Source organism: Artemia franciscana, chromosome 3 (assembly GCF_032884065.1).
Source record: "Artemia franciscana chromosome 3, ASM3288406v1, whole genome shotgun sequence".
Lineage (NCBI taxonomy): Eukaryota > Metazoa > Arthropoda > Branchiopoda > Anostraca > Artemiidae > Artemia > Artemia franciscana.
This window is the reverse complement of record NC_088865.1, coordinates 40,879,611-40,942,662: the sequence shown is the minus strand read 5'-3', so window position 1 is coordinate 40,942,662 and position 63,052 is coordinate 40,879,611. Positions and strand designations below refer to the sequence as shown.

The 63,052-nt window shown below is 34.3% G+C and overlaps 1 protein-coding gene across 1 annotated transcript; it reads right to left on the bottom strand.

Moving 5' to 3' along the window:
- Positions 1–24,353: 24,353 nt before the first annotated feature.
- Positions 24,354–56,094, bottom strand: LOC136025270 (CWF19-like protein 2). Its single transcript, XM_065701131.1, has 3 exons — positions 55,793–56,094; positions 46,010–46,192; positions 24,354–24,545 (listed from the first exon to the last, which is right to left on the bottom strand). Exons 1-3 carry the CDS (start codon positions 55,922–55,924, stop codon positions 24,405–24,407), a joined length of 456 nt encoding a protein of 151 aa, XP_065557203.1. The 5' UTR covers positions 55,925–56,094; the 3' UTR covers positions 24,354–24,404.
- Between the last annotated feature and the right edge of the window lie 6,958 nt (positions 56,095–63,052).

The window sequence follows — 63,052 nt, the reverse complement described above, 5'->3', positions numbered from 1 at the left end:
AATTTTCACGTTTTCCGAGAATTCCGGTTCCCCCCTATAACTCCACCCAATGTCGTAGGATCTGGTTGGAATTTAAAATGAGAGCTTTAAATCATAATATCCTTCTAAATATCAAATTTCATTAAGATCTGATCACCCATTCGTAAGTTACAAATTCCTCATTTTTCCAAGTTATCCCCCCCCAACTCCACCAGAGAGGGGATCCAGTCCGGTTATGTCAGTCACGCATCTTGGACTTGTTTTTATTCTCCCCATCCAGTTTCATTCTGATCTCTCCGCTTTAAGTATTTTCTAAGATTTCTGCCCCCCCCCAATGACGCTGGATCCGGTTGAGATTTAACATACGAGATCTGAGTTACAAGGTCCTTCTAAATATGAAGTTTCATGAAGATCCGATCACTCCTTCGTAAGTTAAATTCCTCCAAATAGATCAGATCTGTTCCAATTATATCAACCATATATCTAAGATTTCTGCTAATTTTTCCCACCAAGTTGCATCCCGATCCTCCACTCTAAACGTTTTCCATGATTTTAGGTCCCCCCCCCCACAAACTCCCCCAAAATCTCAAGATCCGGTGGGGATTTAAAATAAGAGCTTTGAGACACGATATACTTCCAAATATCAAATTTCATTGAGATCCGATCACCCGTTCGTAAGTTAAAAATACCTCAAATAACCTCCCCCCCAAACTACCCCAGAGAAAGCGGATCCATCCCGGTTATGTCAATCATGTATCTAAGATTTGTGCTTATTTTTCCCACCAAGTTTCATTCCGATCCCTCCACTCTGAGTGTTTTCCGAGATTTTAGGTTTCCCCCTCCAACCTCACCCCCCCCCCACCAATGTCACCAGATCTGGTCGGGATTTAAAATAAGAGCTCTGAGGCACGATATCCTTCCAAACATCAAATTTCACAAAGATCCGATCAAACGTTCGTAAGTTAAAAATACTAAATTTTTTCTACTTTTTCCAAATTAGCCGGCCCCCCACTCCCCCCCCAGATGGTTAAATCGGAAAGCAATTTAATGAATAACTATTTCTCATTTTACCTGGTCCAGTCCCTGATACACCTGACAAATTTCATCGTCCTAGCTTACCTGGAAGTGCCTAAAGTAGCAAAACCGGGACTGAGAGACAGACCGACAGAATTTGCGATTGCTATATGTCACTTGGTTAATACCAAGTGCCATAAAAACCTGGGGATGAATGCTACAACACTTGCAGTGACAAGGCAGCATCCTTTTTGTTCTTGGCAAATTAGTTTTTTTTTTAATTCTACCAACAAAGAAACTTCTACAGTAAAGTACAGCTATATTAAATACAAAAAGTGCATCAATAAAGTTCAATAGCAATTTCAGCTTTACACCAAAATAAATCATGCACTACATTTTTATTTCGATTCGTATGTATTTATTTGTCATAACATGAAAATAAAATTAAAAGCATCACATTAAGCAAAATTACTGGGAATAATAAGCTATGTAGATTAATAGTTTATTATATATTGATATCTGTTCTTGAAAGCTCGGGCAATTTCAGATTTATGAGCCGTATAAATGGAAAAACGTTTAAGATATATCCAGCTTTCGGTAAATTGCAAATTTTACCAATGTATCCTTTTTTTATACTTGATATACACAGTAGCTTTGATGTTGTCCAGGAACATCCTTACTATTACCTGAAAGTTTCTACTTAATACTCTTAGAAGTTCCTGAGATATACCAAACATTCAATTTTGAAAACTGGGATAAATATAGTAAATTAATGGTGAGCTTTCCTTTCTGATAAACAAACTAATTAGAAAATTACACTAGAATACTAAAGGAATATTTTGCAAAAGCAAGGTCCAAACAATCTCAAATATCTAATATTGTATCTCTTACATTAACCCTATAATCAATAGTCTATCTACCGAATTGTATTTTCCACAATATGTTTCTCTTTTCTTTGGATTTAAGTTTTATAAATCAAAAGAAAATCCAATATAGTATAAAAAATTTGACACATAATGTTGGTTTTTGTAGACATTACTATTTTGAAAAAAAAGGAAAAGACTAGATACAATTATACATTATTAAAGAATTGAGATGTGTCACCAATGTTAGATTTTCATATTGTTTGACAATAATGAATTCCAAAATAACCTTACATTCCCCCAGGACATAATTTACAGCCCTTTCCCCAAGATCTAGGGGGCGAGGGGGAGTGTCAACTCCAGAAGCATTGTTAAGACACGTGGACTAGTTGGCACAAAAGAGCTATCTCGTAGTTTGGATTAGTTTAATTTTGAGGGTTAATGCGTCAGGGGGGAAATCTTAGTTGCCTTCTGATCACTTTTGACACTTAAAAAGTAAACCTTTAAGATAGAACCTTTAATATCCAATCAAATTATCCCTCTTCACAGGTTGATATAACTACCCCTTCAAAAGTAACCTTATACACCCTCAGGACACAGATTACGACCCTTGCCTCGAACTCCAGAGGTCTGTTGCCCTCTGATCACTTTTGAGTCTTAAAAAAAATCAAGAATTTCGCATATCAAATCAGACTTTCAAATTTGATATGAGCACCCCATCCAAAATAATCTTACATACCCCAAGGCACAACCTAAAACTCTCCCCCGAGCTCTGGGGGGGGGGGGGCTGTCAGTCAAAAGAGTCATTGTCATAAAACACATAGACTAGCTGGGGGAAGGAGGCGTATGAGGTCTGTAAAACTCCAATAAATTTGAACTCAAAGAAAATAGAGCTTAGAATTTCCAATCAAATGAGCCTCCTCCTAAACTGATATTACAAACCCCATCCACAATAGCCTTATATGCGCCAGGACACAACTTACAACCCTTTCCCAAAGCTTAGGGAACTGTGTCAACCCAAGAGGCATTGTTATATAAGACGTAGATTTCATTTACCAAAAGGGCTATCTCAAAATTTTGTCAAGATACATTTCGGGGGAAGGCCGTTAGGGGGGCTAGTTGCTTTCTGATCACTTTTATACAACTAAAAATTCAACCAGACCAAAAAAATCCCCTGAAAACGCCTGTACACTTCCCAATAACCATTACTGTATGTAAACACGGGTCAAAATTTCCAACTTGTAGCCCCTCCCACGGGGACTTTGGGGAAGTAAGTCGTCCTCAAAGACATAATTATTAGGTTTTTGACTATATTGAATAAAATGGCTATCTCAGAATTTTGATCCGGTTACATTGGGGAAAAATGAGCGTGGGAGGGGGCCTAGCTGCCCTCCAATTTTTTTGGTCACTTAAAAAGGACACTAGAACTTTTCATTCCTGCTAGAATGAGCCCTCTTGCAACATTCTAGCACCACTGGGTCGATATGAACACCCCTGGGAAAAAGAAAGAAAGAAAAAACAAACAAACAAATAAACACGCACCCCGTGATTGGTCTTGTGGCAAAAAATACCAATATCCACATTTTTGTAGATAGGACCTTGGAACTTCTACAGTAGAGTTCTCTGATACATTGAATACGATGGTGTGATTTTCGTTAAGATTCTATGACTTTTAGGGGGTCTTTTCCCCTGTTTTCTAATTTAAGGCAAATTTTCTCAGGCTCGTAAATTTTGATGGGTAAGACTAAACTTGATGAAACTTATATATTCAAAATCATCATGAAGATACGATTCTTTTGATGCAACTATTGGTATCAAAATTTCTGTTTTTAAAGTTTTGGTTACTATTGAGCAGGGTCGCTCCTTACTACAGTTCGTTACCACGAATTGTTTGATCGTACCATTTGATTTAGAATTTAAAAAATCTTTTGCACAGGATTCAAATTCGTATCTACAAAAATGTGGAATTTTACACTTTTTTCTCCAGAAGAAAGACACTTTTTTTCCATTATTGATGCATGTTTTGAACAGATAATAAAGTTCTAGCACCCTTTTTACATGACCAAAAAGATTGTGCAACGGGAAAGTGGTGTTATCCACCCTTTTGTGGCACCAAACTATGATTTTGCCCCAAAGAGGTCATAGTTGCTATCGATTTAAAATTCTCAGATAGACAATCAATTTAAAAGTCAAGTTGTTTTGTACCCTTTTGCGGCACCAAACTACGATTTTGCCCCAAAGAGGTCAAAGTTGCTATCGATTTAAAATTATTAGACAGACAATCAATTAAAAGTATTAAAAGACTATTTATTGAGCATCCAGTAGCACAGCAAATAATGCCAAATGGTGGCAGATTTGTTTCTGAAAAGTCAAGTAGTCCATACAAGATAAATGGTTAATATGGATCTTTACTCTCTTTAAGTTAGCAATTGTGTATGGGTTCATTTATGGATTTATTTAGTTTTTTGCTCAAAAACGTTGATCGCTACGTTGTATTTAGCACTTGGCGATATAGTCCTATCAAGAACACCGAACGTCCGTCCATAGGAGCAGTATCAGGCTTATTGCCGCCGATTCATTGCACATATGTTCACGCTGCCTGTATATATGACACTACGACGAGGAAACGACGAATAATATGTAACATAGCAAAAAGGAGCCTAAACAGACAAAAAAGAGGCCTACAAAATAGAACTCAGAAGAGCTATTCCTTACATTTATTTCTGTGTAATACCAAGTCATTCACCCTGATATAGTTTTATTCAGGGTTGTCACTCCTTAAGTCACCCTCAATGCAAATTAGTTTCATTTCTGTTGCAAATGAATAATTTAAGAAAAAGGTACTTTTAATCCCAAGATTTATACATCTCTAAAAAGGAAAAGAGCTTTAGAGCAAACTTGGCAGCAATACGATATATGTTTAATTTCATGGTCTTCATCGCCCTCAGCTATCGTTTATCATTCTCAATAAAAAAAAATTCGAATTTGAAAATTCCTAACGCCTTTATTAGTTAGAATAATTCAGCAAGTTACCAGTAAGAAAAATTTTAGTGCGTAGGCACAATACATTTCTTTGTTTACAATAATGGATCTTCACAACCTACGCCTTTTTCAATTTTACACCGCTTCTGTTTTTGTTCCTTTTTTAGTTGTCCTTTTACGATTTCTGTTTTGGCCGAAAACAGAAACGGTGTCAGCCTCTAATCCAAACATAAATCACTGTGATTTATAAATTAAGTGATAAAAAGGTAATGCAAAATGAATTATGGGTTATATATCGTGGTTATATGCATAAATATATTCAAAATCATCACATCAATTTAAATACGACCAAGTATCCAATATTTATTTACATTTTTCTTAAGATTTTTCAAATAATCTTAAGCGCGTGGAGAATTATTTCTTTTATGAATTGAAGCATTTCCATTTGTTTACCCATTGATTTAAAATGTTTTACCATATTTAATATAATACTAAATATCTATAAGACACTACTAAAAATTTGATAAGGGTAAACAAGTTAAACCAATGGAAAATTTTATCTACAGAGGCAAACGAAGTACATTTCAAGTTTTTTCCCCTTGGATATTTTCCAGTGTTAACGTGGATGGTAACGTGGACTAACGTGGACCCTTCTGAACTATGGTAACGTGGACCCTTCTGAACTATATTGGTTTGATTAGCTTCAGATAAGCAGCTATAGTGTCTTATTTTCCTTTCTATGCCAGCTATCACCACAGCCTATCCTTCGATTCATTAGATTCGTATTTTTTTAATTCAAAAAAATATTACTTTATGACAAGAAAGCTACTGAAATATAAAATGATACTAGCATTTCACTTAATATTCTTGTATGGCCACCAGAACTTCAGTATCTTCGAAGGAATTATTTTCTGCTTTATTTGACACAGCATCGTTTTCAATATTGTTTTGGCTATATTTTTCGTCCTAGCAAAATTTTCAGATATCTCAAAGTTTCTAAGGAAAATGAGTATTTGAGTGCTGCAAAACTTTGCTATAATCACTAGTTCTTTCTTGAAATTACTCCGCTATGATTTGGCTAATGACTTATTAAAACTTACATTTGAGCTTTAAAAATGAAAAAATAAACTTTTATTCACCAGATTTTTTCCATCATTTCAATCAGCAAAAAGCTGATAACTACCCATTTGTATTTCTTCCTAAGAAAAAGAAAAGGAATGAACTCCATTTTCAAAGGAAAGGAGTCATAGAGCGAACTTGGCAGCAATAAGACACATGTATAATTTCATGGTCTTTTGATCGTTCTTATTCGTTGTTCATCGTTCTCAATAGACCCATTATAGTTTGAGTAGCTTAAGGTTGTCTTTATTTTGATTGTAATTCAGCTAATTGCCGGTAAAAATTAATAATAAATAAATTAGCACATAGGTTCACTGCATTTCTTTGTTTACAGAACTGCATTCAGTATTGCAACACTTGGTTTACGATTAACCAACGTAGTTAGTGACAGATTATCTGATAGTTTCTACTATTGCATTTTTTCTTCTTCTTCATTTTGTTTGACTATCTAAGGAGACACTAATGCATAATCTCTGAATAATTCTAAACCCTGTGGCAACTGGGATCAACCCCTGGGTCCCTTATTTCCAAGAAGAGATCAATCCAATGTGCCAGTGTAGGGTTTTTTAACGTTATGTGCCAACCGACGAACGTTACCACAAAGTAAGTTGATCTTACGTCCTCTGTTTCTAAGGGAGAGTCTCATTACTACTCTACTACGGTAACTGCTTGTATAATATTTGCTAACAATATACGCTTGCAAAGTGTATAGTATACTTTTAAGCATATTTACAAAGTGAATAATGTAAGCTTGCAACGATATTTAAAAAAAACAAACTGGGAACCCACTAAACCTGTCTATAACTAATACCCGTCTATAAACTAGTTAGTCTTTTACCTCTAAAGCGAAATCAGGCGTTTTTAAAGATCCTCAAGCCATCAGGTAAGTGGGATACAATGTATATGTCCTTGAATCAAGGATTATTGATGGATCAGATGCTCATCTATCCCTCCCGCATGTCCTTCACAGTGTATTTCTCGGTCTTCTTCATCAAACTGTGCCTTCTAGCTGCTGCTATAATTAATACTTACAATCATTTGATTCAAATTTTTCGATCATCAATCCCTACTCAGTTATATTCATTTTTATAGTATAGCAATAAATAAGTTACGAGTAAATTCTATATATTTATTAGGCTTTTGTTTTGTACATTCTTTTAATTAAACTTGGCAAAGTTGCTTATATTGTTTCCATAGCACAAAACCCCCTAACTTATGAGAATTAAGCACCCTGTTGCCCTTTCTCTAACAACTCCTTGCTTCTGTTAATATTATTATGCAAGACAATATACAAAAACATCATTTCTTTCCGTGAAAGTAAGAGGCAAGAAGGTCAAAGTTAATTAAAAAATATACATAAGAAAAACTTCTCAGATTCTTTGGAAATTCCAAATGTAAGGCTTGATGAATCCTTATCCCTTTCTCAGATGAGCTTATTCTTAGAGGAGACTAATTGTTATAACTTAGTTTTATAGTATTCCTTTTTTTGTCCTTAGAAACTTCGAGGAAAATAAAAATTCATAAAGCCTCTGAACATATTTCAAGGATGAAAAATATTGGCCAGTCATGTTAAAATGATGCTATGTCAAATAATAAAAAGCATTCCATCTAAGATAGTGAAGTACTAGTTGCCAAGCAAGAAAATTAATCGACATCCGCCTACTGATATTATTTTATATTTTAGTAAATTTCTTGTCATAAAGTAATGCCTAAGCACAAAAAATAACAATCAGTAAAAAGTCATATGAATGTATTGAGGGACGGTAGTGATAGCGGGATCTGAAAAGAGAGTAGAATCATATAAATTAAAATTTACACCTAATAAAACCAATTCAATTGAGGAGAAGGCCAAAGCCCGTATTACCGAAGCTAGAAAGTGGAACTGAAGATGTATTGAAAATTGAAAATGCAATAAATGTTCATGGCTTTATTTTTCACGCGCAGATAAAATTTTGTATTGGTTCAACTTGTTCGTCCTTATCAAATATCTGGAGCAGTGTCTGGTTGATATACAGTATAGTATATGTTAGTGGGGGCCTAAATTAGGCCCATTTTCCAATCAATTCCCCATCCCCTCTACTGATCTCACCATCAACGTTGTTGCAGAAGGGTGAGATAGTTGCACATCATGTTTGAACAAGAACCATCCAGGGATTTTCAGCGTGTTTGACTAGAGGACCAAAGCATGTCTGCTGCTTTTTCTAATCTTTCCCATACCTCCTACTCCCATTCTTTTAGTAAGAATATAGGCACCTTACCCTTTGCTTAGGTAAAATACGCACCAAAACTTTCTGTTCACATGATTAAAGAAAAAAGTGGGTAGACAGTCCTTCCAACAACCATGCACCTCTCCTTACCAATGTTATAATAGAAAAATATACATTTTGTACCTTTTTTGATCCAGATTGTGTGTTGGTGGACGCATAAAATCGGCCCTTGAATCTATCAAGACCGTTTTCCATTTTCCCCTTTCCAAGACCCCCTTTGAATATTTCCTGAACTCTTTTTTGTCAATTAGGTTGAAAATTGTACAGAGAGTAATTTTGGGCCAATGGGAAAGAATAGATAGATTTTCAGAGGCATTCACCACTTCAGAGTCCAATTTACAGATGCACTAGTATGCATCACATTCAAAAACGAGGCATTGTAGGGCAGGGAAATTTTTCATCATGCATGTTATTTCACAACAAATGGTAATGCATTGTAGTGATGCTGTTTTCTAATCGTAAGTAAAGTATTCCTCTGCCAATCACTTACTGACTGGCATAGGATCTTATTGTATTTACCATCAATTAAATAAAAAAAAACTTTTTCGATTGAGGGTGGGGAGCAACATCCAAACTTGAAATGAGCAGAGGTTGTTACGTATGTGGGGGGGGGGGTTGCTCCTCCTCAACACCTTGCTTTTTACGCTAAAAGCTTTTTAGCACTTTAAAACCTTCTTATTGTTCTAATTAAAATGTCATAGCGTTTCAGGAGTCATTCTTAAAGAATTGGGATGGAATTCAAACTTTGGCGTGGGGAGCGAGGTGTTGAGGAGGATCACCCCCCCTCTCATATAAGTAGTGATTTCTGATCGTTTTGGGTTTCAATGCTGATCCTTACTTTCAGTTGAAAAACTTGTTTTTTTATTTAGTTTCTGATCGTTTTTATGGCACTTGCTATTAACCAAGTGACATATAGCAATCCCAAATTCTGTCGGTCTGTCAGTCTGTCTGTCAGTCCCGGTTTTGCTACTTTTGGCACTTCCAGGTAAGCTAGGACGATGAAATTTGGCAGGCGTATCAGGAACCTGAGGAGATTAAATTAGCAATATATATATATATATATATATATATATATATATATATATATATATATATATATATATATATATATATATATATATATATATATATATATATATATATATATATATATATATATATATATATATATGTATATATATATATATATATATATATATATATATATATATATATATATATATATATATATATATATATATATATAACACCCCAACACCCACCCCAACACCTAGTTGGCGGGGGCACTTCGCGCCCCCATAAGCCCCCCCGCACGCGTAAGTCGTTACGCGCCATATTAGTTACGCTCCATTGTAGTTGTGTCCCTGTGTCCCGGTCGTCATTTATATTCCCTGTGTCTCAGTCGTGATTTCATTATAAAAATTATATTCCCTGTGTCCCGGTGTCCCAGTCTGTAATATCTCTTTGATTTTCCCGGTCGTCATTTATATTCCCTGTGTCCCGGTCGTCATTTGTATCCCGGTGTCCCGGTCTGTATATACATTCGTTTTTGAATTGGTTTATGATGAATTTTAGTTTTTTTCTTCTTTTGTATTAATGCTAAAGCCAAGGTTCGAACCTGGAACCTCTCTGACCTAGAACCTGGAACATAACGCTTTACCAACTCAGCTACTTCGGCTTGAATACATTTGCCTTTTTTATTTTTTTTTTATTTCTATTTTTTTTAAGTTTTCTGTTCCTCCTTTATTTTTCAGTTTTTTCTTTTTTTTTAGTTTTTTTTTCTTTTTCAGTTTTTAGTTTTTTTTAGTTTGTTTAGTTTTTTTATTAGTTTTCAGTTTTTTTTTTCGTTTTTTTTTGCTAAGGCCAAGGTTCGAACCTGGAACCTCTCGGACCTAGAACCTGGAACATAACGCTTTACCAACTGAGCTACTTCGGCTTGAATACATTCGTTTTTAAATTGGTATATGATGGAATAATTCACACGTCATATGCGGACAGTGACAACACTCGACACACATACACACAGACAACTTATATATATATATATATATATATATATATATATATATATATATATATATATATATAAATATATATATATATATATATATATATATATATATATATATATATATATATATATATATATATATATAATATATATATATATATATATATATATATATATATATATATATATATATATATATATATATATATATATATGTAGATATTTGCGTGTGTGTATGTATGTTTGTATATGCGTATGTATACATATGCATATATGTGTATATATATATATATATATATATATATATATATATATATATATGTATGTATGTATGTATGTATGATATGTATATATGTATATATATATATATATGTATAAAATATATATATGTTAGGTATATATTTGTATATATATATATACATATATATATATATATATATATATATATATATATATATATATATATATATATATATATATATATATATATATATATATATATATATATATATATAAATATATGTATATATATACATATATATATATATAAATATATATATATATATATATATATATAATATATATATATATATATATATATATATATTATATATATATATATATATATATATATATGTATGTATGTATATATATGTATATATATATATAAATATATATAATATATATATATATATATATATATATATATATATATATATATATATATATATATATATATATATATATATATATATATATATATATATATATATATATATATATATATATATATATATATATATGTATATATATTTTGTGTATTATATATGTATGTATATCAAACAGTTCGTGGTAACGAACTGTAGTAAGGAGAGACCCGGCTCAATAATAACCGAAAACTCTAAAAAATTGAATTTTGATATCAATAGCTACATCAAAAGAATCGCATTTTAATGCTGATTTTAAATATATAAGTTTCATCAAGTTTAGTCTTACCCATCAAAAGTTACGATCCTGAGAAAATTTGCCTTATTTAAGAAAATAGGGAGAAACACCCCCTAAAAGTCGTAGGATCTTAACGAAAATGACACCATCAGATTCAGCGTATCAGAGAACCCTACTATTGAAGTTTCAAGCTCCTATCTACAAAAATGTGGAATTTTGTATTTTTTGCCAGCAGACAAATCACGGGTGCGTGTTTATTTGTTTTTTTTTTTTTTTCTTTTTTTTTTTTTTTTTTCCCCAGGGGTCATCGTATCGACCAAGTGGTCCTAGAATGTCGCAAGAGGGCTCATTCTAACGGAAATGAAAAGTTCTAGTGCCCTTTTTAAGTGACCAAAAACATTGGAGGGCATCTAGGCCCCCTCCCACGCTCATTTTTTTCCCAAAGTCAACGGATCAAAATTTTGAGATAGCCATTTTGTTCGGCATAGTCGAAAACCATAATAACTATGTCTTTGGGGATGACTTACTCCCCCACAATCCCTGGGGAGGGACTGCAAGTTACAAACTTTGACTAGTGTTTACATATAGTAATGGTTATTGGGAAGTGTACAGAAATTTCAGGGGATTTTATTTTGTTTGGGGGTGGGGCTTGAGGAGAGGGGCTATGTTGGAGGATCTTTCCTTGGAGGAATCTGTTATGAGGGAAGAAAAATTCAATGAAAAGGGCGCAGGGTTCTCTAGCATTACTATAAGAAAACAATGAAAAATAAACATGAAAACGTTTTTTCAAATGAAAGGAAGAAGTAGCATTGAAACTTAAAACGAATAGAGATAATTACGCATATGAGGGGTTCTAAAAATATTTTAGCATAAAGAGCGAGGTATTTAGGAGGAGATAAATACCTTGCTCTTTATGCTAAAGTATTTTTAGTAATTTCAACTATTTATTCTACGGCTTTCTGATTCAGGGGTCATTCTTAAAGAATTGGGACAAAACTTACGATTTAGTGTAAAGAGCGAGGTATTAACGAGGGTACAAACCCCCTCGTATACATAATAAAAATATAAGGTTTTGAAAGTTTGTTACGTAAGTTAATTCTTAGGTTACGTGTATTTTTTACTAATAAAAACGTTCATTAAAAATTAAAAGTTCTAGTTGCCTTTTTAAGTAACCGAAAAATTGGAGGGCAACTAGGCCTCCTTCTCCACCCCTTATTTCTCAAAATCGTCTGATCAAAACTAAGAGAAAGCCATTTAGCCAAAAAAAGAATTAATATACAAGTTTCATTTTAATAATTTATGTGCAGAGAGCCAAAACCAAACATGCATAATTCAAAACGTTCAGAAATTAAATAAAAAAAACTAATTTTTTTAACTGAAAGTAAGGAGCGACATTAAAACTTAAAACGAACAGAAATTACTCCGTATATGAAATGGGTTGTCCCCTCCGCAATCCCTCGCTCTTTACGCTGAAGTTTGACTCTTTGCCACAATTCTACTTTTTAAAACAATTAAAAGCTTTAGCGTAAAGAGCGAGGGATTGCGGAGGGGACAACCCATTTCATATACGGAGTAATTTCTGTTCGTTTTAAGTTTTAATGTCGCTCCTTACTTTCAGCTAAAAAATTAGTTTTTTATTTAATATATATTAGTGCTGGTCTATATTAGCCACTAATTTAGGAAAACAGTTTTCCTTTCTCCTTCTATCTCCTTTCTTTTCTTTTTTTTTTCTTTTTTCTTTTTTTTGTGTTTGTGCTGTTACATTGATGATTTCTCTTTTCATTATATGGTGTAACAAGACATCTATTATATCTTGCTTACATGAAAATACTTCAATTTCATGCACTTTTCAAAATTTAAATACAAATTAGGATTGATACTTGGACATACTTGAAAAGACATGATTATTTGGTATATATTTATGCATATAACGATGATACAGATCTCATACTCCAGCATGCACAGCCTGTTTCTCATTTAGCTTATGGGTTGCCTTAATTTATATTAAAATGTGTGGACGTTTGGATTAAATACCCTCCAACTACATTTTGAAACCTCTCTAGAGACTCTTAATCCCAGTTCTGATCCCTCTCACTCTTTCCAGCCAGCACTATCCTTTTTATGAGATTTGATTCTAGATATTGTAGTCTAAATCTTGTGCATGCACAGATGTCAGTGTTTTGATGCACAGAATGAAAATCAATTCATTTAACCGTAAAGCGAGCTACAGTCCGCCAAATTTTGAAAACCTCTGAAAGTAACAGTTACCAGTTCGCTATCGATTGATTCAGACGATAAGCATCAAAGTGACCTTGCAACAATAGTTCTTAAATTCTATGATTTCCAAAAAACAGGGACCTTGTCATATTAGGGTGCCTCACCTGTTCCTTTCGAGTGACGCATAATTCTGAGATGAAAGCTCAATTGCTTGATCTTGCAGTTGTGCAACAGCAGATTGGAATTCCCTAAAAGTAAATTATTTGGCTGAACCTGCCGATCCAATTATTTGGATCGGCAATTATTTGGATCGGCAATTGTCGGCCGATTAAATTATTAGGCGGATTTGGTGGATCGAGGAAGCCTGCCGATTCAGACCTTTTTTATCTGAGATGGTTCAATAAAATTAATTATTCCTAATATTTCAAAAAATATCTTGTTCGTGCAAAGTAATCATCATTGTTACAAGTTTAAAAGATTTCTTTGCGCTGAGAAATACAAAAAAATACTGAGATGGTTAGTTGGAGTAATCACTTATTACTCAAATTATCGATCCGTAAATCGGAGACAGTGTCCTGGAGCCGCCTCGCGTAAAGAGAAATTTGCCTTTAATGTGCTACTTTTTTCTCTAGTCACTTTACATAGAGGGGGCGGTTATATAATTTTGGAAAGGGGCTTTTCAATCGGAAATTGAACGTACTAGCGTCCTTTTTAAGAGTCAAAAGTGATTGGAGGGCAGCTGTCATTCTCTTATGCTCTCTTTTGCCACCAGGCCCCCCTGTAGCTCCCAAACACATATGACCAATATTTGAGATAATCATTTTTTTCTGAATCAAACAGTACAATAAATGTGCCCGATGACATTATCCGACAGGATAAGTGCAGGAAATAATACAATCAAGCTCAACTTTTAAGCATACTTTCTCAAAGACTTATAGCACTTACCGCCCACTTCAAATTCTGGTCTTCTTTCTTTTGGTATGTAGCTGAGTACTGAAGATTGGTCCGACATTTATAGTTTACAAAACCTTGATGAGAAAACAGCCACGTTTCATAGAAAGCTAATTGATAAATATCAAATTTGTTTCCCAGAAAAAAGTTTAAAAGGTGCTCAAGTGGCAAACCCTTAATTAATCAAACAATAAAAACACTAATTAGAACCAAATTGAAGCTGTTTAAGAATGATAAACTCGATCAAGCCCAATATATTAAGAAAATCAATTAAAAGAGAAATTCGTAAATTGGCACGATCATACTACAAAAATAAGTTCGAAGAATTATTCACTAATAAGCCAAAAAACTGGTATTCCGAGGTTAAAAAGCTATGTGGCAGGAGTCTTGACCAGCTTAATTTCAACTTATCAGAGCCCCCCTGATGTTACTGCAAATAGTCTAAATAAATTTCTCGCTTCCATTGTCCAGAGCCTTCCAGCATTGCCAATTCAATTATCAACAGGAGCCCCATCCCCCTTTTTCCCGACTGCTTCGCCGTCTGAGATTGAAAAAAGAATTGATAAAACTAAGAAAGACAAGTGTTTGTCTTTGGATATCCCATTTCCTCTTATTAGAGCCTTCGGTGACTTCCTGTCTAAGCCCTTGTCTGTCCTGTTTAACGAAATTACTAAGTCTAGGCAAATTCCAACAATTTGGAAACAGGGTTTCATTCCCCTTTGAAAAAGAAAAACGGAAAGCCTGGCTTTGATGGCGTTCGACCTATTACGCTTACTCCTATTTTTTCAAAATTGTATGAAGGATTCCTTGCAGATTTGCTAAAGGAAAAAATCCTACCTCTTACTGACCTGAAACAATTTGGAAACCTAAAATCAACTTCTACCTCCCACTACCTCGTTTCTCTTATTGACCACATCGGGAAAATCCTCGAAAAACCTAATTCCTGGCTAAACAATTTCTATTGACCTTCAGAAAGCCTTTGACCTTGTTAACCACAATATTTTAATTGAGAAACTAGAAAGCGAGTTCAATATCGATCCCTTACTTGTAAAATTGGTTGCCTCATTTTTAACAAATAGATCACAGGTGGTTAAATACCAGAACCATTACTCATATCCTCTCCCTATCTACAATACCATACCCCAAGGAACTCTCCTAGGCCCCCTCCTTTTTTCAGTCATGGTTAACAGCCTTACGAAGGAAGTTCCTGACCGTTGGAAATTTGTTGATGACCTAACGATTGTTGAAAGTTGCTTCAGAAATTTAATAAGCGACCCTATGAGTATTCTCAATGAAATTGGAAGTGAGGCTTTGGACCTAGATATGACCGTAAACCCATCTAAGTCCATGATAATGCCGATTTGTTTCCTCAAATCCTCGCCCTGTTTTCTTAATCCTATCCCTCCTGAAATTTATGCATCCTCGGTTAAATTACTTGGAGTCACAATTTCTTCAAATTTAAAGTGGGATATCCACGTTAAAGATATCATCCATAAAGCTAATGCGTCTATCGCCCTCCTTAAGCTCCTAAATAAATATAGCGTCCCCCCTTCTCACTCCTTAAGGTTGTACACGTCTTTCGTCCGTCCGCATCTTGAATATGCTTGTCCAGTTTGGCACCCTGGCATCTCCCGTGAAGAATCAGACAAAATTGAGTCAATCCAAAAAAGAGCCTTGCGAATAATTTTCAAAGAAGGCAAGGTGCCTTACTCTCTGCTCCTAAAAAAAGCTAATTTGGAAACCCTTGAGCGAAGGAGGTCGCCGTCGTGCCTCCGTTTTTCAAAAAATGCAATAACGAACCCTCGGACGGCAAGTATTTTCCCCAAACGTCACTCACCATCCAGATTACGACAGCCTCGAGCTGTTTCTGAGCCTATCCCAGTTTTGTCCCCCATTCGCTGCGTTACTTCCAGATATGAAAAAACCTTTGTCCCCTTCATCACAGAAAAAATAAATAAAATAGCCAACTAGTTTCTCCTCCCCCCTTTTTTTCTTTTTCATGTGAGGTGCTTTAGGTCGTTACACTAATTTGCTTGCCCCCCGCTGTTTTGGTTTAGTTTCCCTTTTAATTCATATGTGTTTTTCGTGTGTTTTATGCTTCGTTCTTTTTTTTTGTGAGTTTTTGGACTTTTTTTAAGTGTACCTTTTAATTTGTAGATATATATGTTTATTTCTTGTTCTTTTCTGTATTATTAGACTTTTTTTGTCCCCTTCCCTTTTTTTCTGACTTATATATATTTTTTTTTGACTCATAATTTGATTATTCATTATTATTAGTGTTTTTTGCTTTGTTTGTTTTATTAGTCGACTCCGAAGTCCAAATTCGGCCCTTTGAGGGCTTGTGATAGTGATTTTTTTAAAATAAATATCTTATCTCTTATCTTATCTTATCAAATAAAAAAAAAACACTAATTTTTCGACTGAAAGTAAGGAGCGACATTATAACTTTGAAAGAATAGAAATTATTGTGTATATGAAAGGGGTTGTCCCTTCCTCATCGCCCCGCTCCTTACGCTAAAATTTGACTTTTTCTCTCAGCTCTACTTTTTAAAACAAAACAACTTTAGCGTAGAGAGCGGGCCGTTCAGGAGGGAACAACCTTTTTCATATGCATAATAGTTTCTGTTAGTTTTAAGCTTTAATGTCGCTCCTTACTTTCATTTGAAAAAACTTGTTTTTTATATTTAATTTCTGAAAGTTTTTAAATTGATACATGTTTTGATTTTGCCTCACGGCACATGAATAATTAAAATAAAATTTACATATTAATTTTTATTGGCTATATGGCCATTTCATAGTTTTGATCGGACGATTTTGACAAAAAGAGGGGTGGGGGAGGAGACCTAGTTGCCCTCCAATTTTTGGTAACTTAAAGAGGCAACTAGAACTTGTTATATTTTTACAAACATTTTTAATAGTCATAAATATACGTAACGTAAGAAATAACTTACGTAACGAACTTCTATATTTTTATATTCTTACTACATAAATGAGGGGGTTCGCCTCTTTTTCAATGCCTCGGTCTTTACACTAAAGCTTGGATATCGTCCCAATTCTTTAAGAATGGTCCCTGACTCACAAAGGCCGTAGAATAGATAGTTGAAATTACTATAAAGAAATTGCGTAAAGAGCAAGGTTTTGAGGAGGAGAATAAACAACCAAGAGAGATAAAACTCTACAAAAAGAACACTTCAAACGAGACGACGGCCAGTAGAATTGAAAGACTAAGAAATCGCGGATATTTCGCCTGTAAGCACAAGATAGAAAATTAAAAGAACACTAATCTAAAAACAAATAAAAATCACCACCAATAATAATAAATACAATTGTCGCTACTTATCCACGTAAAGAAAAGCAGCTATTTGAGTTACTTGAATGGGAATCAAAGAGCAACTGAGGAAAAATTATGAAAATTGAAACTTAGTTAATTATTCTGTTGCGAAATAATCCTCTTGTAAGCTAACATTGAAGCAACTCTTTTTGGTCTAGTGGGTAATCTTGTCCCCAGGTGATTGTATAAAATTTTAATCCCCCCATCGACTATTGGTTCTTTTTTCAAAAGAATATCATAAATTGGGTCAATATTTAAATTCCCCGTGTCTCTATTTATTGAAATATTAGCAAATATATGTTTTTTAATTTCTATAGCCTCCCTCGCCCACTGAGAAAAACCTCTATCATTAGAAATAGCTGTAGCCTCATCAAATTGTATAAAATGTTCGGGATAAAAGAATGTATGTTCAGCTAGAGCCGAAACAAAAGTTTCCGGAGGCTTTCTTAGTTGTAGGGTTTTTTCTATTGAGTTGCAATGCTCAATAAATCTTTCAGTAAAATGTTGGTGAGTTCTACCAATATAAAACTTTCCACAGGAACAAGGAATTTTGTACACCCCACTAACTAAATCTCCCCGGGTTAAATCCTTCCCAGAATTAAGAAAACTACATATTGAGGTAGGAGACGAAACTAAAATTTTAGTGAAAACTAAAATTGAGGAGGAGACGAACCCCCTTATATACCTAACTATTTATGTTCGTTTTAAGTTGAAAAACTTTTTTTCTTCTCATTTTTTTTTTAAAATAATGCTAGAAAATCCTTCACCCACTTCATGGAAGTTCTCCTCCCTCATTATAAATTCCTCCATTGAAAGGTCCTCCCAAGCAATCCGCTACTCCCGAAACCCCAACCACGCCCAACGCGAAAAATTCACCCTGAAAACGTCTCTACACTTCCCAATAATCAAAACTATATCTAAACAATGGTCAAATTTTTTACCTTGAAGCCCCTCCCCCAGGGACTGTGGGAGATTAAGTCGCGCCAAAGACATAGTCAATGGATTTTTCGACAATGCTGAACGAAATTGTTATCTCAGAAATTTGATCCGGTGACGTAGGGAAACAAATTAGCGTGGGAGGGGCCTAGGTGCCCTTCAATCTTTTGGGTTACTTAAAAAGGGCACTAAAATGTTTAATATCCGTTATAATGAGCCCTCTCACGATATTCTAGGACCAATTGGTCGATACGATCACTCCTGGGGAAAAAAACAAATAAACACGCATCCGTGATCTGTCTTCTGGCAAAAAAAAATCCACATTTTTGAATATAGAAACATGGAACTTCTACAGTAGGGTTCTCTTGATACGCTGAATTTCACGGTGCGATTTTCATTAGAATTCTATGACTTTCCTGGGGGTGTTTCTCCCTATTTTCTAAATTAAGGCAAATTTTCTAAGGCTCTCAACTTTTGATGGTTAAAACCAAACTTGATGAAATTTATATATTTAAAATCAATATAAAAATACGATTCTTTTGATGTAACTATGGGTATCAAAATACCGTTTTTAGAGTTTTGGTTACTATTGAGTCGGGTCACTGAAATAAGAAGAGTATTTTAAATAAGGGATAATAAATAAGAGAATATGTTAAATAATCTGAAATAAGGAGAGAGAGTAGTCTTGATGTCCTATTGGTTTAACAGTTCCTGGAAACGTTCTCTGGACAAATATGATCTTTGATGGGAAGACGGAAGATGCTAGGGAGCCAGAAATGAGCCGAAAAACTTTAGTTATAAGTATAAAAATTAAAGCCGCAGATCCCGATAGCCAAGAAGAGCCTATATTGTTCGGAACGTAGGCCCCTGAAAATGGGCCTGCGTTCTTTATTTTATTTCTTGTTGACTTAAAACTAAGATCCTTAAAGTATCAAAGATTGTGTAAATGAAATATGACGGATGGAATTAATCAGAGAATACTTAACACATCTATATATACAGTAGAAAATAGGAAACACCGTGAATTCGATTTTTAATAAAATGACCTCCGTTGGAAGTTTTGTAGCTTTTGATTGTAGCGAGTGCCAAACTATCAAAAAAAGAAAAAAAAATAGATATACAGGAGAGTAATCAGTAAAACCTAAGAAAAATATGGCAACAAATAGCTTAAGAGGGTATACTTTTCCTTTGAAGGTATGGTTATCTTCGTGATCAAACTGATTTTTAGTGCTTTAATTTTACCAGACAAAAAGCTTTGTCAAGTTCAACTATTTAGTTTTGCTTATTCGTTTACAATGTTTAACAAGGCAACACTGACGAAAATATGATGCTACACTAACAACTTCATAACTTTGAAATGACCAAAAGGAAAATCTAAGAAATCTGCAGTTTCAAGATATGATGGATATAAGGGGCAGGTAGTGTATTTATTTTGATGTCCTTGGTACCTTAGGCCCTTGGGCAAAGGGAACCAAAATACAGACGGGAAACTAGAAAAAACATACTTATTCCCCTTGAAACAGGGTCTCACAAAGGGATGAAAGAAGACTAAAAGCGTTTTTTTTCTAAATGACTTGAAAACTAGAACAGTTTGTCCCGAAACCAAGAGCTATAAAAACAATTTAATTTTTTGGGGAATTGGTCCACCATATATGGATTTCAAAACCTGTTTTTGATGGGCAGGTAGTGTATTTATTTTGATGTCCTTGTTACCTTAGGCCCTTGGGCAAAGGGAACCAAAATACAGACGGGAAACTAGAAAAAATGTATTTATTTCCCTTAAAACAGGGTCTCACAAAGGGATAAAAGAAGACAAAAGGCGTTTTTTTTTTCTAAATGACTTGAAAACTAGAACAGTATATCCCTAAATCAAGAACTACAAAAACAATTTAATTTTTTGGGGAATTGGCCCACCAGATATGGATTCCAAAACCTGTTTTTGATTGGCTTGAAACTTACACCGTCAAGTGCGTCTGCCATGAGTTCCCCCAACAGCAAATAAAAACTGTAAAGATAATTTCCCCTGAAAAGAAAAAAGCTAATTTGAAAGAAAAAGTCATAGTTTCCCTGACAATCTGGTCCCAATAATTACCATAACTTTGACTATAATTGGGCCCTGACCTTCTAGGGATAAGTATAAAATGAGGAAAACCTTCGAGAGGCATTGCTAGTGTACAGGGCACCGAATCGACGTTGCAGTTACTGGGACAAGCAGCAAGCTTGTCGTCCAACCTTACTGCAGCGGGGATCGAACCCTGGGCCCCGTATTGCCAAGCACAGCATCAATCTACTGTACTACAACAGGTTAAATTTCTAGGGAAGGGGCTCAAAAATTGTCCAATTTTTTCCCGATTGGCCTGAAACCTATAAGAATCTTTGCATTTCCTAAGGGTAACTAAACATATAGTTGGCAAAGAAAAAAGTGTCTAAGGCGCCTAAAATGGGTCAATCAACTTATTTCCCATGATTGCTTACTATTTGAAACTTTACAGCCGGTAATTCTTTGAACCAAGGGACACCTAGAGTAAAAAGATAGCTTAGGTGTAGTCCCCCCATAAAAAGGGTCAAGAAAGTGTCAAATACTTCTTTTTCTGACTCGTTCATAATTTATACCGTTAGCTTCTTGTGTCAAGGTGACTCCAATTCAGGAGGAAAAAATTGGTTCCCCCTGGGAAACGACACAAAACTTTTTCTCCCAAGGAATTGAAAGACACCTGCAAGTTGGGACCTGCAAACACCTGCAGACGGGGACCCTCTGATAAAAATAAAAGGTAATGGGAGGGGGGAGGCACTAGCCCCCAAAAATAGTATCAATTTTTTTCTTCATTAGTTTAATTTCTATATCTGAAAGTTCTTGGGTCAATGGGTTCTGAACAACTTGAAATAAATAGTACCTGGCCGAGTTGACTCTGACCTGTGGTAACACAGTAAATGGATCTCTGTTCGGCGACCAGGAACCTAGAAGTTCAATTTCGGGCTTTTGTAAGAAATTAAATGGTTTAAGGGGTGGCATACAAGGTTGGAATGGCTGGATATTACATTCAGAGATAGAAGTTTTATTGGAACTAAGAAGATGAGAAAGTTTGTGCGTACAGATATGATGCATTGGACCAATTTTTGTATTTTATTTATAATATAACTTGGATTTAAGGGCGTGTCTTTATTTATAATCTTTGTATTGATATGTTTGTGCATTAATTATGGCCCGTACAGGTTTTTTGTTTTAATAAATATCATACGATGTCAAATAATGCTTTGAATAGGCAGTAAAATATGATACCTACAAAAATTTTGCATTTTTTCTCTACCGATTTTACTTCTATGGGCCTGAAAAGTCCCTAAAGATCTGCTTTCAATTTTACTTTCTTCCAAACCAAATATATCAGTGTTTGCCTTATTATCTTCTTTTTCCTTATAATAAGTAGGCTAATATCCTGATTGTACAAACAAATTACGTCTGACATTGGATAGGGCGTGATGGCATCACAGATCAGATAGGCTTAAATAATGCCAAATATTGCTCAAATTGTTTGTCATGATAATCTGCTACTTCTATGAATTACCTGGAATAAAATGAGTAAATGGCAATATTGTTAATTTCTTCTATTATTGAGCATTAGGAAACAGTGTACTATCTGGGACGGTTCCGTTGTCTAAGTTTTGTAGAACTCCGAGCTCTTATAGCAACCTAATATCCAAGAAAAGATGTTCCTAACCTCGTTTCGCCACGATCAGAGACCAGCGTTCCTGAATGGGAACAAAATCAAGTATCCGCAAATTTTGTCAGGAAACTACGTAAGCAATAGCATAAGGGCACTATATTCCTTAAGACAATAGCCTGAAGTACTTAAAAATATAATTACTCTCCACAATTCCACTCTCACTCCAACAAATTGCACCCCAAACTAGAAGAAAAGATTTTTGAAAAAATGAGGATAGGGTATGCTAGATAAATCTCACTTACCCTAAACATTTGTCGATCAGAAAGTTACTGTGTTACATCGTGCTACTTTGAATTGTATGAAAAGTATCAGTTTCATTTATAGGCCGCTGGATATTGCAGGAAAAAAATTATAAGCACATGTTCCAAAATTTGGAACCTTCGAAGTTAATAACTTTATATCCATAGTCGTTTCTGAGAATTACTTATTCCACTTGATCAATCTTCTCGTTACCCAACATCATAGCCCCCCACTGATTACTGTTAAATCGAATATAATTAATACTTACAGATCTACTGGAAGCTTCCTACATTAGTTTGAAAATTTTCCTTAGGATCAACACAATTTCTCTGTCACTTAATATATTTTATGTAGCGCAGGTGACTAAAGCGATCGAACCATTTGAAAAAAAATGAATGACAGAAGAAAAGCTTCGATTAATTTGAAACTACCTTCAATTCGCAAATGAGAGCAAACAAAAATGTTTCTCTTCTCTTCGTAAATGCACCAAATTTTCTCAGACTTGTAACTTTTAATGGGAAGCTATAAATTTGAAAGAGATTATGCTTTTCGACCTACGATAAAAAGTAGATTCTTTTAATAAATATATTACTGTCAAAGCTCTTCTAAACTTCAGGTTACTGTAAACATGAGTCACTTCTTACTTACAGTTCATCGACACATAACTATTTAAGACATAAAAGTAAACTTAAAACCCAATATTCTTACTCCAATTGCAAAAAAATCCTGATAATACTTTCCTTCCCCTCTTGGGGAATACCCTGGCGACTCTCAAGATATCCCACCGCCTTTTGTGCCACTGTTTATGAAAGTTTATGAAAGTAATATTTTGTGTTATAAAGAAAACATTTTTATAAAGTAAGAAAGGAGGTTTCACCTCAGAGCTGCTATATTCAGGCTCAACTGAAAGAGTAGGATATTAATTTATATCTCCTCCCTTCTAGATCCTCTTCTACATTTACCCTAATGCTTCGAGAAAGTTAGAAACTTTGGGTATAAAAGGACACTTTTTGAAACATCACGTAGCCCTCTCTCCACCTACGCTATTATCCACCGGCCATCTTCGGAATAGCTGATGCGGAAGAATGCATTGCTGTGCATAATTTTATCAACTATCAAATAATTAAACTTGGCGAAATGAAGCTTAAAATAAGTATTAATATATATAACCTGTTATTTCATATGGACTAGTTGACTCTTTAAGAACGAATGCGCTAACCTGCGGCATTGCTATTTCTGAAATTGGGATACTGAATATACTGTTTTTGAATAATTCTAAATCGATTGGCTACCTCAGAATTTTTAATCGATAGCAATTTTTGTCAATCTGAGTCAAGCTGTAGTTCAATGCCAAAAAAATAGCGGAAAACGCCACTTTGCTGTGGCAAAATCTTTTTGGCTACTTTAACAGGACACTAGGTCTTTTAGTTTCCATTCGAACAAGCCGTCCTCTGACTTAACGGGACCTTCGGCTGGGTTCAATAGCCTTAGAAAAAAAAAACACACAACAATAAACATAGATCCGTGATCTTCATTCTCAAAAAACCCAAAATTCCACATTTATAATGTAATAGATCGTATAATGTAATTTTAAGTAGAATCATCTTCACCCTTGCGAGTGTTTTCGCCATTTATAAAAAAAAGCCAAACTTTATCAGGCTCGTAACTTTTGATGTGTAGCTTAATGAACTTTATATATTTTAAAGTTTTCTTTTTAGGGGTTCGGTTACTATTAGCCTGGATCACTCCTTACTTATAACTTGTTGCCATGAACTGTTTGATCTTGTTAAAAAAATTTAATATTATGAAAAAAATAAAGGCTAAAAATCATTCAGTCTTTGTACTAAAATCATATTTCTTCCATTTCTCTTTGAACTCGTTAATTCTTGCCATTTGGAGCTCGAAGTCTTCTCTCTTAGGCTTTCTCCAAATGCTGTGATCCAAATCTAGCATCCCTCCAATAATTTCCTAAAAGCAAAAGCGATTTTAGAACCTTCTTCCTCTCTCAGTTGTGAGACCATTGATAAATGAATAGCAAATGCGGCAGCTTCGTATTTAACAAACGATGCCAACCAGGTCTCTAAGTCAGTTGATTAGCTGTTTCGTCAGTTGCTTTGAGCAACGAAACTGAATTAAAATAAACAAAACCTCTTCTCAATTTGATAATATTAAAAATTAAATAAAAACAAGTTTTTTTAAATGAAAGTAAGGAGCGACATTAAAACTTAAAACGAACAGAAATTACTCCGTATATGAAAGGGGCTTTTCCTTCTCAACGCTCTGCTCTTTACGCTAAAGTTTGACTCTTTCTCTTAACTCTACATTTTAAAACAGTAAAAATCTACATTTTAAAGCAGTAAAAATCTTTGGGGGAGTAAGTCGTCCCCAAAGACATAGTTATAAGGTTTTTCGACTACGCTGAATAAAATGGCTATCTCAGAATTTTGATCCGTTGACTTTGGGAAAATAATTAGCGTGGGAGGGGGCCTAGGTGCCCTCCAGTTTTTTTGGTCACTTAAAAAGGGCACTAGAACTTTTCATTTCCGTTAGAATGAGCCCTCTCGCAACATTCTAGGACGACTGGGTCGATAAGATTACCCCTGGGAAAAAAAAACAAAAAAAAACAACAAAAAAACAAACAAACAAATAAACACGCATCCGTGATCTGCCTTCTGGCCAAAAATATAAATTCCACATTTTTGTAGATAGATAGGAGCTTGAAACTTTTACAGTAGGGTTCTCCGATACGCTGAATCTGATGGTGTGATTTTCGTTAAGATTCCATGACTTTTAGGGGATGTTTCCCCCTATTTTCTAAAATAACGCAAATTTTCTCAGGCTCGTAACTTTTGATGGGTAAGAGTAAACTTGATGAAACTTGTATATTTAAAATCAGCATTGAAATTCGATTCTTTTGATGTGGCTATTTGTACCAAATTTTTTTTTTGAGTTTTGGTTACTATTGAGCCGGGTCGCTCCTTACTACAGTTCGTTACCACAAACTGTTTGAAAACCTGCCTAGTATAGAATGTGAAGGTGGTGCCATCACCGAATTAACCAAACATTCGCCTATTAGATTTTACGAAAAAGATGAAAACTGACGAATATGTTATTCATTTATCAATCACCAAACCTTCTAAATCGAAGTAATAATTTAGAATCAGCTACTGAAAAAACAAAACAACGAAAGAATAACTTAATATTTTAGTTAACACGCCACAAACATATTTAAAAGAGAAAGAATAATATAACGCAATTTAGTTTCCTAAGAAGACATAACCTTACAAATTGAATAATTTTTTTTTCGGGTAACAGGTTAGAACCTAAGAATCAAGTGCCATGACAAACTCAATCGTGTGAGGAGATAAAAAAAAAAATGAAAAAGCTTTAGAGGAGGTAAGAAAAATTATTTTCAATGCAAGGAAGACAGTGAAACAATTTGATACCATAAATAAGAACTGAAACATATTGAAAGTAAGACAATGAGAGAATTATCGAACAAGCTCCTTCTCAAATCAGGATAAATTAAAAAGGTTTTCCACCAGGAACAAAGAGCAAGTTTAAACTTAAAACGAGCACAAGTTAACTCATGTACTGCCAATAAACCAACCAATCCAATTCTAAGAAGAACAAGATATTTAACTAGTCCAACTCTCCTGGGATCATCGAAAAGAACCTTGCTCTACGAAGGTTTGCAATAACATTTTGGATGAAGTTTCAAAGCTTTATACATGTCGCCTTAGCTAAGAAGAAAATACAGAGCTAAAAATACAGTGAAAATTACCGAGGTGAGATTTGAAATAAGTAACTAAATTATCTAAACTCAAAATGCCATAGATCTGTTATAATAAAAATATGAAAATAATAAGAAATATAATAAAATCTGTTATAAACCAGAATAAAACTGATCCGTTTCTGTTGATGCTTGAACTAAGCGGGCTTATCTTAGTTTTGACAAGATTTTTGAAGAAACTAAAGTTCAGCTGGGGGCCGGCAAAATGGGGTCTGGGGGGAATTAAGGTCTGGAAGAGACGGTTACTCCCTGCCCCACAGCAAATTACGCCCCTGGTGTAGCTGCAGTTATTTGTAGCAAGTTTTATACATCATAGTTTTTCTTTCGATTCTTTGTCACTTGACTAAAACCCATTCAATTCTATCACCTTGAAATCTTACATGTCTACTTCTTAACGCTATAGCAATATTTCAAATGTTAGTTTTGGGACTATTCAGAACATTATAGCTCCAAATGTGATCCCTGTCCAATGAGAACCCCAACACACTGTTCAAAGACCCTTCCTTCATTCTTTCTTGAGAATTCCAATAATTTTTGAAATTTTTGAAAACAGTTAAAATTACCGATGGGAGATTTGAAATAGGTAACTAAATTATCTAATCTCAAAATGCCACCTCTTCACTCGTTGGGTATTTACCTTTTCTTTAAAAGCAGTTTCGTTTAACAGTAAATATTAAGATAATCTACAGTTCAAATTTTCGTTTTGCTACCACTGACACACCTTCCAAAAGATGTTTTGCCTGAAATATTATGGAGCTGTAAGCTACTTACTCTGACCAACTTCTCAGTTTTTCATCTGCTTAAAATATGACCAAATCATTGTTCAACTGCTTCACAGTTGGGGAGGGGGAATCAGCTTTTTTTTGCATAAAGAAAATTCCACTTTGGACAGTTTTTTGCAGTGTAATATTTGGAATTTTTGCGTTTTAAGCATTTTCCCTATTATTTTCAAGCGAAACTTCGATTGGATATTGGAGGATGAAGGTGTCCTAGTGAGAATTGACTTGCTTATCACGGCGCTATGCGTTTCCCCTTAAAATACCTCCACGGAATTTGCCCCGGAAAATTCCTTCCCACGAAAAATTCTATACCCAAGGAAAATTCCCTCCCCGCATAAAATTAAAGGATGGTCAATAGAAAGGAAACTGAAAGTTCGAATCAACTGTTCACAGCCTACAGCCAGTTGCAAGAGCTGCAAGTTATGCGAGTTTCTCATTGTTAACTTATTAGGTGTTTTTAATTAATAAATGAGGACAGGTTTGATCCTAGATCTCCAAAAAAAGCTTAGACTTCTAAGGGGAAGTTTTAAGGAAATATTGAGAGGGATGCCAAACACGTTCAAAGCACTTTGTCCTTGTTGGTAGTGATAAGCGAATATCAACAATATCTAAGCAACGGCTGATGGTACTAGGTTGAAACTTTCAGTGTATGTTGAAAGGGGATAAAAAAAGATTGAAGAAAAACAAGCACCCTCTCCTTGCCTTTTTTATGTGGCCCCTCTCCCTAAAAATGGTCAAAAATTTGTTATTGTCATTTTATCATTTTACAAAAAAAATTTACATGGCACCCTCCAAGGGTGCCATGTCCCCACAGCCCAGGGGCAAGTATTGTAAATTATGCAATTTATCCTTGATTCATATGTAGGATTTATCATTAGAAAAAAAGGGGGGAGAAATCTTAAGAACGGTTGAAGACATTAAGATAAAACTTTCAGGACCTGTTGGAGGGGATGTTATAAAGTGGCTGAAAGGCCGTCAGTTTCCCTCCCATGCCTTATTTAGCTGGCTTCTCTAAAAAAACATTCGATTAAAATATGAAATAGCTATCTTGCTCAAATTAGTCTAAAGGTCAAATAACTGTCCCATCGGGGATCACATAACACTCCGCAGCTTTGTAGAAGATTCTTAAACACAATCAAAAAATACTATATGCATGCTAGTTGTCAAAAGAGCGCATCGGCAATATCTAGGGAACGGCTGATGGCATTAAATTGAAACTTAGGCACTGAGTTCCCAGATATATTTAAAAAAAAACTTTTTCCACGAAACAAGTTTTTCAAAGAAATTAAAGAACTCCATTAAGCCAAAAATGAGAAGAAATAAATTCAAATAATCTTCCGAGCGCAAAACTACCACAAGTCACCATCAACAAATAAATAAAACCAAAAATGAACAGAAATTACAATAAATAACAAAGTCAAACTCAAAACAAGCAAAATTTAACGTGAGCAGGGTTGACAGGCCACATGCTTTCTAAAGACCAGAAAATAGTTTTCACTTTACTGAAAAAAAAACATACATATTTTTTAATATACATATACTGATATTTATTCCTTAAAGTTTTGAATTTTTTTTATTTTTTAGGTAAAAAAAAAGTGTAAACATTTAAAATGCACTTTTTTTTAGTAAAGTGCAAATTATGTGCCTTCTGGCTAGTGCCAGAGTACACATAGAGTGGGAGTACACATAGTGCTTTCTGGCTAGTTCAAAATCCACCATAACTTACGATTAAATGCCTAACTTAATAATGTAAGCCGTTCTTACGATATTGCTTTGTCACCTTTTTGCAAATCCATATTCTCGTTGTTTTTTTTTTATTATTTGGTTCAACATCAGCCAAAATATTCCTTAAGCTTCAACTTAAAACTCTTAGCTTGTGAAGCAGCAATAGTAGCAGTATGTGAATACCACATATTACTTTGGTTTCTTTAACTTCCCTTTTAACACACGCTGAAAGTTTCACCTTAATGCCATCATCCGTTCCAGAAGCATTTCTGATACGTCATCTTGACAACCGTTGTAGTCATAGCGCGTTTCGATTATGTTTCATAAAGTTTCAATCCTTTCCAAATTTTTGCCTTAATACCCTTAGTTTTAAAAGCAGCAGTAGTAGTAGTAGGAACAGTAGATTTAGCTTTAATGGCAGTAGTAATAATAGAAGTAGTAATAATAGTAGTAGTAGTAGTATTTCTATGAGTAGAAGCGGTAGCATTAAGATGAAATTATGTCCTTTGGTTAGTTCAGCATCCCCCCAAAACGTGTTGAAATTCAGTTCACCTTCTCCCCTCGAAGTTCCATGAAAATTTCACCTTCATGCACTTAGGCATAGTTTTAATAGTAGCCACAGTAGTAAAATTGATATTACTAGTAATAGCATTGAATAGCGGTAGTACTACTAGCAGCAGTACTATTAACATATTGTCTTTTGGTCAGCAGAACGTTCCTCTCATCAAGTCCTAGAAGTTTCAACTTAATACAATTAGCCATTGCTATGACATTGCTGATATGTCCCTTTGATAGCCTGTACATTCATACACTATTTGAAATTTTCATCTCAATGCTCGTTGCCTTACAAGTCATTGCAATAGACATAGTGGTTGAAGTATTAGTAGTAATGCTAGCAGTATTAAATATAGCAATGAGAGTAGCATTAGTGGTAGTGTGTATATCTTGCCTTTAGGCCAGATGATCGTCCCCTTTAAGCATTCTCTTGAAGTTCCAACTTAATACCCAAATCAGTTCTCGATATACAATCTTTTGCAATGTAAATGCAGACAACTTCTTTTGATTTAGTTCAAATTTACCCTCAATATTGTAAATGGAGTAGTGCGGTTGTAGTAGTGGTGGTAATTGTGGTAGTGGTGGTAGCATGCAAATATTGCCCTTTTGATCACCTCCCTTATCATTTCCCGAAAGTTCCAATTAATATACTAAGCTATTCCTGAGTTACGCCCTTCTTACAATCTGGATACACATAATGGGTTTTGGTTTAGTTCAACACTGATCTATATTCTCGGAAAAGGGTCACCTGAATGCATTCTATCTTTTAGGAAAGTAAATTTCAAAATACACACCTTTCTCAATATCATACACCATAAGTAAACAATGAACGAATTACTAGAACTTCCAACTTCCAATAAACAAGTCCCCTCTGATCCAAAGTTTATACGACCAAACGTTCCATAAGATCCTTATATGCCAAAGGGTATAGCTTACAACCCTTGCCCCTGGGCTATGGGGGGTTGCGTTCACCCTGAAAACATTGTTATATGCTCTTTGGACTATTGTGAACAAAATGGATATCTCATAATTTCGACCGGATGCGTTTGGGGAAAAGAGGATGCCAGGGAGGGAGTGGGCTAGTTTCCCTCCGTTACTTTTGACTTTTAAAAAGAGCTAGAACTATCCTTTTCCAATTAAATGAGCCTCCTCTAAAGTTCATACGGCCACTCGTTCCATAAGAACTTTATATGCTCCCGGGGCATAGCTTACGACCATTGCCCCCATACTTCAGGGGGCTGTTTCAACATCAGAGGCCTTGTTATGTAACCTATGGACTATTTTTGAACAAATGGCTACCTAAAAATTTCTATCAGATACATTTGGGGAAAATAAGGCACGTGTGAGGGGGGGGGGGTCTGCCCTCCAATCAAGTTGACTATTAAAAAGGACACTAGAACTTCTTATTTGCAATCCAACAAGCCCGCTCCAAAGTTTATACAACCATCTTTTATATAAGAATCTTATAATGCCCCAGGGCATAACTTACAACCCTTACACTGAGGGTGGGGGTGGTAATCATCCTCAAAGACATAATTTCCGGACCTTTCAAATAGGCTGAACAAAATCGTTTTTTTCAGAATTTTGATTGGAGGTTTATGGGGAAATGATGGGTATGGGAGGCAGGCCCCCCAATCATTTTCGACAATTAGAAAGGGCACTAGCCATTTCAATTTCCAATCAAATAAACCCTTTTTGAAGTATCTACAGTTCCTTCTATACGAAGTACTCTTGTCTAAAACCAAAAAAAAAACGCAAAAACAAAAAATAAATAATAAATTGTTCCCACACCGCTCTTTACTTAGGCAGTGCTATTACATTGCTTATGATACATAATATGTCCTAAAGAAGGGGCGGGGTGACGGTAGAAATTGATAGATGAATCATCTTGATTTATAGGAACATCTCTGTTCTAAGCAGTTATTATGAAAGCAAAGAGTAACATTAAACATCGAAATGAGTATAATTATTCCACATAGGAGGGGGCTGCCCCTTTCTCATCTTCAACCTCCCCCTCCTGGTCGTAGAAACTTCGGAGGATGCTCATTAGATCGGAAATTGAGACTTCCAGTCCTTTTTTTTTCAAATCAAAAGTAATTAGAATAATGATCACAGATGCGTGTTTACTTGTTTTTCCAAGGATGATGGAACCCTATTAATGGTCCTGGAATATCGAAAGAGGGTTCATTCAAATGGTAATTAAATTTCGGGTAGCCTTTTTAAGTGAATAAAATAATTGGCCGTCATTTCGAGATTTTAGGAGCCATCCAAAAGGCTGTAACAGACATGCTAAAAACCATAACAGTTGAAGACTTCTAGTGTTGCTACGAACAATGGGAACGACATCTCCATCAGCGTGTAGCTGCCCGAAGTAATTACTTTGAATGGGATAACATTGATGTTTGAATTCAATGAAAATTTTGTTAAGAAAATATGGGTCGTTACTTTTCTACCGAACTTCATATATATATATATATATATATATATATATATATATATATATATATATATATATATATATATATATATATATATATATATATATATATATATATATATATATATATATATATATATATATATATATATATATATATATATATATATATATATATATATATATATATATATATATATATATATATATATATATATATATATATATATATATATATATATATATATATATATATATATATATATATATATATATATATATATATATATATATATATATATATATATATATATATATATATATATATATATATATATATATATATATATATATATATATATATATATATATATATATATATATATATATATATATATATATATATATATATATATATATATATATATATATATATATATATATATATATATATATATATATATATCTATATATATAAAAATAAGTTGTCTGTGTGTGGATCTGTGGATGGATCAGGTGACGTCACCTGAAAAAACTGGATCAGGTGACAAAACTGAAAACTGAAAAAACTAAAAAAAGGCATAAACTACAAAAAAACTAAAAACTAATAAAAAAATAAAAAAGCTAAAAAACTAAAAAAAACTAAAAAAAGGCAAAAACTACAAAAAAACTAAAAACTAATAAAAAAGCTAAAAAACTAAAAAAACTAAAAAAAGGCAAAAACTACAAAAAAAACTAAAAACTAATAAAAAAAATAAAAAAGCTAAAAAACTAAAAAAACTAAAAAAACTAAAAAAAGGTAAAAAACTAAAAAAACTAAAAACTAAAAAAAACTAAAAAAAAGGAAAAAACTGAAAAATAAGCTAAAATAAAGGTAAAAACCAATAAAAAACTAAAAAAAAAACTGAAAAAACTAAAAAAAGGCAAAAACTACAAAAAAAACTAAAAACTAATAAAAAAAGTAAAAAAGCTAAAAAACTAAAAAAACTAAAAAAACTAAAAAAAGGTAAAAAACTAAAAAAAAATAAAAAATAAAAAAAACTAAAAAAAAGGAAAAAACTGAAAAATAAGCTAAAATAAAGGTAAAAACCAATAAAAAACTAAAAAGAAAAAAAGAAAAAACTAAAAAAAATTTTCATCTAAAAAACTAAAAAAAACTAAAAAAGGTAAAAACTAAAAGAACTAAAAAAGAAAAAAATAAATGACGACACTCAAAGAGAAAGCGACCAGGACAAAAGGAATGTTCGATTAGCAATCAACAAAGCACCGGGACACAGGGAGTATAAATGACGACCAGGACATAAGTAAAAAAAAAAACTAACAAAACTAAAAAGAAGGTAAAAACTACAAAAAAACTAAAAAGAAAAAAACTAAAAAAAGGCAAAAACTACAAAAAAAACTAAAAACTAATAAAAAAGCTAAAAAACTAAAAAAACTAAAAAAAGGCAAAAACTACAAAAAAAACTAAAAACTAATAAAAAAAATAAAAAAGCTAAAAAACTAAAAAAACTAAAAAAACTAAAAAAAGGTAAAAAGCTAAAAAAACTAAAAACTAAAAAAAACTAAAAAAAGGAAAAAACTGAAAAATAAGCTAAAATAAAGGTAAAAACCAATAAAAAACTAAAAAAAAAACTGAAAAAACTAAAAAAAGGCAAAAACTACAAAAAAAACTAAAAACTAATAAAAAAAGTAAAAAACTAAAAAAAACTAAAAAAGGTAAAAAACTAAAAAAAATAAAAAATAAAAAAAAACTAAAAAAAAGGAAAAAACTGAAAAATAAGCTAAAATAAAGGTAAAAACCAATAAAAAACTAAAAAGAAAAAAAGGAAAAAACTAAAAAAAAATTTCATCTAAAAAACTAAAAAAACTAAAAAAGGTAAAAACTAAAAGAACTAAAAAAGAAAAAAATAAATGACGACACTCAAAGAGAAAGCGACCAGGACAAAAGGAATGTTCGATTAGCAATCAACAAAGCACCGGGACACAGGGAGTATAAATGACGACCAGGACATAAGTAAAAAAAAAAACTAACAAAACTAAAAAGAAGGTAAAAACTACAAAAAAAAAAGAAAAAAAAACTAAAAACTAATAAAAAAACTAAAAAATCTAAAAATCTAAATAAACTAAAAAAGAAAAAAAAAAGGAAAAAAATAAAGGAGAAAAACAAAACTAAAAAACGAATGTATATACAGACCGGGACACCGGGATACAAATGACGACCGGGACACAGGGAATATAAATGACGACCGGGACACAGGGACACAACTACAACGGGGACACCGGGGGAAACAGGGGGATATAAATGACGACCGGGACACCGGGACAGGGAATGGTCGATTAGCAATCACCATCAACAAAGCTCAAGGGCAATCATTAGAATCATGAGGTATAGATCTGAATACAGATTGTTTTCCCATGGACCATTATATGTTGCATGTTCAAGAGTCGGTAAACCTGACAATCTATTTATATGCAAAGACAATGGGACAGCAAAGAATGTTGTATATTCGCAAGTTTTACGCGAAGCGCCACCCCAACAGCAAGTATATATATATATATATATATGTTGTCAAAATGTTTTCTCATTATCTTTAAACTAAGGATTGAGAGTCTTCAGTGAATTGCCTGGTGTTACTGAGTTTTTTTGTGTCCCCTCGTTTCGCTTTTCTGTTCCCGACAAGGAGAACCAATTATCTGGAGAAAAGAGAAAAGGGCAAATCTAGTCTAATTTAGCTTTGTTGCCATAATCACCTTGGACTAGAGCAGAAACAAGACTACCAGCCATTTCGAGCATGTCCATCATATTTATCAAGAAAAACAAATAACAATTTTCGAAAAATGCCAATATTGTCTAAACTGCCCGAGAGTAGCAAAGCTGAAAAATGACTGAATTTGTTGAAAAAACAATTATCAGTATCATTATTTTCAATAGCCTATTCACCAATATCCTAAAATAGCCAACAGGGGCCTATGCGTGACTCTTTGACTTTAAAACTCGGTAGTTTTTTTTTTTTTTTTTTTTTTTTTGAAGAGTTCTTGTCTGTATTTGCCCTACTCGAACCAGATTATTCTTTTGCGGCTCAGAATTGCAGAAATCACCGCTTAACTGCGCTATAATCGTTTTTTTTGCTTTTCTTTAAAATAAGCAGCCAGTTGGAATATAAGCAGTCTTTTGAAAGTACTTGGACTGAAACCTCAAATGCTTAAAGCAATCTCAAATCAATAAGCCCATCTATTCTCGAAGTACTGTGTAAATAAATGTGAATAATTTATCATATTCTTCTTGCACATGATTCGTCGAGAAAGTAAACAATTCAGCCAGAATGAAACTTTTACTCAGAACCCTGGAATTTTGAAATCGTTCACATCACTCTATTGTGATGTGAAAAGGAGTGGTTAACCAGAAGTAAACTAAGTACGGGCTATTTTGTTTAATAGGTAACGGATATCTACAAGTTAAGTATGTACCCAAAGATACCCGAGAATCAAAATAGGATCAGCTCAGTTTAGAACATGGCATTTGCACAATTAGTTAATTTCTATAAGAAAGGGAAGGTCCTAAATTTATTTCGGAAAAAATTTCTGTGGAATCCAAATTTTAAGTAGGGATAACATTCTCACCTTTCTTATTCAATTCATTGATAAACTCTTTTATTTCAAATCAGGCACTTTAATTAGAATCGTTTCCCCAAAGTTATTTAGAAAACCTAAATTGCCCTTGATTAAAATATACACGAGATCCCGAATAGAACAATTTATTATAAGCCTAACTGTCTTTGAAAATTCATTTACGAATCCTTCTATATCAAATGAGCAATCGTTAAAAACTTTAGATCCATGCCCCGGGGGTTACACCGGTCAAAATGACCTCGGAGATATATTTTACACATTCAAACATTTTACATTAAAGCACTTTCCTTGAAACTTTTAAGCGACGCCCGGGGGGGGGGGAGACTTTACACCTGCTCACTTTTGGCTCTTGAAAAAGCATTAGAGTGTGATTTTCGTTCAAATGAGGCCCTCCCGAAATCCCAAGACCATTAGCTCGATACAAAAAGAAAACAACAACAACAAAAAAACACAAATAAACACGCACCCGTGTCACGAAAAATATGAAGTTTTCATTTTCGTACTTAGGGGCTTGGATTTTTATGAGGGAATCCTAGGACATCCAGACTTTGATGGAGCAATTTTCATATAGGTCAGATGACATCAGGAAGGTGTTTTCTCCTTTTGCTGGAATTATGTAAGTTTACTTAGGCTAATAACTTACACGAGCGCTATTAAACCTAAAATTTTATGTAGGCGGAACTAGCATAAAATGAATATTTTATTGATTTATATCTTGTTTCCAAAACTTCCATTTGATACAGATTTGATCTTAACTATTACCTGCTATTTGCGATAAAGTTAAACTTTTGCGTAATCATAATTGAGGATAAAGTTTCATTTATGTGTATTTGCTTTACAACATGAACTACGATTTTCCTAAAAAGGCATCAAATGCTATTTATGGGAAATTAGCTTTCATCATGACGCTTTTTATATTATGATTAAAAAACCCCATTTTCCGTTAAATTCTGCCATTTCCGCGGTAAGGCTGGAGCTATTAACCCCTTAGAATCTTTCGATCGCCTTTTTTGTAATGTAGTACCACTCATGGAGAAATCCTCTAACCAAATTTCAGCGGAAAACGTACTTTATGGGGCTATAGGCAGCCCTTTCCTCCCAAAAAGAGATCCACTGACAACTCCCCCCCCCCCCTCAAAAGATTTGTAAAAAAAAACCACAGTGTTTCATAACCGTTAGTAGTACTAGTCTATAACAACCGTTTGTTTCTATGAAATTAGATATGAAAAAAAAACAAGTTCTTTCAACTGAAAGTAAGGAGCGACATTAAAACTTAAAACGAACAGAAATTATTCTGTATATGAAAGGGGCTATCCCCTCCTCAACGTCCCGCTCTTAACACTAAAGTTTGACTCTTTCTCAAAACTCTACTATTTAAAAAAATAAGAAACTTTAGTGTAAAGAGGGGTTGTTTCCCACTATTTTCTAAAATAAGGCCAATTTTCTCAGGCTCGTAACATTTAATAGGTAAGATTAAACTTGATGAAATTTATATATTTAAAATCACCATAAAAATACAATTCTTTTGATGTAACTACTGTTATCAAAATTCCGTTTTTTACAGTTTTGGTCACTATTGAGCCGGGTCGCTCCTTACTACAGTTCGTTACCACGAACTGTTTGGTCCATAATAACTTTTGAAAGGTAAATTCCAAGTTAAATAACTTAGTATGTTAGAAACCAGTATTAAAAGAAGATTCTTATGATGAATATACTGTAGTCAGAATCCTGTTTTTGAAATTTTGATTACTATTGACATGGATCGCTCTGTACTTAAAGCTCGTTAAACAAATACACGGTCCTAAGTTTTCTTATTCTATTTAGCACTTCGTACTTCTTAGACATGAGCAGAGATAAGCTTGTATATTTAAAATAATACATATTTGAAAAACTAAATTGATTTTGTACTCTAGTATAAGTTTTCTGGAAAGGGGAAAGAAGATCGCAAAAGTACCCGACACCCAATTTCTTCCATGGATTTCTGTCCGTGTTCAATACTATATTTAGGGGTATCTTAAGCGTAAAGAAGGTCTGTTCCCTTCAACCAGCCCCAGACTCTCTAATCTGAACTTTAAATTTTGGTAATAATGGTTCGATGATGACAATCACCATTTTAAAATTTCTTGAAGGAAGGGGAGAAGGCGAAACACCAAACTAAATTCAAGGAAGGATTTTCATTTTTCAAGAGGGACGAGGCTCGATAAAAATTCTTGCTCCTGTGGAATATCCCTTGTCCTTTACATTGTCCTTTGCAGGTAAAATACGAATAAAGTTATTTTTTTTTACTCAAAATTCTTGATTAATAAGAGGGGATCTGTTGCCCCCTCAAACCCAAAATTACCCGCTCAGTCCGAAAAATCTCTACGCATCATTGGAATTTAGGAGATAAATCACCCTCCAAAAAGGATTCCTCATAAAAAGTTAGATAAATTGGGTCTAAAAATAAACTTTTTGAGGCTTCAGGCAAACTCACCCCCGAAAAACTTTCTAATGACCCACTAAAATGTGGGACGCAAGCTTGGAATACTGCAGAACAGTGAGTATTTGTGTACAAACAGATTACAGCAGTCATTCATCTGACTTTAGAATGAACACCCTACAACACAATTATATTGCTTCTAAAACTAGGAAGCCATTAGTCAAGAATACCCGATAAAGAAATATCGCAAAAAAAAGATCCAAGGCTTCATCGCGCTGAATAAAGTTTAGGTATGGAATCTAGGGCAAAAACAAGAGCTAAAAACTATATGTGGTGGCGCATTCAAAATTCCTTGCACCAAAGGCAAAATGGGGCATCTTCATAAATAAGAAAGAAAGGACGGTTGGGCAATTTTTATTCTAGGGAGCTTTTTTGAGCATATTGCAAGGTAGAATATTTCTCCATGAATGCAATTCACGATCCAATTCTATTAGTGAGAGATTTACAAAGCAGATGAAGAGAATTAGGTCTCCACTCTACATTTCATATTTACCTTCCATTGTTTTCACTTGCAAGGATTAATGATTTTCTAGCTCTTCAACTTATCGACATCGGTATAAATAGATAAAACCTGTGCAATACTGTTTATTTTAGAAAGTTCTTCCCCTCCCAGCGATGTGACCAAGATCTTTCTACGGTTGAACCCACTCTTTGCAGTACGCTTCTGTACCTAGCAGAAATTTTACTGGAGCGCCATTTACGAACAGAGGCTCATTAAACAAGCGTCAATGTTATCACTTCATTGATAATCCAGATTTTTGAACCAAAAAAAGACTGACTAACAGAAAAGTATAATAGCTGGAATTTGGTTTCCGAATATTTGCAACTCTGTCCGACTTCAGCAGGTTCAATGCACAGGCAAGGATTCAAGTGCTTTGTATGTGTTGATCCTGCAGGAGTACATTGTCTAAGAATATTGATGCGTAAATCTTGCATAAGTTTTCAACCAGTGATAACTTAGTTACCAATTCTCTAGCTTCCTGAGTTTCCAATTGGGCAAAGATACAGATTAGTTCCCCTCTGATAAATAACTTATTTCTAAGTGAATATTGTTCAGTCAATTGGGCTCTAAAGTTGCACAGATACTGCCAAGTAGAAGCAGAACATAAGCAACTAACTTCTTACTGCATAATCCAATTCTATTGGTAGGGTCTCTGTGCCCTACACTACAGAGGCAACCAATCTTCACCTTTACTCAAATTTTTTTTACTTTAGCATAAGTTTCTCAAATTGTTTTTATTTTAGCATAAGCTAAAATATGCCGAAACCCTATAGGCAAGTGTATTCTCGTGATGAGCCCTTGTGTTGGGTTGTTGCCTCTGAATTATTTGTCTTTATTGTTTGGTAAATGACGACTTATACTTATTGACGACATGACTGCCTGTCCATGGATTATTCTTTATCGTTGATTGTGTATGGCTATGCTGTTTGACCTATGTGATTGTATGGATGAGTAGGGTTAAGGCCTCATTCAAGTGCTGGTCTATATTAATCACTAATTTAGGAAAACAGTCTTCCTTTTCTCCTTCTGTCTCCTTTTTTTGTTTTTTTGTTTTTTTTTAATGTGTTTGTGCTGTTGCACTGGTGATTTCTCTTTTCGTTATAAGTTTCGTCTGCTTTGTACGCCCTATTGAAGAGAACTTTAGTGCTTCTAGTGTATAGTGCACGTAGTGAATAGAACTTCAGAGTTTGATTCTCTGCATCATAGAGATAGCTAGAAATTTATCGATAAGCAGACTATGCTTATAAAATGGTCTATCCAAATTTCACTGTCACACAGACCCCTTGACCATTGAAGATAGCCTCTTTCCTCCTCTTTCCTCTAAACAAAAAGAAATTCGAATCCATATATTATTATCTTCAGAAATGTGATTTTAGTCTCTAATAGGATTTAACTTAACGCTTCTATTAGCTAAAGCAACACTATGTTTACGATTGATCGTATTAAAAACTTTTAGACACAGAGATTGGTATACAATTGGGAAACACAGTACAACAATACCAGAGGCTGCACTCCGAAGTTTTTTTTTGATTTGTTCGAATTTAATATACTTTAGTTCTTGCGCAAATATCGGCTTCCCTCAAAACGAGGCCCGGAAAAGCACCAAAATCTCCTCCCTCCCTGGCACTTAGTATAGAAAGGGTGGTTGTAGAAACTTGAGACCGGACTCCTTCAAATGAAAATTGAAAGCTCTGCTACCCTTTTTGAGCAAATGATTGGAGGGAAAGCAGCATCCCTCTAATATCCTTTTATGCAACTCGAACGATCCATATCTCCCATGATATTGCATGAAAATTATCAGGAAGTCCTGTTGTTCAGAACCAAAAGGTCTAATAACTATTCTATTGGTGTTGACATCACCACCACAGTTCCGAAGACAATATCCCTATATTATGTAAACAACCCATTTTTTCCAGATAGGCGTCGGTAGAAAAGATGACAATGTTTGGTCTTGGTTGTCTAATCAGCTAGGACCTCCTAGACATCATTCGATTAGTCGAGATCCCCAGCGTTTTCCAACGGTACACTTTGGAAATGATGAAGTGTACCTGCGTAGATAAAAAGACGCTAGATGGATCCACGTATTACTCGCAATTACTCAGAAATGACAAGCGGAATTGAGTTGAAATTCTCGGGATATGTTCGAGGGAATAGTCAAGTTTATTTTAAATTTTTACTTGAAGGACAGAAAAGAGGTAAATTTAAAAGACACTATATCCAGCTCATCAAAATACCAGCGTGCAATATATCGATATATCGGGTATATCTTGGGGAATGAACTTTTGGGTATTGGAAAGGAAGTCACTGTGGGGCAAGGAGGCTTCAATATTTGCGTAGAGAGAGATGGGAGAGGGGAAAAGGCGCTAAACAATTTGGGTGTCCAGTCAGCCAAGATGTTTTTGCACAACAACCTCCTACGAAACTTACAATCTATGCACAGTACGGTAGCGCATTTCATCAAAAGAAACTTGTATTGCTTGGTAGCCTATAATCAGAATAGTGTATGTCAGTAAGGTTTGACGTATCAAATTAAAACTTTAAGGGAGTTCTTACACGATGAGAGGGAAAATATGACTTGGGGGAAGAGTGTAGAACCAATTCAAAATAAACTAGGTGCACTCAGATTATTTAAGTACCGTACGTGCAATACCTTGGGGCTGGCTTGGGGGTTAGAGTTGAAACTTTCGGCTACTCTAGGGGTAAGGTGAGGACAGGGTAATGCAATACGACGTATCTCGTGTTCAGGGAGGGGAGAGGCTAACCAATGTTTGTCTGTAATCTCCAAACACTTTTTCACTTTAAGCTCCTACTACGGCCCTCTATTATTTCATTATTCACAAACTGAGGTAATTAAGCCAACTGCGAAAGCAAATTTTTTGAGTGGCTTTTGACTATTTTCGACACAATGTCTACCTTAGAATTTTGACAAAATGTCTTGGGGGCCACAGGGGGATGGGTGTCAAGAAAGAGCTTGGGAGGGGTTAGTTTCCCTCCAATCACTCGATCCTTACAAAGGGCACTAGGGATGTCAATTTTCAATTGATTGAGCCCCTTCCAAAGTTTTCATGATCAGCCATTCCGTAGTGGACGGGTGAAAAAAAATACGTGGTAGGCCTATGACTCTTTACTTAGGCCGGGCGCACTGCAGCTGATAGTGATTTGAGATCATCTTCGGAAGTTCTAGTTTAATTTTCAGTATATTATTGTTCTAGAGAATATACATTTAAAAAAATATGTAAGAACATCACCTTATTAATAAGGATGGATGTAATGATCCACTTAAAAAAGCTAAAATGATGTATGAGACTATAAAAAATAGTCCCATAAATAGCAAAAGTCTCTAGCCAAATATCCGTTTCATAGGACCTTTACAGTTTTTTGGCAAACTCCCTGAGCCAATCTCTTTGACATTTGACCCTTTAAATGACTTCTTAGTGTTTTTTACGAGGTCCCACAAAATCTTATAAAAATGTCATCCTAATTTGTTTTCTTCTCTTAGATGACTACTGACTTTGATAAAAACACGAAATAAAGGGGAAAAAGGGCTAGATGCAAAGTGTTATTTATGTGCTACCACATGAAGGGGGTCAAGGTTCTCATGAAAATTGAATAAGATTATCTTCTTCTGCAAAATAAAGATAAGCCAAATTTACAATACATTTGGTCAGAGTTCTCTTTAAAAGAGTAACAAGAATCGAGTTTACGAAGCAATTCTAACGTACCAAAATAAAAACTTAGATTTAATAGAGGAGTCAAAGTGACGAAGGGAATAATAGCTTGCAGTGATGACTGCAAATTCTGTCGGGAGAAGGAAGGGAGAATACGGCCTGAAAACGGGTCAAAAACTTTTGGCTCTATTTCGCTTAAAACTTCAATTAGTTTGTTTCAATTCGCAAGTCCCTTGTCCATGGGTATCCTGACAAAAAATTGATTTGTCCTGGGCCCAAACAAACAAAAATTATTATTTTATTTTTGTGCAACTAACTTGAAATTTACATCCCAGGCCCAAGCCCTAGGGACAAGAGAACTTTTGAAAAAAAATTCACGGGTTGAGCCCCCCCCCCTAAAAAAAGAAAAACAAAAACTATGCTCAAAAATTGACAAACCGGCTTGATTTTGTTGGTTGTCTTGGTGATTATTTCTGCAGATCATTGGGAAAATTAGACTTAAACACATAAAAAATTGAAAACGTGTTCGCTCGCCATGAATAGGGATATAAAATGGACTAAAAGCTGTTTTACAGGCAACTTCAGACTTATATCTGTATATCCCTGGGTGAATGGATCCCGAGTGCATAAAAAAAAACTTGAAAAAAAACAGTTCACCTGAAAATGAACTAGAAAACGTTTTCATTCGATTGACTAGGATTCAGATTATTTTCAATCTGTCCAGGCAAAAACGAGTTATTAGCCTTTGAATTTGACCAAAAGTTTTTGTCATCCTAAGGCAGAAGGCTAAAAGACCCTTGTTCTTGTGTTGGTCACTGAATAAAATCATTCATTCATACCATCAAATAAGAAGTTATTTGAAATAAAAAAAATTAACGTTTCATCACTAGTAAAAACTTGTAACTGCAAAGAACGATCTTCAATTTCCGATTTTGAAAGGTGGTTAACATACCGCTAAATCAAATTAATCCTTAAAGGAGAGGGGCTAGAATTTTAGGCATTTTTAAATGAGATGCTTTAAAAAACAAGAGCTAAGAGCTCTTATGGCACTTGTGACGAGGCAAGAAGAGCTAAGAGACAAGAGCTCATATGGTATGAGCTCTAACAAAATTCTAAGAATCAATAGATTGATTTAAAAGGAAAATCAGAGGCTGAATACCGGTCAGGATTTAAGATAAGAGCTCTGAGTCACGATATCCTTCTAAATATCAAAATTAATTACGATCCGATCACCCACTCGTAAGTTATAAATACATCATTTTTTCTAATGTTTCCTCTCCCTTTAGCCTTCCAGATGGTCGAATCGGGAAAACGACTTTATCAAGTCAATTTGTGTAGCTCCCTGACACGCCTACCAATTTTCATCGTCCTAGCACGTTCAGAAGCACCAAACTCGCCAAATTACAGAGCCCCTCCCCCCAACTCCCCCAAAAAGAGCGAATCTAGTACGGTTACGTCAATCACGTATCAAGGACATTTGCTTATTCTATCCACCAAGCTTCATCCCGATTCCTCCACTCCAAGTGTTTTCCAAGATTTCCCCCTCCAACTCCCCCCAATGTCAAAAGATCTGGTCGGGATTTGAAATAAGAGCTCTGAAACACGAAATCCTTCTAAATATCAAATTTCATTAAGATCCGATCACCTATTTGTAAGATAAAAATACCCCAATTCTCACGTTTTCCAAGAATTCCGGTTTCCCCCTCCAACACCCCTCAATGTCACAGGATCTGGTCGGAATTTAAAATTAAAGCTTTAAAGCACAAGGTCCTTCTAAATATCAAATTTCATTAAGATCTAAGATCTGGTCACCCTTTCGTAAGTTACAAATACCTCATTTTTCTAAATCCCCCCCAACCCCAACTCCACCAAAGAGAGCAGATCCGGTCCGGTTATGTCAGTCAAGTATCTTAGACAGGTTTTTATTCTTCCCATCCAGTTTCATCCTGATCTCTCCGCTTTAAGTATTTTCTAAGATTTCTGGTCCCCCCCCCAAAGAAACTGGATCCGGTTGGGATTTAAAATAAGAGATTTGAGTTACGAGGTCCTTCTAAATATGAAGTTTCATGAAGATCCGATCACTCCTTCTTAAGTTAAAAATACGTCATTTTTCTAATTTTCATAATAACCCCCCCCCCCTCCCCAAGAGGGCGGATCCGTTCCGATTATGTAAATCACGTATTTAAGACTTCTGCTTATTTTTCCACCAAGTTTCATCCCGATCCCTCCAATCTAAGCGTTTTCTATGATTTTAGGTTCCCCCCACCCCAAACCCCCCCCCAATGTCACCAGATCCAGAATAAATTTAAAATAAGAGCTCTGAGACACGATACCCTTCTACATATCAAGTTTCATTGAGATCCGATCACCCGTTTGTAAGTTAAAATGCCTCATTTTTTCAGATTTTTCAGAATTAACCCCCCCCCCCCCAACTACCCCAAAGAAAGCGGATCCGTTCCGGTTATGTCAATCATGTATCTAGGACTTGCGCTTATTTTTCCCGCCAAGTTTCATCCCGATCTCTCCACTCTAAGTGTTTTCCAAGATTTTAGGTTTTCCCCTCCCAAATCCCCCCCAATGTCAGAAGATCCGGTCAAGATTTAAAATTACAGCTCTAAGACACGATATCCTTCCAAATATCAAATTTCATTAAGATCTGATCAACCGTTCGTAAGTTAAAAATACTTCAATTTTTCTATTTTTTCCGAATTAACAGGCCCCCCACCCCCCACCCCCCAGATGGTCAAATTGGTAAAACGACTATTTCTAATCTAATCTGGTCCGGTCCCTGATACGCCTGCCAAATTTCATCGTCCTAGCTTACCTGGAAGTGCCTAAAGTAGCGAAATCGGGACCGACAAACAGACCGACAGACCGACAGAATTTGCGATTGCTATATGTCACTTGGTTAATACCAAGTGCCATAAAAAGGTAAGAGACAGCTGGTTTAAAGTTTATTCCGTCTGTTATCACTTGTTCCTTCAGAAGAGACAAGTCCATCTACCCAGCGGGGGTTCATTCAAAGGGAGTTTTGAAGTCATCAGCAAATTACGAATTTCAGTCATTAAATGCCATCAAATAAGAATTTTGGCCCGGCTAAGGCCAAAATAAAACTAAACAAAAACAATGAGATACCCAATGGGTCAAGAGCTATCAGTATGGGACGGGACTTTATCTCGCCTCCCTTCATTTAAAATAATGAATTTGGACTAAGAATGCGATTTGGACGATGAGGGTGTGAAAGCTCCCCTATTATTGTAATAATGTCTATACTTTGACACACAAGCTTGAATTCTTATTCTCACTTGTAGCGGTGGAAGAAATAGAAGCATCTTCCATGAGCAAAAGTTCTCCAAGAGGCATTCGAAGAATGCTTACAACCCCATTCCAAAAACATCCCCCAAAAATCTTTCAAGAAATTTGTACTTTTTAAGGGATGATCGTCATTATTGTTCACTATTAATACGGGCTATTGACCACTATTTAAAATTGTGCTTGAAGATGAAGAGCAGAGTTTTGAGTTAGTCGGGAGCTCTCTTCATATTTAATAGCCCTTTATGCTATATTAGACACAGACAAAAATCTAATAGTAAAAAAAGCTTTTACATATAAAAGTAAAGAGCAGCATTAAAACTTAAACGAACATAAATAATCCTACATATGAGGGAAGCTGCCACCCACTTTTATTCTATATTCTTTATGCCGAAAATTCAACAAATCAGGGACATTACACTTGCTGTTAATAGAGCATAGTTTCAACTTTATTGTAAAGAGAAATAGAATATAATATAAAATAATAAAGAAATAGAAATACAGGATGATTTAAGGAGAAATAGAGCATAATGTAAGGAAAAATTTCTGTACCTGTGCAAAATTTTTTGGAAATTCTCTTTCCTCTTCAATGACATGTGCAAAGCCAGATTCATTGCCAAAGTCACAAGAAAAATATGGGAGTGCTTTAGGTACAGCCCGTCTGATATCTCTTCCTCGCAATTCAATTAGTTTTTTGTTTTGCGTCCATTCACCTTCTGATTCCAAGATTGCTTTCTAAAAGCATATTACTCATTACAAAACAGAAAGGTTAATCGGTCAGAGTAGCCAAAGTTTCAATAGTAATCTAATTAGACCACAGATAGAAAAAGGTTAAAGATAAGGTCAAAGATTTCAGTAAATTGAAGTTGAATTATATGAAAAACAGAAAAAGAAAAAGTGGCGGTTTTATTATCCATTGTCGATAGGATAATTAGTAGTCTAAATAACATAAGTAGTAAGAAGACGGGAATTAATCTTCGTGAAAAAAACTATTTTCTAACCTACTAATAATAGCTCATCACAGCTGGTGGTCAAGAGCATTGAGTAAACAAAGACCGTAACTCTTACCACAACTGGTCCAAAAAAAAAACAATAGGAAGGTAATATATAAAAAATATAGTCAAGCGGCATAAAAGTGAGCGTGGAAGAGAGACGACACTGATAATACTCAAAGAGAAAGGAGAGAGAGAAGAGAGAGGAGAGAGAGAGAGTGAGAGAGAGAGAGAGAGAGAGAGAGAGGAGAGAGAGAGAGAGAGAGAGAGAGAGAGAGAGAGAGGAGGAGATAGAGAGAGAGAGAGAGAGAGAGAGAGTGAGAGAGAGAGAGAGAGAGAGAGAGAGAGAGAGAGAGAGGAGAGAGAGAGAGAGAGAGAGAGTAGAGAGAGAGAGAGAGAGAGAGAGAGAGAGAGAGAGAGATTCGGTTCAAACCCTTTTATAGACATTAGAACATCCCTGTTGAGCCATTTTGAAGGGGCTATTTTTATTGTTTTACAATGGCAATTTGTTTAAAGATATTTTGTAATTATCAGTATTGACACACGATATGTTGATTCCATTACGTTGATTCATTTCTATTCGGGTCATTACTTTACCAGACACAAACTTGGTCTTACGAAAAAGCTTCAAAAGTAATGAAACCACGTTCTCTAAGTGATGGATATGTCTTCATATTTGCATGTGAAAGTCATTCGATTTTATGATACGAAAGTAAAGACAAGGAACAAAACTTCACCAATTTGAGCATGAGAAGCAGTAGCATTTATAATGGTTTATTCTAAACGTAAATTCTGTAAATTTAGTTCATCTAAATTTGGGTTGCCTTTTAAGATTTAAACTAAACTTTGAGAGTAATGGTTGCAACCACGAACAACTCAGCTTGAAATCCAGTATCAATAGGGATACCAAGGGTCATAACGATTCCTCCTCCTAAGAAGCTTATACAGCAATTTGGTGAGAGCAGATATCACATTGTCTCAATTCCTTTATGAGACAATTAAAAGAACTACACCCTTTCCTACTTTGTTAGCCTCCTTATTACTGGATGTTAATTAAAAAAAAGATAGAAACTTCACGAAAAAAAAAGTTGTCCCAAAGAAAAATAATTGGCCACGTAATAATTCTAACTTAAAACAAAAAAGAAATTACTATCAATAAATAGATGAATCCCAACAATATCAACCAATTAAAATAAATAACCATATTAAAAATAAAGACGGCAAATACGGCAATGGATGAATAAATGAATTCTATAAAGAAATTAAAATGAATCATCCAGTCGAACTTGGAACGAACAGAAATTACCACAAACAGGAGTAGGATTAACACCCACCAAACCTCCTAAGAGCCTGAGCGTCATTTGCACTTAATTGAAAGCGATTTGTAATTTCAAGCCAAAGGTGGATCTAGAGCAAAATCTTGGGGGAGGAGGGAATTTGACATGGGTACCAATAATCAACTAAATTGACATGTTTATTTAAAAAAAAGGCAAAAAAGACAAAAAAAATCAAATAAGGGGGGAGTGCGGTCCCCCCGGACCCCTGGATCCGCCACTGTTTTGAGCAGTGTGTTTTTCATTTGCCACATATCAAAAAAAAAAAAAACTCAAACGGCTAATCAAGGTTGTAAAATTCAAGTGGTGTTACTCCACCTCCCTCTATAACCCTCTAAACAGCTTTAGTTCTACTTGCGTTTTATTGAAAACGACGTGTATTTTGAATAATATAGTTTTAAGTATCAAAACATCGATGAAAGAAAATAAATAAAATCACTACAATAGTCAAGACGACCAGAGAGAACTAATGAAGGTAGACTGACTGATTAATATATAATGATGTGTATTCCTTAAAATCTCAGCAATTTTTGAATTTTCCAAATTTATCAAACAGATGGTGGTAACGATCTGAAAGTAATGAGTGACTCGGCCCAATAGCAACCAAAATTCTAAAACAGAATTTTGATAACAAAAGACACGTCAAAAGAATTGGCTTTTCATGCTGCTTCCAAATATTTCAGATTCATTAAGCTTAATGTTATTCACTTACATAAAATATTTAATAAAATTTGCCATATTTTCGACAAAGAGGGGAGACACCAACCAGAAGTTAAAAAATTGACTTTTATTCAATGACATCATCAGAATCAGCGTATCAGAGAACCCTACCGTAGACGTTTCAAGTTTCCATCTGCGAAAATGCGGATTTCTGTGTTTTTTGCCAGAAGAAGGATCAATGATGCGTATTTATTACTTTTTACTTTGTTCTTCCCAGGGATGATCGTATCGAAACAATGGTTCCAGAAAATCAAGAGAGGGCTCATTTGAACGAAAATTAAAAGCTCTAGTACCCTTTTAAGTGATCAAAACATTGGAGGGCAACTATTCCCCCTCCTACACAACGTTTCTTTCTAAAGTTACCCAATAACATTCTTGAGATGTCTATTTTGTTCAGCATAGTCGAAAGGTCCAACAACTGTACCTTTGGGGATGACACGACCCCACAACAGCCCCTGAGAAGGGGCTGCAAGTTCACACATCTGTCCATTGTTTAGATGCGGCACTTGTTATTGGGAAGTATAAAAACATTTTTTTGGGGAGAAATTTTCCAAGATGGAAACTATACACGGGGACAGATTTTATCAGGAGGCAGCTATGCATGGTGAATCTTTCGGTTTTTACTCCGTGATTTGGGAAGGACAGATTTCTCAGCGTTATCTGAAAACGATCAAAAATTGAATAATAAAAGGTTTTCCAACTGCAAGTAAGGAGCAACATTAAAACTTAAAACGAACAAAAATTATACTGTATATGAAAATAATTGCTCCTTCTTCAATTCCTCGCTCTTTACGATAAAGATTGACTTTTTGTCACATTTCTTTAAGAACGACACTTGAAACACAAGGACCGTTTAGTCAGAACAAGGTGCTTTTTAAAGTAGTAAAAGAATTAAGCGTGAAGAACGAATATTGAGGAGAGGTCAGTCCCTTTCATGTAAGGACTATTTTTTTCATTTTAAGCTTTAATGTTGCACCTTACTTTCAGTTAAAAAACTTATTTTTTAAATTAATAATTATAAAAGAGAAAATGTATAAAATATATTTAATTTTCAGTAAAGCGTAATCGATGCTATGACTTTTAGAAGATTCAGTGGGTGGTAATCCTACTCCTGTTTGTGGCAATTTCTGTTCCAATTAAGCTTGACTGGATTATTCATTTTAATAATGCTTATTATTGTGTACAAGCAATTTAATCATGTATAACAGTTTTACTATCTTCATTTTTGATGTGGTCATTTATTTCAATTTAGGTTTATTTTAAGCTTGAATCATTATTTACCACCACTTCAACTCGTCTCAGGTTTTAGTATGGCCTTTTACTTTTCTTTCAATTACGTCTATTATTGAGGACAATAATTAAAATTAATTCTTATTCTTTTTCAATTGACATATTATTATTATTGGATAATATTGGAATTATTTGTAAGATGTTTGCTTATTTACTTTACCTATGCAGTTAGACTTGACTAAATTCTAAATCTTACTGGGATTAAAGTGAAAAATGTTTGGGTTGATCAGCGGTAACATTTTTTTCGACTATGGTGAATGACTATCTCAGAATTTTGATCTGGTGACTTTGGGGAAAATATGAGCGTGGAAGGGGGCCTAGGTGCCCTCCAATTTTTTTGGTCACTTGAAAAGGGCACTAGAACTTTTAATTTCCGTGAGAATGAGCCCTCTCGCGACATTCTAGAACCACCGAGTCGATACGATCACCCCTGAGAGAAGAAAAAAAACAAAAAAAAAACACATCCGTGATCTGTCTTCTGTAAAAAAAATGCGAAATTCCACATTTTTGTAGATAGGAGCTTGAAACTTCTACAATAGGGTTCTCTGATACGCTGAATCTGATGGTGTAATTGTTAAGATTGTATGAGATTGTTCGTTAATTAAAAAGATTTTATGAGATATGTTCGTTAAGATTGTATGACTTTTAGGGGTGTTTTCCCCTGTTTTCTAAAATGAGGCAAATTTTCTCAGGCTCGTAACTTTTGATGGGTAAGACTAATCTTGATGAAACTTATATATTTTAAATCAGCATTAAAATGCAATTCTTTTGGCGTAACTATTGGTATCAAAATTTCATTTTTTAGAGTTTCGGTTACTATTGAGTCGGGTCACTCCTTACTACAGTTCGTTACCACGAACTGTTTGAAAATTTCTCTCAGTGCTAAGGAAATTAGAGTTTATCCTTTGCTCCTTTCTAGGCGATGACGTTAGAAACTTGGCCTACGGCAAAAAAGTCAACTTTTGAACTAAGACAGATAGAGCTTGAACTAAGACAGATTTTTCGTCGGCAGTCGATAGATCTTGATGAGCTGATCAAAGCAGATACCAGTTTGAAAGTTTAAAGGGGTTGACAACTTCAGTAGTAAGATACACAATGAAAGCAAAAATAGACCGATACCAATTGTGAGACATATAGAGGAGTTTTAAGCAACAGTCAGCTGTTAGCTCATAATCATAAACGGCAATGAGGGGTTCGCAACTTTTGCTAGTTGGTGTACCTATTATTTGTTTCCGGTGTACTTGATGGTAAGACCAATTCGGTTCCATTGGTAAGACATGTGAGGAACTTGTAAGTAATAATCGGCTATTAAGCTACAATCATCTTCAGCGATGAGGGGTTTCCAACTTTTGCTAGTTGCAATGAGGGATTTGCAGCTTTTGTGAGCTGGTGTACCTAGTATTTATTTTAAGATCCCTACAGATTAGGAACTTTAGCGTTTAATCGAAGCAAGGAAACAAAACCAAAGTGTTGCTCTCGCAACACTTTCCCCCCTTTTTTCGCAAATCAGTCAAATTTTCTCAGGTTCGTAGCTATTGATGGGTAAGACTAAACTTAACAAGAATTATAATTTTGGAATCAGTATAATAAAACAATTCTATTTCTATGTCCATTGGTATTTAAATGCCGTTTTTTAGAGTTTCATTTACTATTGAGCCGGGTTGCTCCTTACTTACAGTCCGTTACCACGAACTGTTTGATTGAATTATTCAAACTAACAAAATTCACTTTGTCTGCTTGGCTACTTTCATTGTGATTCAACAAGATTCAGAACGCGAAGTGTCATTACATTTTTCTCTAACTTGTATAATGTGAATTCTAATAAGGATGTATTTTAGAATCTGGAAAAGAAACATGAATGTGGTAACCACAGTCCAAGAAAAATCGTAATGATATTGTGGTCCAAGAATCAAAATGACCAAATAGATATAACAAACAGGATTTTTTTTTCTTTTTTCAAGCACAATTTCTAGCCCAAAAGTAGCGAGATTAGAAACATTATAGCCCAAAAACTCGCCCCGCGGGTTTTTATTTGTCCCGCGAAGTTGAAAGTTTAATAGCCCATTTGGCGAAAAATAGCACAGCCTGGAAACACAGCCAAGGCATACAGATTTTCAAAGCATGAAAATTAAGAGGCCTATTTAAGGGAACTAATTATTATTAGATAACCATTTGTCTTAAATCATTTTTCAATTGCCAGTAGTTTTTGTCTGTAATTTGGCAGTATCATACTATATAAAATTGCATAAGACATAGTCGCTTCTCTTGGGATGATACTGCAATGCTGCTATTGGTGCCCTTTCAGTGCTCTAGGGTTCACGGGCTGATTATAAGTCATAAGACCATCTTTTATATTGTTCTGTTCGATATTTACTCTTAATGATCATGACACTACCTGACTTGGGTATGGATGAAGTTTTGGTTTATGGATGTTCTGTCATTATGGGGAATCTATTCCGGATTCTGGGGGTTATACACTCATTCAAGTAAATGTTTTTACATCATCTAAATAGGAATACTATTACAACTACTAACAACTCACTGCGGCAACAAGCCGTCTGAGACCAACACAGATGCACACTCTTCCTCCATCTCAACCTATTCAAAGCTTCCCTCTTTACACCCTCTGAGGAAGTACCCGTTTCCCTTGAATTTTTCCTTATGACATCTTCCCACTCCAATCTAGGACGAACTCCTTTTCGTTTGACCCTAGACAGATGGTCGACAAGCATAATCTTTAGCAACCTTAACAAACAAAAGGATATGAAGTAACTCACTTTAGAACAATTTTTATTAAATAATGGAGTAAATCTGGAGATTTAAATAGAGCCCGCAAATTAAATCATCAATCCTTTTTTTATTTTTCTTTGCATAATTTGTGTGTGGTGATTTCAATATTGACCTAATGAATTTGTTTATTAATACAGAAGTTAGCCAGTTTTTAAATATTATGCTGAGTTATGGGTTGAAGCCTACGATTACAGTCCCAACTAGGGTTACTATGAATTCAGCATCGTTGATTGATAATATTTTTGCTAATGTCAGTTACTATAATGCAAGTGTGATAATAAATGAAGTATCTGACCATTTTGGGATATTTTTGAGTGTTCAAATTTTTTTTAGTAAAGGTACTAGGCTTAACTCAAATTCACAAAATAGGTAAAAAAGTGATCATTGATAATAATGTGCTCATTCTTTATAAAGTAATGTTAGGGAAATGTAATTTTGAATTTTTAAATAGTAATGAGCTAGATATTAATGCTAAGTTTCAAAACTGGTATTAAATTATAAATAGTTTATTGATTGATTGTAGTATTTGTAAAAATGCAACTCGTCGTAGAGAAACTCCAAAGAAACCATGGATCACCCGAGCTCTTTTAAAGGCTATTATTAGAAGAAGATATTTGTTCAAAATGTGTGCGGCTAGTAATAGTGTAAGTGATAAAACAGAATACAAGATTTATAGTAACCAGTTAAATGCACTACTTCGTAAGGCCAAAGCTGAATACTATTGTAATAAATTTAAATCTTGTGAAGGTAACCCTAGAAAAACATGGCAAATTATAAAATCCGTCGTAAGTCCTAATAATGATGGTATATTTCCTGACGGTATACATAATGATAGTACAACTGCTGATAGAATATGCCGTCATTTTGCTGATGTGGGAAAGGATTTGGTCCAAAGTATAGTTATTTCTGAGCATGAAGGTAGTTTTAAGAAATATTTATCGAATGCAAGTGATGTTTCAGCATATTTGAAGCCAATCAACGCTTCTGAGCTTACTGAAACATTGAAAAAATTAAAAATTGGAGCTTCAGGCTCTGATTTTGTAACAGTTAAAACTTTAAAGTATATTTACCCTGTTATTTCCGGTCATTTAGTGTATTTATTTAATGAATGTTTAAGGACTGGAGTGTTTCCAAGTTGTTTTAAAATTGCAAAAGTTATTCCTGTCTATAAAGGTGGAGATAAAAATGTACTAGGAAACTATAGGCCCATTTCTTTATTACCAGTAGTATCTAGATTGTTTGAAAAATTGATAGTTACAAGAATGGTTGAATTTTTGGAGAGTAAATCATTTTTTAATCCAAATCAATTTGGTTTTCGGAAGGGTTTATCTACTGAGCATGCTGTTTTATTTTTGACAACTTTTGTGAATGATGCGTTGGATAATGGTATGAAAGTCGCTTCTGTTTTTCTTGATATTGTAAAAGCTTTTGACTGCGTTGACCATTTTATACTCATTACCAAATTAGAAAATTATGGTTTTAGAGGACCATTTCTTGAATTACTGTCCTCGTTTTTAAAAGAAAGAACTCAATATGTACAACTAGGAGATAATGTTTCTTCAGTAAGTAGTGTTAAATTTGGAGTACCTCAAGGATCTGTTCTTGGTCCCCTGTTATTTCTTTTTTATAAATGATTTATGTAGAGCTTTTAATATGATTTCGTAGGATCTTGACATTGGATGTGATGGGGAAAAAGTAATTGTTCCCAGCTTTGCGGATGACACTCATATAACTGTGGCTGCACGAACAGGAATTCAGCTGTTGAGTCGTATTAGCTCTTGTATGGAGTTTGTACAAAATTGGATGAAGCTTAATAAGTTAAATTTGAATTATAGTAAATCTTGCTTTTTATTGTATGGTAGGAGCTCAAATTATTACCCTTGGATAGACAGACTTAATATTGCTGATATGAGTATTTTAAGAATAAATTGTACAAAATATCTAGGAGTTTTAATTGATGAATGTCTCAGCTTTAGAGAACATATAGATTATATTAGTCTTAAACTCGCTAGGAATGTTGGCATTTTAAGAAAGTTGCAGTATATTTTCCCAAGAGATATTTTAAGAACAATATATTATTCCTTAATTCATCCTTATCTGCTATATTGTTGCAATGTTTGGGGTAGTACATTTCCTTCTCATCTCCATCGTGTTCGAGTTTTGCAGAATAAAGCGCTTCGAGTGTTATGTGGTGTAGGTTTTAAAGACTCGGTACAAAAGAGGTATATAGAATGCAAAATCTTGCCTTTAGCAGGACTTATTATTTTTTATCGAAGCCTGTTTATATATAAATATTTTCAAAATTGTTTACCAACATGTTTTAAAAGTATGTTTGAATTAGGAAGTGATATTCATACACATTCTACGAGACAGTCCGATATAATTCGTCGTCCGCTTGCTATTACCCGTAGATCTCAATTTTCTATTCGGCATCTAGGACCCCATGCATGGAATTGTTTACCTACGACTTTGAGAAACATGGATAGTTTTTTTGAATTTCGGCGGGAATTAAAGCTATTTTGCCTTAATATTTATGGTTTTGATAGTTGAGTGGACCTCAAGTGGAGCCAAGATGTTGGTTTTGATTTTGGCGATACTGGTAAAGTGGTTTTGGTTTCTTTTTGTTTTGTCTCTTTTGAAGTGTAAATCCGTTTCGATTGAAATGCAGGGTAATTGATTTTTTCTTCTTCTTTCTTTCTTTTTTCTTTTCCTTTTCTTTTCTTTTTATTTTTTCTTCTTTTTCGTATTGTTTTATTTGTATGTGTATTGGGGTTGTAAGCCCAAACAAGCTTTGCTTCGGGCCATTTGCTTGTTTTGTTTTGTTATTTATATTAATAAACCCATCTTTCTCTCTCTCTAAATCCATATTTTTTGTTTGCTTTTTCGTTTGTCTATACTTATATTTTGCAATTTTTCACTCACGTTTTCCTCTTTGAAATCCTTTTCACTTTTTCTACTTTTCAGTAGAATTCCAATGATAAGAGTCAATTAAATCTAAGCCCGTTCCTTCAAAACAAAATATTTCATAGCTTTGGGTATTGGTTTGTACTTCAATGAAAGTATATACTTTTATTTTGGCGTTTGTTTTTTTATGTTTTTTCTTTATGACCTAAGTACTTCTAATATACATTAATCTTGACTATTTCAGTATTTCAGACATTGGATAAATCTGCCTATTATAACTAGAACAAAAAAGAAATCGAACAAACCTTAAAGTATATTGGTGCAAGATCACCAACTTCTCTTGGAAGAGGGACGCATTCAGTGACCATATGCGGCCATTTTTTCAAGTTCATTGCCGATTCAAAAAAGACACAGTCTTCTTCTTCCTCACTGAACATAGATACAAGAGCTTTCTTAAATCGCTATAAGGAGAGGATAAGTTAGGAGCTTATTTTGGGCGGATAGGGGTCACACTTTAGAGAGGATAAGTTCATCAAAATTGCAAAAACAGAAAATTATCTGAAAATCTCACCAAACTTTAAAAAATCATTTCAAAACACACTGTTTTCTAACGTTGGCCCCTTCCTCTCCAAAAACCATGGGAGGCAAAATATTGCCCTCTCTAAAAACCAAATATTGCCTGCAAAACCTAGGAGAATTTCCAAGTTTAGAGGAGATATATTTTGTCTGAACTTTGGGTAACTGGTAACCTAACTTTAACCTAACTTTAAACCTAACTTTAAAAAATCATTTCAAAGCACACTGTTTTCTAACGTTGGCCCCTTCCTCTCCAAAAACCATGGGAGGCAAAATATTGCCCTCTCTAAAAACCAAATATTGCCTGCAAAACCTAGGAGAATTTCCAAGTTTAGAGGAGATATATTTTGTCTGAACTTTGGGTAACTGGTTGTCCTATTCTTTTGTGAAGTTTAGCAATTACAGGGATATTTATTAACCTGGGAATCAATTTTTGAATCCTGATAGAAACTCATTATGCTTCATAGATTTAGTGCCACGGAGTTACACTCTATACCTTTAAGTTAAATGGAATCTGTATAGCCCTTGTACTTTTAGTCATCCAATAGAGCTTTAATATTCTTCAACCTTGATAAGTGTTTTTGACTCACGCAAGAGATTTCCAGAGGAGGGGGAGAATTTTTCGAATCGATAGACAAAAGCTCAGTAAAAGCATTTAAATGGTGGTTAACATACTTTACTACGTTTTCTTCAAGACAGGAAGGTTGTTTATGAAAATAAAAGCAGAACTAAAACTGGGGAGCAGCAGGATGCTTTCTCTTCAAGAAAAAAAGATGAACAATGATATTTTTCCAGGCCAATAAGACCCATTTTAAAAGGTGGTTTTGTTGCTTTACTATGTCTTCTCGAAGAAAGGAAGAGTCTTTATGCAAATAAAAGTAGAACAGGAAATTGGTGAGCAGCAGGATATTTTCATTTCTAGAAAAAAAACGACCAAAAATTATATTTTTCCAGGCCAAGATATCGTCATTAAGACCCGTCTTAATTGGGGTTCTGTAGCTTTACTAGGTCTTCTCCAAGAAAAGAAGAATCATTATGCAAATAAAAGCAGAACAGGAAATTGGTGAGCAGCAGGATATTTTCATTTCTAGAAGAAACGACGAACAATTATATTTTTCCAGGCCAAGATATCGTCATTAAGACCCGTCTTACTTGGGGTTCTGCTGCTTTACTATGTCTTCTTCAAGAAAGGGAAAGTTCTTACGCAAATATGAACAGGAATGGAAAATGGTGAGCAGCAAAATATTTTCTCTTCTAGATAAAAAGGCGACAAATAATTTCTTCATGCGAAGTAACCGGCTATAAGACCCGTCTTAGATGGCGTAGTCGGTTGCCGTAATTGGTCAATAAAATTAATAAGGATCCTTCATTTTCAGGCAATAGCGTGAATAAGGAGAATTAAGCTAATAATGCTATAGTAAAACACCATTTTAATTTTCTTATTCATCTTAATATTGAAACAATACCCAGTTATAGGTTCAAAATGGTTATTGGTTTGGAAGGAGGGATCCATGATTTTTTCTAATCGTCTCCTTTTTTCTAAATCGTCTCCTAAACTAATAAGGAGGGAGGTAAAGGGGATGAGGACGAGATCTCCTCCAATCGTCTTAAACATGAATTAACACTAGGCAAAACCTGTTCTTCGCAGTTTTTGTATAGGCATCACTAGGCGCATGGCCACTATTTAAAAATTAAGACGGTGCTTTACAGGCTGAAAAGCCACTTTTCATGCGTGTCCGATGTGCCATTGTAATTCAATCAAAACAATAAAATTTATATAGAACCTTAACACACAATAAATCCTCCTCGTCTTTTCAGAATTATTTTCTAAATGGAACTCAAAGAGATATCTTTACCAAAAGCATCAGAGCCCTCTTACGCCTAACAAGTTCATAGATGTAAAAGAGTTCATTTGACAAATCGTTTCCGCAAGAAAGAAAAAAAGAAAGAGATTTATTCAACCGTTGTTGATGATACTTATATCAGCCTTTCCACTTCACTAAGAAAAGGGAAATAGACATACAGACTAGCCCCTTAAAGTAATATCATACTAAGCCTTGTGGACAGAATAAATCTATAATATTTAGGAGTGGAGCAATTATAAAGATATATAGAATTTCTAAGCTTCTGTTACAAAATTTCTTTTTCTCTATGGAACAGCTAATATAGACTTAAGAAGTCAGTCTCAGTGAAAAATAAATTTTCCTCAATGACAAAGATGGAAAGGATCATCTGATGAAACGCATCATCTCTTCTGAAACTTTTTTTCTTCTAATAATAATCTATTTTCTTTTTACGATATAATTACATGTTCACACAGATAGAAGGGCAAACTCTCCGAATTGAAATAAATTTGTTGGCATGCGGTTCAAGCAGAAATATCAAAAGTAAGGGTTTGAAAAGAAAAAGTTAGACCCACTAGAGGAGAGGGGGGAACCTAAAAGCAGGCATTTATAACTTTATTATAACAAATTCATAATTTGTAGAGAGTTTTAGCCTTACAAACAAGATCGGAGGTTGAGTCTCGCGAAAAGCGCTTCACACTAAATATGAGAAGAACAGTTAAGATAAAGGATCTTCCAAGCTTTTAGCAGCCACGTTAGGTTGGAATAGCCCATTTATACAATCTTAGAATTTAGAATCTCAGTAAAGCACCGACACTCATATAATGAAGATAATAGAAGTAATCATTTCTTACAAAAATTAAAAATACTGTTACATATCAGTAGATAAATGCAAAGAGAGAACACACAAAAAAAAAAATTAAAAAAGGAAGTAGAAAACGATAAAAAAAGAATTTACATAGCATTCAAGCAAAACAACAGCTAGGAACACAGAAAATGAAAACAACTCTGATGAACACCATCAGTATTCAGTGTTTAAGTACTGTATTCAGTATTTAAGTACAGTATTCAGTATTCAGTATTTAGTATTTAAACACAGATGCAGTTTAGAGGAAAATCAACGATACGCTCTTTACACTTTTGGGATCTTAATGAACTCATATACAGAGATTGAAACCGCAGAAGATACGTTTACGTTACGTTAGAAGTTATGTTACGTTTTACAAGTAATAAATCTTCTTCAATAGATTTATTCATTTATTCATTCATTTGTGTTAAACAATTTAACACAAATTCACTAAAATTAAATCACGACACTGACTGCTCTTTGTTAGTGCAAGGACATTACGTATTTTAATGCGGATAAAGCTACATACGAAACAAAAGAAACTAGATCATCATGACATTGGGCAATTATGTCAGGGTACGCCTTTCTTCGAGTAGATCTTGGGTTTGATACCAATAAAGGAAGTGGTTCTCTCTCTTTTCTGATCTTTTTATACTTTTGATTTGGTTTACCCTTTTGGATATTCGTAATTTTTTCATTTTCTATTGTATGAATTTTTTGTGATCATGACAGCCGCCTTCTAATACATAAATTTAGAAATTAAATCTTTGTTAATTTTCATTCTTGTACCTTTCTGTTTTTAATATTAGGATACTTCAGGGAATCAATAGGCTAAGGGAAACAGTCCATAGTTTGATTTTCTTCTCCATTTGAAAGTGTTTACTATTTACGATACAGTTTTTTTTTTGATGATTTATTTTATATTATAATTTCTTTAATTTTTTATATTCCAATAAATTTTGGTTTTATTTTATTAAGAAATCATTAAAATTTCTAATTCTATTTTTTTATAATATAGAAATTTGTTATATAAATAAAAAAAATATTCTTTATATAACATAAAAAATTAAAAAAAATGCTAATATTATAATTTGTTTCTGGAACATGACAATTTTCTCTTGATGTGTAACTTTATACACATAAGGTACTTTCTAAAACTGTCATCGCTATTTCCATTATCAAACCACAGTCTCTTCCATTTTTTTCTTTGAGGTAATATATAATTGTTTAAAATGACCCCGGTTTGTATATGCGATTTACAGCGCACTTTTAAAGGTACCAATAGTTTTTTCCTAACAAAATTGAAAGTTCCTATTTCTTCTTCTCAAAACCGTACTAAGGACTAGTCTAAAAACAAATTAAAATCAAATTGTTTCAGATATGGATGACACATTGCAAATCTCAAGTCTCGAGAAATTTATAAAAACAGAGAAGAAGAACCAAAGAATAAGAAAAAGAAGAACAACTAAAAAAAAAAACAAAGAAGAAGAACTAACAACTTTCCCGTTTTCTAGATCAAACTAGTCATAGTAAAGACATTAAGGTCAATCTCCTAGGTTGAAAGCAAATTCTATTTCCAATAACATTGAAATACGTTACGAGATTTCCTCCTTTCTCATTGGCTTAATTGCTCCTTGAGGGTTGTATCAGAATATCTAAAGACTGTTGACTTTCCCTGAACATTAAGACCGGATTTAAAGGGAATTTAGATTTTTCACATGTCTAATTGGTAACAGCTGACCATTTGAATTTGGTTGATTACAAGTCAGATAACAGTTTAGCATTTGAATTTTCACGATGGGCAGAAAAAAAATACAAAAACAAAAAAGGGACGGGAAAACCTGAGACATTAGTAAGTTCTATCTCAACGTTATAGTAGAGTGTATTACTTTTATTCATTTACAAGTTACTATTTCAAACAGTTCGTGGTAACAAACTGTAGTAAGAAGCGACTAGGCTCAATAGTGACCAAAACTCTAAAAAACAAAGTTTTGATACAAATAGTTACATCAAAAGAATTGCATTTTAATGCTAATTTTAAATATATAAGTTTCATCAAGTGTAGTCTTACCGGTCAAAAGTTACGAGCCTGAGAAAATGTGCCTTATTTTAGAAAATAGGAGGAAATACCCTCTAAAAGTCACAAAATCTTAAAAAAATCACACCTTCAGAGTCAGCATATCCGAGAAACCTACTGTAGAAGTTTCAAGCCCCTATCATAAAAATGGTGGAATTTTGTATTTTTGATAACGGGTGCGTATTTTTTTGTTTTTTTTTTTTGTTTTTTTCCTCAGGGGTGATCGTATCGACCTAGTTGTCCTAGAATGTCGCAAGATGGTTCATTCTAACGTAAATTAAAAGTTATAGTGTCCTTTTTAAGTGACCAAAAATCGGAGGGCACCGAGACCCCCTCCAACACACATTTTTCTCCAAGGTCACCGGATCAAAATTTTGAGATAGCCATTGTGTTTAACTTAATCAAAAACCTAATAACTATGTCTTTGGGGATAACTAAATCCACCACAGTTCCCGGGGGAGGGGAGGCAACTTATAAACTTTGACCATTGTTAACACATAATAGTTGTTAATTATGAAGTGTACAGACGTTTCGGGGGGCTTTTTTTGTGTTGGGTTTAGGGTGGGTTGGGGGGGGGGCAAGTTGAGTGGGAGGATCTTTCCATGCCGGAATTTTTCATTAGGGAAGAGAATTTCCATGAAGGGGTCGTAGGATTTTCTAGCATCATTTACAAAAAGACAATGAGAAAATTTTTTTTTTTTCAACTGGAAGTAATGATCAACATTAAAACTTAAAACGAACATAAAATATTACTTATATAAGGGGGTTCATCTCTTCCACAATACCTTGCTCTTTACGCTAAAGTATTTTATATAACTCTAACTAGTTATTCTACGGCCTTTGTTATTCAAGGGTCATTCTGAAAGATTTGGGACAAAATTCAAGCTTTATTGTAAAGAACGAGGTATTGACGAGGGGGCAAACCCCCTCACAATAAAAATATACAATTATATAAGTTCGTTGCATAAGCTAATTCGTAAGGTACGAATGTATATTACTAACAAAAACGTTTATAAAAAAATAAAACAAATCTAGTTGTATTTTTAAGTAACCAAAATTTGGGAGGTAACTAGGCCTCCTCTCCCACCCCCTTTTTTTTAGCGAAATCGTCCGATCAAAACTATGAGAAAACCATTTAGCTTGTAATTAACATAAAAATTGCTTCTCCAGACTAAACATCCGTATGATATATGGGTAGATTATTGCAAAATATATCGTGCGAAGAGTATGTTCCGGCACAATATGCTTCAATCTTTTGAGGATGCCAACTCCAAGTGCAACTTTGGTGGAGATAATGTCGCTATGATGCTTCTACGATAGATTAGAATCAATATGGAAGCCGAGGTACCGCAGTGATATAGCTTGTAAAATAGGTTTTTCACCAAATAGAACTTTACTGAATACATCAACAGAATCACCCACTCCACAGAATGTCAGTAAAAATTTTTCTTTACATTCACACACAGCAAACTTAAACTTGTAAACATCTCTAATCTTTTGAGAGTAATATGAGCTTTAGCTATTAAATTATCTGCAGATTTTGCAAATTTTGTTAGAAATAATGTTAGTAATATATGTATCCTTTAGATAAACGTGCATCATGTTCACGTAAACTAAATAAAGTAAAGGGCCCAGCACAGACATTTTGCTATTTATAATATTAGATATCGTCGTATGAGTTTCTACACCAGGTAACTACTTTAACCCATGAAATACAAGGCTATCAAGCATGGACTCTTGATCATAATTATCAAGCTTTTTTTCTATTCGACCAATTCTCTCCTACAAATTTTCAGTTTGAAATCTCAGACTACCTAGTAGAGCCTGCTCAATTTTTGCAAACTATGGATTAAACTCGAGCGTGGTTGAATCATAAACCTGGCTGATCAAACAGTTCGTGGTAACGAACTGTAGTAAGGAGCGATCCGGCTCAATAGTAACCAAAACTCTAAAAAATTGAATTTTGATATCAATAGCTACATCAAAAGAATCGCATTTTAATGCTGATTTTAAATATATAAGTTTCATCAAGTTTAGTCTTACCCATCAAAAGTTACGAGCCTGGGAAAATTTGCCTTATTTAGGAAAATAGGGGGAAACACCCCTAAAAGTCGTAGGATCTTAACGAAAATGACACCATCAGATTCAGCGTATCAGAGAACCCTACTGTAGAAGTTTCAAGCTCCTATCTACAAAAATGTGGAATTTTGCATTTTTTGCC

Coding starts and splice junctions, on each gene's coding strand:
- LOC136025270 (XM_065701131.1), bottom strand. CDS start 55,924: ATGTTCAGTGAGGAAGAAGAAGACTGTGTCTTTTTTGAATCGGCAATG. Junction 46,193..55,792: donor TTGCACCAATATACTTTAAG/GTTTGTTCGATT, acceptor ATATGCTTTTAG/AAAGCAATCTTGGAATCAGA. Junction 24,546..46,009: donor TTCCAAAAAATTTTGCACAG/GTACAGAAATTT, acceptor TTTTGCTTTTAG/GAAATTATTGGAGGGATGCT.